This window comes from Talpa occidentalis, unplaced genomic scaffold (genome assembly GCF_014898055.3).
Source record: "Talpa occidentalis isolate TD23 unplaced genomic scaffold, MPIMG_talOcc4v2.1 talOcc4.4, whole genome shotgun sequence".
Classification (NCBI taxonomy): domain Eukaryota; kingdom Metazoa; phylum Chordata; class Mammalia; order Eulipotyphla; family Talpidae; genus Talpa; species Talpa occidentalis.
The window spans coordinates 123,942,154-124,014,242 of record NW_023604295.1 but is presented as its reverse complement, the minus strand read 5'-3'; the positions used below and the strand labels follow the sequence as shown (position 1 = coordinate 124,014,242).

At 37.1% G+C, this 72,089-nt stretch overlaps 1 long non-coding RNA gene across 2 annotated transcripts; it reads right to left on the bottom strand.

Moving 5' to 3' along the window:
* Positions 1-22,097: 22,097 nt before the first annotated feature.
* On the bottom strand, positions 22,098-53,845 carry LOC129146787 (uncharacterized). 2 transcript variants are annotated; one of them, XR_008553998.1, is made up of 4 exons: positions 53,746-53,845; positions 45,745-45,907; positions 43,760-43,859; positions 22,098-22,182 (listed from the first exon to the last, which is right to left on the bottom strand). It is a non-coding gene; the product is annotated as an uncharacterized LOC129146787 (long non-coding RNA). The 2 variants fall into 2 exon arrangements; XR_008553999.1 differs by lacking the exon at positions 45,745-45,907.
* Between the last annotated feature and the right edge of the window lie 18,244 nt (positions 53,846-72,089).

The window sequence follows — 72,089 nt, the reverse complement described above, 5'->3', positions numbered from 1 at the left end:
ACAGCCAGAATTCTTGACATTCCTGCATGAACTCTACAACCTTGGTGGATCTTTATATATTGATGTGGGCCAAGTACACCACCAGCTCAATTGCTCCTTGAAATGAAAGAAAGTGCACACTTGTCCACTAGTCAAATCATATTAAGGGAAGTTCTGTGAAGAGACTTGTGAGGAAAAAGAAAAATTGACATTTAGGAAAATGCTGAATTTTTAAGTTCCCTTCTTCCATTTTTCACTCACAATGGCCCTAAACCAATTAGAGTTTCCATGTGAGCAAAGCTAAACACGTTTTAACTTTTGTAAAGTTTTACTTTTGAGATGTTACATGATCTTATAATGTTTTTGCATATAAATCTCCCCAAATTTAGCCCAGTGTCTATCTTTATCTATCTCTCTTCTGACTCCATGGAGGCCCTGAGAAGTCCCTAGTTCTGCTTAAACGTCATGTTTAAGGGCCTTAATGAGAAAGTCCCTAGTTCTGCTTAAATGTCATGTTTTAATCAATTTGAGAGTTCCGTAAGGGAAATTAGATAAATTTGATGCATAGTGAAAAATATAATTTTCTCCTTTTCCTCTAAAATAAGTCTATTGAGAAGCAACAATATGAAAAAGGCCTTAGCTAATGGTGTTGAGTTTCTCTCCCCAAGGCTACATTTTGTGATTTTTTTGCCCATTTGCACAAGTGTGTGGGAAGGTCCTTGTATTCCTCCACACTTCCCTGACTCATTGTCTACATCCTCAGAAAAATGTGAATCAATCGTTGCTCCATGTACTTCTCTTCAAATACAATTTCAGATAATACTGACACTTTATACATGTTTTCAATGCTAATATGTCATAAGTGCTGTAATGTATTAGGAGTAAGGAGATCTGAGTTCTAATATTATGTTCTCATTCACTTCTTTTTAAATAAGATTCTCATATATCACTTTTGTGTATAGAAGCATGGGGGTATTACATTATTACATTATTTTAATGTAATTGTGTGAATTGGCTTCATATTCTTAGTGCCAAAATATTCAAACATTATACACCTAATGGTGCAATTTCAAGGGGATGGATGCCACATATAAAAATCAGAACAGGGTCTCCCTGGTGGCACAAGGGGTTAAGACGCAACCTACGAAGCTATCCGCAGCCACTGTAGCACAAGTTCAATTCCCGGCCAGGAAGCAACCCACATGGCACAGCAGGCCTCTTCTGATTCACCCGCTGCTCCCCTCAGCAGTGTATTTCAGTCGCTCTGCCTGTTCTGCTCCCCGCTCTGTCTCTGGTGAATCCTCTCACCTCCCACACCTCTGGCCTGTACCTCAGATCTTGTATGCATAAATTAATAAATCTTTAAAAAATAATAAAAAAATAAAAGTAAAAATCAGAATAGACTTATTTGGATATTCATCTTATTTTATTTCTTTTAATACTTTAATTTTCCCATATATAAAAAACTCTAATAAATCTGAATAAGAATTTGAATTAAATCTATATTGCATTTATATGATTCATATGATATTTCAAGCCAGAAAAGAGTCCAAAAACTTTTATTCAGCACTCAATAGTTGGGGTGAGACAAATAAAAACATTGTTTCTATGTCTAAAATTAAATGTCTTCCATTGTAGAAAATTTGGAAAGTATAAGGAAAAAACTGGCCTTTTTAACACTTTTCAAATATGATTTGCCATTGGTTTTCCTTCTTAAAAAAGAGCCTGATGTTTATGGATACATAAGTTTTCCCTAAGATTCAGATGTCTGGTCAGTGGAGCCCAGTAAATTGAATACTTCTAGCATACTCCATGCAAAGGCAGTTCGAAGTGTAAAATGTGGGATCAGGAGCAGGTTTTCTAGGTTTTAATCCTGGCTCTGACTTCTACAAGAGACAGAAACTTGGGAGAACCTGGAAAAGGAAATGTTTCCTCCTCTCTAACACATAGATGATGATAATGTTGATTTCATAAATTTATTTGGAGATCACATGTAACAATAGTGCTTGGCATTTCTTAAGCGTTTCTTAATATAAAGTGTAGATATCACATTTTACGGTCCAATTTTGTTCAGAACATCCTTTCTTTTGGCAAGAAGTTTCAACACTTTCATTTCTGAATACATATCAATCTTTTTGAAACAGTGACCATTTTTCCTCTATAGCACAGATGACAGCAACAAGGGTATGGTTTTCACTATGGGTAATTATTTATTAGGCCTTCCAAAATCAAAAATCTCCCCTTGATCTTACTATTCTAGAATATAGTGAAGCAGCTAGTCCACCAACTGCTAAGTGTCCATCCAATTAGCCTGAATTCCGCCCATTTCCTTACATGACCTCAGATGGAAAGTTCCTTACTGCTTGCTTGTGAGTTTGCCCTTTCTCATGCCTTGTCTTGTGTCATGCCTTCAAATGTGAGTGCACCATCAGCAAGTAGCATGTAATTCCATGTGTGAATGCATTGAGAATTCAGAAAATTGATTTTAAGTTTTGCTAAAAGGCAGACAAGATCTCCAATAATTTGAAAAATGTAACATTTTGGACTCAATTCTAATCTCAAGGGACTAGAATTTAGTATTATTGTTTTTTCTTACAGTATTTGCAGTCATCTTTCAGGGCAACACAATATATGCCCGGAAAAGACAGCAACTGAAAAACATAATAACTGAGCTTCTTTTCTCTCTTTCTTTTAATGTACGGTTAAAGAGTTTTTTCAGTTGATTAAATTTTTTAGTAGATGCTGGATTTAGTGCCATCCTGAGAGAACAGTCTTAAAAATCTTCTGGAAATAACTGAGACTTGAGATCAACTTTATTTCTAGGGTTTTCTCAAATGCACAAATTAAAGTTTGAGGATTTTTAAAAATATAGACCATTAAAAAGGTGGTTTTGTTCCTCACTATACAAAAAAACACTTGTGTCACATACACCAGCAACAAACCACAGGATATAGTATCAGTACCCAGGTGAGGGCTGAGGAGACCAGTCATTATGGACATTCTGCAGTGTCCCACACCACTACTGAGTTTTTCAATATCTGTATCACATCTGGCCAAAACATCTGTCAGTGATTATTTTGTAATATGATTATGTAGCTTTGTATCTATATTTCATGTTTTATATAGAATGGGAAATATTTTCTACGAAGTTCCGTCTTTTATCAATGGTCATTGCAGAAAATATATTAAACTGCACTCAGTGTTTAATTTTTAAGCATTTTAAGTTTTAATCAAATGAGTAGGTAAGTAGTAGTGTGCAGAAATTTGAGCAAATTGAGTCTTTCATGTTTAAAATAAACTATAAAATGATATAAATGAAGATTCCCAAGTAGAACTGGCCCTTAAAAGACATAAACTATTGTAGAGTCTATAAAACACATAGGATGTACGATGCAAAACAGGAGCTGTAAGTGTCGGAGGAGAGGGCTAGGAAAATTTAAAGTGTGGAGAGCTTATGGGAAGCTTTTTTAATAAAGAAATATTGACAAGTTCTATGAGGGAGGAAGAAACTGTAATGTGGGTTTGTAGAGGCATGTTGACAGCACTGAACAAAACCTAGTAAAATAAGCACAGGGGGAGAACTAGTATTTTTATTTGAGAAGAGTGGTGGGTGATAATTGCCAACAAACTGTTTAGGACCCTGAATACAGAGGAAAGAACTTGAACATGATCCTGTAGTTAGTGGGAAACCACCGGAGACCTATGGTGAGAAACTAGTGGGAGAAAATAGATGACTTATCTAGACGTGATATTTAAAATGGATTAGGTAAGAAGGGACAGGAAGTAAAGAACATATGGGTTGAATGAGTAAAGAGAAAGTAGTTTTTATTATTTTTTCTGGCTACTTGTTCATCATCTTTTTACTCTCTAGCACAGCATTTCCATGGCACAGGAAATTAAGGGATCAGCACAATTCTGTAAGTGAGAAAATTAAGGCTCAAACTGGAGAAATAGACTCACAAAGTGTGAAGCTTTGTGAGATATTAGAACAGTAGATTTTGAAGTCAAGTTAAGTGAAATCAGAGCTTAATTTGCATGCTAACCAGCTTGGTGAAATTGTAGAATTTGTCAGCACATCAGTGACACTCTTCACTCCCTAACCTGGAAAGACAAAACTGCCTTGTAGGATTGCTGTGAGGGTTAAATGAGAAAACATGAAATGAAGTCACTGATACATTTCAGAGGCTCAACTTGCTTGTCCTTTACTGTTAAGTCAAGGATGCACTTTGTTTTACCACTGCCTGGCCAAGGTCTAATGAAGCAAAAGTAAGAAAGTGGAGCAGGGAGGAGGAAATGCAAGGAAAATAGGTCAGACTCAAAGATATTTAAAAAAAAAAGATATTAAAAGGCAATTGTGAGGAATTGGCAACAGACCCAATAATATGCATTTTATCTTTTGTAAGGAACAAGTTCTAGAACTCGTGAAGGACACATTATTAATGCCGCGTCACACTCATTCACTGTGTATCCACATCAAAATGTTCAAGGCTGTAGGGATTGCTTGGTTTTGTTTCTCCATCAGCCCTCTGTGTTGCTTCATGTAACTATGGAACTTTATATCTCATTTGTGACAAAATACAATATTGAAGGACATAATTTTAGATGATTGGGTGACCTCTTTCCTGCAGATTCTTTCCTGCTAGGTATCTGCAGTGTCTTTTGTACACCATATGAAAGTCAGTGAAGAAAAGAGATTTTTTCAAAAAATACATGGCATCTGGCTCTATTAAAATGATAGTAAAGAATAGACATTTAGTGGGAATAAGACTAGAGAAAATTTGATGATACATTGACTTATGATGTCATTGCAACCACATTCTTCCCATGCCACCCCCTCTTTCTTAACCATAAAGTTGTGCTTATATTATTAAAGGAAATGATCTTTGTACATAAAATTAATGCATTGGTCCATTGCTTTCCTTTGCTTTTAGAGTCAAGGTGTAGAATGCATGTGGTAATCTGGTGTACTTGGAAATGTCCCCACTTAGTCTTCGCTCCTTTGCACCAGCAGTGCTGCTCTTACAGCAGCAAAGGAGAGGGTGCACATTTCCACCACTGAGGTGGTGAGGACAAGCCCCCCTTGTGAAGGCTGATGGGGCCAGCTGGTCTAGGAGAAGGGCTGGGTGGGCTGAGAGCTGCTCCTTCCTCACGTGGATACCTCCAAAAACAACGCCGGTCCAATATTTAAGAGTTTGTTTACCCACCGAGTCTTGTTGCGCTATAAGCACAATATTCTTGTTGAATTTCCTTATTGGAAGAAGGGAGGGAGGGAGGGAAGGAGGAGAGAAGGAGAAGTGAAGGTAGGGAGGCAGGGAAAGAGGGAAGGAAGGAAATTCAGAAGGAAAGAGAGAGGAGAGAGGAAAGAAAGGAAAGTCACCAAATTGCAAACTGGCAAACTTGATGAAAGAAGTTGAAATTCCTCCCCCCTGAGATGAGTTTCTCCAACTGTGAAATGTGTGATTTTATTTAACACTGTTTGAAGGCAGGCTTGATCATATCAACAATGACTGGCATTTAAATAGTGTCTTTGAGGAAAATAAAAGGCTGATGACATATTTTGCATGGACTATAAATTATTCCAGAAATGTAGATATTATAGAAAGTGTTTTCATCAGCAGCCAAATTTGCCTTCCACAGAGAACCTCTAATTTGATGGCATTTACAAATTAAATTTCGAAGATGAAATACAAATTCCATGTGCTTCTAAGGACAGGAACACATTTTAATAACTTTTCAAATATGATACTAGTAGCATTATTCCCAATTTCCAAGATATTATAGGTAAATATATAAAAAGATTGTGATTTTTTTCAGGGAAAAACACGGGGTTTATTTAACAGGGGCAAAAAGAGAGTTTCTAACGTCACAGGTGGCCAGCTATCTCACCCCAGATAGTGTCCACAGTGTCTAAAAGTCCAAAACCAAAGGCCACATATTCAAAATGGTGCTATCCTATCAAGGAGGGCCAGGAGTTCCAGGCATGCTGGCAAGCAGTGGGCAGGAATCCAACTCACTGGTTTGACTGGACCGCTAAGGATGCAGTACCAGGAAGCACCAGTAAGTGGCGCCAGAGACACCATGTTAACAGCTCTCTGAAGTGAATCTGCCGCTGGGGCATTTGCGGTCTCCCTTGCTTAGGGGAGCAGCCCTTCCCCACCACCCTCTGCTCCACAGGCCCAGGGCAGGATTCAGGGAGTCAACCTGCCACCTTCACGGAGAACTCAATTGTGAGCTTGATTAGTATTCCCTTTATTATAATTCTTACACATGGTGTTCGAGCAATCCTTTATTAACAAAGCATTTTTGGTTATTAGCACTTTTTTTAAAATAAATTTTATTTTTATATTCTCCATACAATTGCAACCCCCTTATTTTGACCCCAATCCCTCCCCTCCCCGCCCCCCACCCCCCATAGAGTGTCTCTTGTTCATAGTTGTTTGTTGATTTTGATATTTTCTTTCTTATAGTTATTCTTTTTTCCTGGTCCCTTATTTAAGTTTTCTAGATTCCTGCTATGAGTGAGACCATCTGGTATTTTTCTTTTTCTTTCTGGCTTATTTCGCTGAGCATGATCCCTTCCAGCTCCATCCATGTTGCTGCAAATTGCATGTGTTTATCTTTTTTGAATGCTGAGTAATATTCCATGGTGTATATGTACCACATCTTCTTGATCCAGTCATCTATTTTTGAGCATTTGGGTTGATTCCAAAGCTTAGCTATTGTAAACAGTGCTGCTATAAACATAGGGGTGCAGGTGCTCTTTGGAGTTGATGTTTCTGTGTCATTTAGGTAAATATCTAGGAGTGGAATTGCTGGATCATATGGAAGCTCTATGTTTAGTAGGTCCAGAAATCTCCACACAGCTCTCCATAGTGTTTGGACCAGTTTGCACTCCCACCAACAGTGCAGGAGAGTTCCTTTTTCTCCACAACCTCACCAACATTTGTTGTTGCTAGTTTTTTTAATATGTGCCATTCTCACTGGTGTAAGATGGTCTCTCATGGTAGTTTTGATTTGCATTTCCCTGATTACAAGATTAGCACTTATTTTGTTGTCATAAAAATGCTGTTGTGAATGGTCATCCTTTATGACAACCTCTCTGGGTTGCCTCTTTACACTAGAGGAGACTAATGATAAAGAGTATGCCACACTTTGCTGGAGTTGCCAGTTTAACAGTAGGAAAAAACCTGGAAATGAAGGCTTACAATAATCCAAGAGCTTGGATAGGAAGTGTGTTCACTAGGGATGGGGGCCAGCAGGTGAGGCAGGTGAGAATCAGGAGCTACTCACTGGAGTGGTTGACATTTGAGGTAAATTTGAAGTCTCTGAGAGGAAGACACTTCCAACTTGTTATTTATTTCATGACTGTCTTCCCGGTGCTTAGAATAGCACCCAGCATAGCCATGGCCTTCAGTCAGTTCACTGCTGAATGGATGAGTTGTCTGCTGGCTCTCCAGGAGGAGCAACTCCTGACAGTGTTCCAAACCTGCTAAAGGGCCCTAGGTTTGGATACCTGCAATATCCTGATTAGGGTCCAGATATTTTGTCTGACCCTACCCAGACCTCTCCTTCCTGACTCACAGGACAGGAAACTCCGGCTGCCCAGCAGTGCCTCTGAGCAATGGTCTCTTCCTCCTCCTGTCCTGTCATGAGGTGATGAAGCTTAGCTGCAGTGTGGGTGAATGAGAGGTTTTTGCTGGGTCTGAAAGCTAGCTGGTTCCACAGTGAGTGATGAGACAGATCCTATATCTTAGAATCTCATATTTGCAGCTGTGTCTCTCATGAGAAAGGAGGATGTGAGGAAAAGTGAGGTGAAGTGGGAAAAAGTAAGGAAGAAAGAGAAACGCCAACTAGCATGCCTATGTAGGTGACTGTGCCAGGGGGCTCACAGCCATGGCACAGTCTGTCCACACGGGAACCCTGTGGGTGGCCACCATCAGCCCAATTCCAAAAGGGAGAAACTGACTCTCACAAGGCTTTTGAACCTCATGAAGAACAACTTGTGCTTTTCCTGCTAACTGCCTCTTCTGGGACTGGAACGTACTCTAGTGGAGACATAGGAAACTCCCCTTCTTACTGGATTCATGGGATTTGGGTGGGACTGATCCCCACTGCAAGCTTCAGGAGGGGACCAATGATTCAACTGACCATCAAAGCTCCACCTTCCCCTCCACCTCTGGACTAGGGGAGCGGTCATGTCCTCCAAACACTACAGCGAAGAAAGAGCCAACCCTCATGCTTCTGCTGAGACTCCTGGGAAAACGTTCTTTCCTGTAGGCATTTCTGTAGTTTATTCCTGATGAAATGGGATATGTAATTAGCTGTCTACACAGGATTTATGACCGGATGTCCATGCACTGCAGTGAGGTAGTGCTCTTATTTTACATGGTCAGCTGGTCTTCCTAGGGAGAAGGGCCTGGAACCAGTAGCACAGACTTACAGGATAGGGATCCTCTGTCAGTCAGGGCTCCAGCAACAGGTGGATGGCACACTCAGGTTAATATAATGTGAGGACCGCTTGAGGAAGAGATGCTTTACAAAGGTGTGAGCATGAACTTCAAGAATACAGCAGAAATCCTGGTCCAGTAGTTCAGGGTTCCAGTACCTTTCCTAGTCCTGAAGATGCAAGCAGGGGTGAGGGGACCAGGTGCAAGAGGTGGAAACAGAAAAGCTAATGGGGAAAATAGGGCCTTGGCCTGAAGGGAGGGTTATAGGAAATGAACACCCTTGACCCCAATCTCTGTTGTGGGAAAGAACTGGGATATAGCCTGGAGGTGTGGGGGTAAAATAATTCACCAAACGCAGAGAACAGAAAAGGTAGATTTATTAAAATACACAGCTAAGAGAAGTAGCAGGCAAGAAAGGTCAGCTGCGCTATGATTGTAATTTTTTTAATATATATGTGTATGTATATGTAATTCATTTTTTTTTTTCGTTCTTCTTAAAGTCTTATTCTGGCTGATGTATTTGACTTTGAGAGGTCATATAAATATCTATGAAGAGAATCTCCATCCTCTCTTAAAATTAAGGTGTATTTGTTATGTTTCTTTAAGATAGTACTATTAAATTGGATAAATTGACTAAAACTATTGAAAATCAAAGAGAGGTATTTTTTTTAACAAATTAGGTGCTAAAGCTTGTAAGTGATTGTAGCTAACAGATTAGCCACTGTAAATGAGAAATCTCTGCTTTCAATTTTTGCTATTTTATAAGAAATAATTTCCATATTATAAAATCCCCTTTAAAAGAGACTTTCAAAGGGAGAAAATCTAATAATTTAGGCACTCAGCATCACAGAGAAGAGCTTCTTGAAATTCAAGGACAGAATCAGTAACATTTTCTTAGATGTTGTACACAGTTCTGGTTACCATGGACATAGAAATTCAAGGTTATGTAAAGGCAAACAACAAGAAAATTCGACATGATGCATGAAGAGTATAAATGATTTCAAAAATACTGTGTAAGTTTGAAACCCTTTGGTGAAGGCCTAGTATAATTTGTTTGACTTTGTTTTGACCTTCTACAGAATAAGTATACTTGTGCATGTTTTTATATATTTAAGTATATAGGTATATATGTATAAAGCAGCTTCTAGATGTTGAGATTGTTGTCTCTATGGAAGATCATAAAAACTCCAAAATTATATGTTTGTAAAAATCCTTCCCAGTGCTTATAAATATGAATAAGAAAAAGGAAACGGACCAGTGTTATCACAAGCATGGCATGAAGTTTTCTGTGAATTGATTAAATTTTCATTCATTTAACTAATACATATTGAGTACTTAATCAGTGGTAAGTACCTCCTAAATACTAAATCCTCAATTATTAATAAGACACGTCACATAATCTTCAAAAGCTCATCAGTGGAGGAAAAGGTGTATGAAATATAACTGCTGTGAAACCACAACTCCTGTAAAGGAGAGCAGTGCATGGAGGCAGAGTAACATGAAGAGTGAGTGGATCTGGGTGATGCAGGGAGAAGAGAAGGAATAGAACATGGTAGGCTTCCCAGAGGAGGTGCAATTTAATCCAGACCTTGAGGGTTTATAGTATGAAAAAAAAAGAAAAAATTTTCTTAGGGAAATAAGGTAATCTAAGCAAAATCATGGTATACCAAGTTTGAGCTACACTCAGTATTTTTAAATGATCAGAATAGACTTGTCAAAGAATCTTCAGGAAAAATAAGTTGGTTATGGCCACACTGTAAAGTGCTTTATGTGCCACACTGAAGTGTGTTTTTAGTCCTGTGGACTATCAAGAGACCAGTGAATGTTTAAAAGAAGATTTAAACATCAATGCACATATATGCACAGGTCAAAAGTGTAAGTGTAATGGATATAGGGGAAGTAATCAGGAGTGAAAGTGCAAGCACCTGATGCTAAGAACTGGCGTTAAGCTCTGTCAGTGCTCATGAACAGAGAGAAATTGTAGCATTTTCTGATCACCAACTGAATTTGGGTGGAAAGAAGAGAGAAAGATGACTGTGCCTTAGAGATACAAAATTTTGCTAGCACAGTCTGTCATTTTTGTCCTAGAAATTTATCTAGAGAATTGGAAAAGTTTTTTGACTAATGCAATTTTGTTGGGTGTAGAAACAATTCAAGCAAAGTACCTGTTAACTTAGACTCTCACTTTAACCTAGATTTTATTAGGCCAAAATCCCTTTTAAGACAATGGCAACACTTTAACAGGAGTGGATAATGTTCCTAAAACATAGTGTTGTAAAACAATGTCATTACAATAAAAAATAAAACAATTTTTACAAAAATACTTGAGTAAAACAATTGCAGCACAAGAACCTTTGAAGAGTTCCAACTTTCAGAGTAACATAGAAGGTGAGTCTAGAATGGTGATGATGTTGACAATCAGACAAACATTTAGATAATTCTGTAGGAGGCTCAAATAAAAGACAAAGCATACCTCCAAGCATCAGAATTTCAAAAAGAGCTCCATAAGATAGTGAATGTGAAACCTTGCAGCAAATACACTATGAATCAAAAACTATAAACTAGAAAGAATGGAAAAGGCAAACCCCCCTATTACACATTATAATTTACTAAGCAATTTGTACTGGAGAAAATCTTTAAGAATGCCAAATATTAAGAATTAAAATATTTTTCTATTTTAAAGAAAATTCACGCTCAGGAGACATCTTCTAAGTGTAGTGTCATTCCTCAAACTAAAGTCATTGCTCCTGTTTTTATTTCCTCAAATTTTTAATTGGTGTCAACTATCTACAAGCTCTACCCGACACCACTTCCATGTTGAGCCCACTGAGAGGCATTCTTAACCACATTCATCTTTCCATCTCCAGTCTGGGAAGGGTCATCACTTAGCCCAGGACCATGACAGTTCCGGAACTGACTGCTCAAAGACACTTCTGCAGTTGAGTCAAGTGCCACAAGGAGGACTACTTGTGTTTCTCCCTGTCCTGCAACTCTTCTTGCACCTGAATTTTTGTCTTAGTTATGAGCTTCTTATCTGGTTCCTGTGTCGTGTATATGTCATGTCATTCTTCCTTAGACTGCAGCAACCCCCCACAGCCTGGAGTTATGTCCCTGAATCCAATTCTGATACCTGGAATTCTAATTCCCAGTACCTAGAGATCTAGACAATTACTAGCAGCTTCTGTCCCATGATATCCCCACCTTGGGTTATGCCCATCTGTGAAAACTTTTAACCCCCTAATAAGTGCCAACAATTTTCTTAAATTTGCTACCTGTATTTGTGTTTTCTCTTCACCTGCCTGCCTCTCCAGGTGCTCCCCCTTTGTTAAACTTGGCACCCACTGCAGTCTTCACCACTTGCCCAACCTGATACAGTTGATCAAGGATCAGATCCAGTCCTGGTTTGTGTTTTCTCATCCTCTTTACCATCTTTATTTGTGTAATGGAGACTTCAGACTTATTTTACAGAAGATGAAAGAGGCAAAGAATGATGAGAGAGATAAAGAAAAGCAGACAAGCTACTCTTAATAAAATATAAGCACAGATCACCCCTTTTACTCCTACTCTGTATCCCCAGGCCTTTTGTGACAAATGTATAACTACTCCCACCTAACCCCTCAAGCAATGTTTGCTATTGTTCAGGACCCAGAAGGGACTGTCGGAGCTAAAAAGGGAGCTTTTATGAGCCTGGCCACCTTTCTTATCAGATGTGATGGGAAACCTGGTCTCTCACATCTGAGGAGCAGGAGCTCATTCCATGTAGACATACTAGGAAGTCACCTTAAGCACAGTCATGGTTCCGCTTCATGAGGAACAAGTCCTTTCTACCCTAGTCTGTTTATACATCTTCAGGCACAGCAAAGAGAAAGTCAAAATGGAAGTTGGCAGCTAGAATAGATGAAGCCCACCTATCTTTCTAATGAGAAGATGGAGAAGATGTGGGCTTGATAGCTAAATAATAGTACAATTGTCAAAAGATAATTCACATCATTTTGATATTCTCTTAAATAAGTACAGATGGATTGGGGCCCTTGGAGAACATTTTATATTTGTCTCCCTTCTTCAATTAACAGATAACTATGTGCTAATAGAAATTTCTCTTGGATAATTCTTTCTCCTAATGCACAAAAATGTAATCATCAACAAAGCTGTAGGTTCTATTTACTCTTTTATAATTACTTTTTAATTATACAATAAAACATTATCTACTTGAAATAAAGAAAACATAGATAAGTCTAAAACACCATTTAATCATCCCTGTCCTATTCTCTTGAAACTGTAAAATTTATTTCTTTGAATTATTTCTGTTTCCTCTTTACAATGCTTTTATTATCCACTTGGTACATTAGTCAGAGAGCTCCTCGAGGACCTCTGGAGAATTAAATGTTTGTCCCTTCAAGATTATTTTAGATTTACCTTAGGTAACCTGATTTTATTTGTTGTGTCATCCTTCCTGGTGACTTGCTTGCATTGCAGCCCTGTGGGGGAACATGTCAGAAGGCAAGGGGAGATGAGATGACAGCTCACAGCTGGATATTGTACGTGGGCTCCTCTCCAGAAGTAAAATAATTCATGGAGATGGTGTCTTTGCAAAAAGCAGTATTCATAGTTGACCAAAATCTTCATTTCAATTGAATATGATTTAGTTTTCCAGGACTGTTTAAACAATGGAAATGCATTGTTTCACATTTCTGGAGCATTGAAGTCTAAAATCAAAGTATTGGTAGGGATATTTTCTCCCTGACACCTACAGAGGAATCCTTTCTTGGCTCTTCCTGGCTTCTGGTTCTTTACTAGCAATTTGATATTCCCTGAATTGTAGATTCATTACTTCAATTTCCCATCTTTACCTGGTTTTCTCCTGGTGACTCTTTACATCATCATCCCTCTGTGCATGTCTGTGTTCATGTCCAAATTTCCCCTTTATAGAAGGACACTAATCGTATTGGATTAGTATCCACCCTAATGACCACTTCTTGACTTTATCTGCAAAGATCCTATTTCCATATAAGGTCACATCTGGAGTGCTCAGGATTAGGACTTCAACACATGATTTTTGGCAAGATACATATCAGCCCATACAATTGTTATAGGACAGGGAAAAGGGTCAGCCCAAACCCCGCAAACCTGCCTATTCTAAATGGGTTCTGCCATCCGCCGCATCAACACAAAACATATGAGACTTTAATGGGAAGGAACTTTAATTAAACTAGGAAACAATACAGGTAAGGCAAAGAGTCTAGTTTCTAAATGAAGCACCCAAAGTTACCCGTCCCCTCGTGGGTAAAAGTCCATCCATATGGGATCGGCCCAGAACAAGGCCCCAAAGTCTACCACAAGTCTAAAACATCTTCCAGTGGGGACCCACAGAAAAGGGTCACAAACAACCGGACAAGCCCGGAAGGAAAAGAGCAAAATCAACATCAAGATAAAAGCTGCCATTGTCACCTCCCCACGGGTCTCACCCACATCTGTGTCACCCAGTCCACGACCAAAAGACAAGCACAGTTTCTTCACGTGTCTCTAGGCTCCATGCGCCTCCTCCAGGTCTCCTTCTGGCTCCATCCTGCTCCTTCCTCCTTCTCTTCTGCAGCTTCTCCTCTTCCTGCTCAGCTCCACCCTCCCTTGGGTGGGGCAGGGAACCTCCCCCTTTCCTGGGGACCACCCTGTTGCAATCCCCCCTTTTAATTTTTATTCCACCATATCTATTGTGGCACAATCTCAGGGTGTAATCTTAGGAGACAGTCTTTTTTTCAGGGTTACAATGTGTGTAAGAGAAGCAACAATTAGTCAGCAGCATTGTCCATGAATGTCCAGTATGACAGTTTCATTACTTAAAAATAGTCCATTATCCAAGCCAAAAGAAAAAAAAATTTGGAGAATTGGCTAAAACAAGATAGCAAATATATCAAAATCACAGGGAAAAAAATGTTAAAATGGTTCAACTGATGTAAAACACAAATTTTCTCAACCTTGATCCCAAACTTTTAACAGCATAGCAAAAGTTTGCAAACTAAATCCTCTTTTAAACCATTTTTCCTATTTTTGCATAAAATCACAGGGCAAAAATAACTAACAGCAATTTTTAGCTGGCTTTGTTGAAATACCCCATATAGGATCAGAGCGAACCGGCGGCATCCAGTCGATGTAGGCTTCAGGTATAAAGTTGGTCTAATCAGACTCCACCTGGGCTTTCCTCTTCTCGAGGGTACCAGGGCATTTTCGTTGGCCGGGTTGTCCAGTCCTGCCAATGGAGGCAAACTTCCTCACCTTCTTTGGAGGTCTCTGGAACCCTACAAACAAGGCAAACAGGTTCTCCTCTTCTTGGTTCAGCTCTTTTTCAACTTTCTGGAAGAACTCCACACAAAGCCACACAATCAAACTCGCGTCCAATTTTTTTGTTAAAACAGACAAAATCCCTATGGAAGTTATGCAAAAACAGACTCTGAAATAAGTAGCAAAAATTACTACCACTATTTGTATGCTGTGTTGGTATCAAGGGGAGAGAAAATGTGACAAGTTAGCTTTGCTGGAAAAAAAATTACAACCTTTCTGCAGATCCTGGTTACTCAAAACAAAACAAAACAAAACAAAACAAAACAAAACAAAAACTTCGTGGATTCAGGACAGAATGCATAAAAAAATTTCCAGTATTATGTCAAAGAAACCTTAGTAAATGTTAGGTGTATTTCCAGGTCTATTCAGTCCTTTGTAGCAAAGTTTTTTTCCTCTCAACAGTTCCATCAATAGGAATCTGTTGAGACCTTTTCTCCCTATATTTCCGGAAACAATTTCTGTAGGTGTGAAACAATTGAATTATACAATATTACAAGGTGACAATCACCATTGACAATTTACATACATACCAGATACTACTGTTAACATTTTGTACATACCAAAGTTTTACCATTTTCCCAAGTGACAATGCTTCCCTTCCAGTTTTACTTCATTAGGTAAAAGCCAAATAGAACAAATTCATCTAATGCCTTCCCAGGAGGAAAAGGAGAAACTTTGTGGAGTGTCTCAGGAGCTCTACTGAGGTTCCACAAAATTTCCTTGCATCAGTCAAATGACAGGCTACCAAATTTGTACTTGAATTTAGATTTCTGGGAAGCTTTGCCATAAATATCAGAAAATTAACAGAAACAACAATATTCAATCTCTATGAAGGCACCGGCTTAGTTCAGTAGCACAACGTTGACAATCAAACCATAACTTTTTGTTTTTCTCATAACTGGAGACTCTTTTTTTTTTTTTTTTCAATGTCTATGGCACCATGTATACCAATTTGTCAATTACTGGAGGTCAAGACAGTTAGACACAAGGACATACAGACATACAACATATAGACAAAGACAGTTTTTTTTTTTAGTTATGCCACGTAGAATATGTTATGTAACTGCAGTTTTACTCCATAGGCTCAGAAAAAAAAATGTCAAAGTCCAAAAAAAAATGTGGAGTGTTGCTGGCAGAAAAATTTCCAGTTGTCATCCTACAAACCTAAGACTTTGGAAATAGGAAGGAAAAGTTTTATTAATCACAAGAGTTACATGACCTTGTTTATCACCTTAGGGTTTTCAGTGTTGAAGACTTTTTATTAGAAGTCAATCCTGGGGTATTCTGTACAGCAACTGAAAGAATAAAAGTTAACTTTTAAGCAAAAGGAGTCATCTCTTGTTAGCCACCAAGCAGGCACTCCTTGGGTTTCCTGGAATAGAACCTGAAAAAGCAAAATCAAATTATCAGTAATTAACTTTCAATTAAAAGGAGTCATCTTCTTACTTCTGTTAGCCACTCTGGGACAGAAGCTGAAAGAGCAGATTAAACATCTAAACACAGATTACACCTCCCCCACACTAGGGAGGGACAACAACAACACAGGTATGAAAACCTGGTACAGTTACATGATGCACCCTAAAGAGTGCTTTCCATAACAGACCTTCCTCAGTAGGAAGCAGAAACTTAGAATCTTGTCTTACACCAGCAATTGAACAAATCCAGTATTCAAAATGGCAAACATGCCCAAAACAAATTGTGTAGACAAAATTCACAGCAGCAAATCCTTTCAGACTCAGACAAAATCTTGTTAATTTTTCTGATCCAGACTTTGCAAAAATTCAAGTTATCTCCAAGAATCCATCAAGGATACCAGCAATTACCAGTTACTGCTTAAGGCTACTCTTTCCTTAACACCCAGGCATACATTTGCTAATTTAAACACCACTGCTCCACAATTGGCTTGCAAAATCCATCAGGCAGAGAGCAGGAAGTTGCCAAAGACAAAGCAACATACCACTGAAGAACCATTATTGCCTTTAGAAATGCTAATGAGACAGTAGAGATTACAAAAAGAAAGAAAAAAAAAAAAAAGTTCCAAAGTCCTAGCAACAAGAAACTCTGAATTTTACAAAGCCAGCCAAGTGGCCTCAGACGCCATCTTTGATCTGGCCACATGGTCCTACGTACTACCTAATCTTTTGAGTAAAACTGGCACAGAACAATTTCCACAAAATCAAATGTCTTAGCAAGTCACTACAAACAAATTACATACAGACACACAGATCTTAACAAAGCCCAAGCCAGTTTTTCAACAGCAAATCGACATATGAAACAAACACACTGGAGAAACCAAAATCACATTTGCGCTTATGGTAGCCAGTGCCATAGGGAAGCCCAATTTCCCCATGGGGCTGACTAACCACGGATGGCTCTGTCCTAAATCACAATTAGTAAAGCTATAATAGACAATTCATTAAATTACAAAGAAATAAATTATTCTTGTATAATAAGAGAAACCGAGGACAAGCAGGTTTTCAATGAATAACAAAGGGTTGTATTCCAAAGGAAGGAAATAATTACAAGTGCATATAAAGTTATTTAATAATATAATGGAATTCTGATCTTATGGAAACTATATTTAACATTAAAATTTAATACCTCAAAAGCTTCAGCATATTATAGGAAATGGGAAACCCTAAACTAATTCTTTTAGAATTCATTGCACTATATAATTATTATGCTATTATTTCAGATAGGAGCAATTTTTGAAGAGTTCAAATATATCTTTGATATAATGTGTGTCCACTCATTTTTTTTCTGAATAACTAAAACTGTTATAGGACAGGGAGAGGGGCAGCCCAAAACCCCGCAAACCTGCCTATTCTAAATGGGTTCTGCCATCCGCCGCATCAACACAAAACATAGGAGACTTTAATGGGAAGGAACTTTAATAAAACTAGGAAACAATACAGGTAAGGCAAAGAGTCCAGTTTCCAAGTGAAGCACCCAAAGTTACCCATCCCTCGTGGGTAAAAGCCCATCCAAATGGGATTGGCCCAGAGCAAGGCCCCAAAGCCTGCCATGAGTCTAAAGCATCTTCCAGTGGGGACCCACAGAAAAGAGTCAGAAACAACCAGACAAGCCCGGAAGGAAAAGAGCAAAATCAACATCAAGACAAAAGCTGCCACCGTCACCTCCCCATGGGTCTCACCCACATCTGCGCCACCCAGTCCACGACCAAAAGACAAGCGCAGCTTCTTCACGTGTCTCTAGGCTCCATGTGCCTCCTCCAGGTCTCCTTCTGGCTCCATCCTGCTTCCTTCCTCAGTCTCTTCTTCTGCTTCTCCTCTTCCTGCTCAGCTCCACCCTCCCTTGGGTGGGGCAGGGAAACTCCCCCTTTCCTGGGGACCACGCTGTTACAAAACAACTTAAATGGTGCTATTTATATTTCAGAAATTTGTAGTAAGTTATGAAACATGTAATTTAGTTTGTAATTGGTTTCTGGCAAATCTGTGTTTTACCATAATTAGACAACAACATGGATGCCATTATATCAGCCTTTGCAAGAGCCACAGATGTGGATAATTAATTCTGTGCATTATCAATAAGTCCACATTATCAGTTAGGTGTCAGGTACAAGAACCAGGAGCAGTGGCTAACTTTCCCATTATATTTGAGTGTTGAATTTGTTATGAAGCAATTTAAACTGATGCAAAAGCATTTGCTATAGAACCCACCAATTTCATACTTGTTCCTACAAAGTTTTGGTCATACTCCTTCCTGAAACTTACTCACTATTAATCTATAAATTGATACTATTCTGGCCTCTAGTTACCAGAACTAAATTATAAATATGTTTTTTGTTCACAAGCACAGGGTTTTTTAGACCTTGTCATTTCTATGCTTATGTCCAGAATTCTAAGTTCTTACCAAAACTATCCAAACTACTCACTAGCAACTTTGCTCACTATAAGCCAAGCTCACTGTCACTTGTCCTACCAAACAAACTCTGAGCTCTTATTATTTGAGGTGATAGCTACTGGTCAAATCTGGACTTGTGTTCCATGTTCCTTAATGATATTCCCTTTATTATTTTGTATTTCCTTCTAGACACCAATTGTCTTATCTATTCTTTAAATCTTGACTACTTGTTTAGTATTGAATCAGAACAATTAGAGGTCCCAACCTACTTAAAAACAGTTCCTAGGGAACTATGTTTCCTGAGTTCCAAATAGCTAACTTATTTAGTGAACTTAGAGTGAACTTAATAGTGAACTTAGAATCACAATCTGTGATTATGTTAAATTTCTGAGATTTTGATTGAAAAGTCATTCAACACAAATTGAGACATAATTATGCAAAGAAAGTTTAATATTGCCACCAAATAAACTCAAGGTTCTACTATATTTATTTTAATTATATTTTGTTACAGAGTAATTGGAAATAAATGGCAAACTGTTCATTTAAATAACTGAAAGACTTGTAATTTGCCAAAATAATTTGCTTACAAAATCTTGTAGAAAAGAAAAAAAATGAAACAAAAATGAAGCTACTCTGAAGTACCTCTGATGACACCTTGTTGCCCTTTCCTTTCCCAAAGTCTGTTTCTTTAAGTTGTACCACCCAGAATATTCCACTAAGTAAAACTTACCTGGAAAAGAAAAAGGACCAAAACCCATTACTTTCAGATAATGTTTTCTACTAAGTGGAGAAGGAGAATGAGGAGATTTTGTAGATCAGAAAGCTACTCTGATGTCCAAAGGCAAAGTCTTGGGAATTTAGCCCATGGCTACCCATTCATACGCCTCTCCTTGCCCTCCACAGAAAATCCCTCCACCCTGAAATAACAGAAACAAAACCTCTTTTGTATCCCACGTATGTTAAGAAATATTCCCATACAATAGGCTTCCTTCTATTATTTCTTCTTTCTTTCTTAACCTAGTTAAGATGAATTGCAGAAACTGGTTTGGATACAGAGTTGGAAAACAATGAAGAATGGTGGAAAAAACCTGGTTTTAGTTCATTGGCCATTTCAGGGAGTGGATGGTAACTTCAGGAACATCCCAGGTATAACCTGAATCTGGTCCCCATTTGCAGAATGCTGGGAGAGACCAAAGAAAAACAGGCAACTCCAGATTGGTGGTTTCATTTTTAATAACCAAGGAAACTTACAAACATGACCTTGTCTTAGGTAACCACCCTGTGAACAAATCTCAAAAAGTTTATATAGAGGTTTCAAGTGTGTTTAATTATACATATGCATTCCACATAGTCCCAACAATATATTACAATACATTTTATTGAGAGGGTATCTTTGGAGCAGCTTTGGGGAACAGCAGTCCAAGGACAAGTCTATCTCACATGTTCCAGAGGGAGGACATAAGAAACCTCCACTTGTCCTGGTCCACCTTGCAAGTCAACCAGTGGTCATGTTCTTTTGATTGCCTTCCCCAACAAGTAGGTCTTCAATAGCAAGAGCTGGAGGCATGCAAGTATTCTCATTAGCTGAAAGATTCAAGAAGTTGATTTAAGCATTTGCAGTTTTCTCAGGTATGACCCTCTTGTGTGAGAATTCTGTGCACTTGTCCTTGGAGAAGAAACAGATGAAGTTCTGTCCAGTATAATAAGGATTGTTTCCTGGCCTTTATTTCACAGAGGACTGTAGCCTGGAACTAGAAGGGCCATACTCTTGTCTTCATTCTTCAGATCTATTCTCGATTTTAACATGTCTTCCTAGAGTTGTCTGTCATTCTCATATTATCCCCATATGAAATAGAAGCAGGAGAGTATCTTGTAGAAAGGATGTGTGGATGCAAAGAGGGCAAATAGAGGACTGTTTGTCTTTGATAGCCCAACAAATTGTTTGTATCTTGTGCAAATGATGGCCTAGGGTGCTCAATTTAGCCAATCATGAAAGCACACACAATAAGAATAGGCTTCCTTGTTCTTTCTTTCTTAACCTAGTTAAGATGAACTGCAAAAACTTGTAAACTGCTTTCACAGAAATTCAAGAAAGCAACCTATAACAAAACATTTTTTGCATTTTCTTTAAGTCTATAAATTTAATTCAGAGTACCAATCTTTTTGAGTTGGTAAAAAGCAGAAGTTTAGACTCAAATTGTTGGGTCTTATGTAGAACTAACACTGTGGGCATGCCTTACCTGTCTTGATGTTCTGTCCACACAGATTCTCACAGATTCTGTATCAGCCTGCATGTGCCCCTCACATCTCATATTTTTAATGCTTCTAAGCTATGCTTAAAGGATAAAAATTGATAGCTCCAATAACTAATTCTGCCACATTGTTTAAGGGATTTTTAAGTTTGGGGTCTTCATACTCATTAAGGAAAATGTAGTGCTTAAAATATTACAAAATCTTACAAAATCTTGTAGAAAAGAAAAAAATGAAACAAAATGAAACTACTCTGAAGTACCTTATTGCCCTTTCCTTTTCTAAAGTCTGTTTCTTTAAGCTGTACCACCCAGAATATTCCACTAAGTAAAAACCTTCCTGGAAAAGGAAAAAGGACCAAAACCCATTACTTTCAGATAATGTTTTCTACTAAGTGGACTCTTTTTATAGACACCAGTACAATGATTGGGGAAAAGTTCATTTAATAACATTTTTCATTTCTAACTTATTTTACTGGTAATCTTTCTGGATGGATATGGTCACAAATTTAGTAGCTCTTAGATACCACTATAAGTCTCTTAAATACTAGAAAACGCTTAATAATTCTTTCTCCTCCAATCTGTAAAATCTACAAGTGTAGTATTAAGTTAGGATAAGCTCACATAAGCATTAGAGGATGGAAGGACATTTCCAGAACTCTGGAAATGTCACTAGCCCACCCCAATCCTGTGTCATAGGGACAGTGCCTTGTAGCTAAAGATCTTGCTCAGGAGCCTGTAACCTACTCCCCAGAAATTGAATGCAGAGCACTGTATCTGTCGGCATTTTTCTGGGGGATGTGTCTGTAGCTTCCCTTAAATGTCCATAAACACACAGCTTAATTGCAGCGCGCTTCCAAGGGTTCCTTGTGCTTAGTGAATTACCGCCCTTGATTATGTTATTCGTTCTCAAGTGTGAACTCAGTATCATAAAGTGGTCTTTATAAAACTGATTACTAAGTTGGGTGAAGGGGCATAATTTTCATTAGCAGAATCTAGATGTCTGGAAATTTGGCTTGTGGTTCTTGTAGTTATTGATATTAATGCTTTTGGATTCTGAGGTGATTTAGTGTTTTTGTCTAGAAAAATAAGAATCAATTTTCTTCATCTCTTTAAGTCAGAAAAATGAATTGTGATGCATAAAGTTATTGAAATTCTGTGAAAGAAATGTTTAGCTGCAATATATCCCCATTACCAAGGACACAGAATCACATCTCTGTTATTTAGCTTTTATTTCAAAAGGAACAGGGTTGTTAAATGTGATCTTGTCCATATATTGCATTCCCGCTGGCTCAAGAGAATGCTGCCTGAAAAGAATGTAAAACAATTTAGAAGAAATGTTAAGAAATGGCTGAAAGGGAATTTTAAAAAGCAGTGAATAATTTGACAGAATTGAAATCTTTTATAATAGTACTGCAAAGATTAAAATAATTATAGCACAAGTTAGTTCTCTCACACTTTATCATTCTGTTCTTAACATCTGGGGATATTATGAAGTAGATTTGATATTCTACTATAATTTCTACCAGTATGTGCTATTATTTCTTTCAATCAACCATGATTGAACTCACTCAAGCATTGAAGTCATTCTCCCATGCCTGATGCCTCAGTCATCTTAGAGCAGGTAATTTAATGGTGCTCTAGCACTCTCCTGTGACCAGTTGAGCATAACACCTCCAGGCATTTCATGTTTTACTTTTATAAGTGGATTTAATGACATTAATTTGAAAAGGAATCTAATAGTCTGTATAATCTGTCTCTCTGCTCTTTACGCATACTTGCATATGCATCCACACCCACATCTGACTCAGTGATAAAGTGCTTTCTAGTTAAAAGTAAAATATTTCCCTTTCATATATCACTGAGGTAATGCTTAATTGCTGTATGGTTGGTCATTAGACCAGTGATTCTGTAGGGAAATACTAGGGTAACTGAAAGAAATCTTTCTAAGACTTACTCAAAATATATGAAATGAATATTAGCACCTACAGTAAAATTGTTAACAAATTTCAGGTTTAGTAAAGATATTCACTATATAGTAAGTCCCCACGTAATGCTGTTGGTAAGTTTTGGAGACTGCAACTTTAGGTGAAATGACATCACAAAACCAATATAAGCATAGACTAACTGGTATAGATAAGAGTTAAGTTGCAATGCCATGTTTCTGGTCACAGGAATACCACCAAACTTTTAAATAAAATTGCAAAACACTGCTAATACAAAGTAATTATTTGTATTTATTCATTCATTTTCCAACCCCCTTATTTCACTTCAGGGTCACAGTTGCTGGAACCTATCCTGGCAGCTCAGGAGGACTTAACTGTAGGACTCAACCATAGACTGGATGCCCTTCCATCTCAAAGCACAGACAAACACACGCACAAACATTCGCACCCACACACTCGCACACACTCACATGCACTCTGCTTGAGACATACCAGTGAACCTCACATGCACATGTTCTGAATGTGAAGGAAACCATAGCACCCAAAGAAAACCCACCCATGTGTGGAGAACATGCAGACACTGGCCCCTGCCAGGAATCCATTGCTTTTTTCTCATCAACATTACAAGTTGACCTTGAGAGAAACCACACCTTTAGAGGAACTGCTGTACCTGTAGTTGGCCTCTTTTAGAATGAATGCCTTAGCAGAACTGAATACAGAATAATCATAATTTCTTATTTAACCAAAATTCCTAGTGTGTTTGAAATATGAAGCTTTAGATTAAAAAAATATTGACCATTCTCAGGCATCCCACAAACATTCAATAAACTGAAACTTTTTATCATTGCAAATGACATTCATTATAAATAATTTCATACTGAAAAATGGTGGCTTATTAATGTCTGCTTCAAAATTTCATTAAAAAACAAAATTTCATCAACTTCTAAATAAAAAAATGTTGAAAATCTAAAATATACATACATTTAATCATCAAATAATTCTATGTTCTTTGTTTCTTTCTTAGGTAGGTATGGGAATGCCCCCCCTCCAACCAAACATCAGTTCAAGTTCATTCTTTTTTATTTGGGTCCTTATAAGAATGAATGCTTTAAATAACTTTTGGAGATACTATTTTAGCAAACAAGCTTATGTGGTTCAAATAATTTCAGTATGTGCAGAAAGAGTAAAATGACGGAAGTGATTTCTTTACCATTTCCACTCAGATCTCCCTATTGTCTTTTGTTATTTACAGTTCAAATCCACTCCTCTTGATCTTAGATTTTAGGCTGTCCCTCATCTGTGTTTCTCCTTCAATTTTTTAACACATTATCTCCATCGTGTTTCTTAGTAACAGAACGCCTGCAATGCCTGCCTGTTACCTAAAGGATAGAAATGTAAAATGTCTTGGTCTTCTAGATTTGCAGCTAGCTTTTTTAGCTTTTTAGAATTCTCTCTCATGACCATCTTTCTCAGATTCTCTAGTCCATTAGAATTAACTGCCTCCCACCTCCACATTGGTGCTTTATTCATGTGATACTTCTCCTAAACTCATTTCGGTTCTAAGGCCACAAAGTTTTCCTTAAACAGTTCAACACAGAGTGATTTTCAGCAGTGAGTTCATAGCATTATTCGTTTACTTTCCTGTTTACATAATCATATTCAGCATTAAGATATGTAACAGAATGGAGGATTTTATTCACCCAAGTTTCAGAAGAGCTTTTTATGTTGACCAATTAGAGCAGAGAACTGAAAGCATGTGCCTGGAGACTATGCTTGTTGGGAAGGTCAAGTGGTAAGGAGCAGAGGGCAGAGAAAGTGAAGTAGGAGGTGGTGAGGAGGGGTTGAGGAGGGGGTGTGATGATCAAGAGACTTGGAAGATGGCAATAAAATCTCTGCCATGAAAGTGGAATCCTGGAGAGATGATAGAATCCAAAATATCAGATGACACTTAGGAAATTATGTAATATACCCTGTTATCTAATTTTCAGAGCTATTTCTACAGGAAAACCTGCTGAAATAATGGTGTTATTCTGTAAGGCTATCAAAATGAGATGTGCTTTTTTTGAATGCACTGAGACAGGTACAAGGAAATACAGGTTTATAAGGATTGCTAATAATCCTTGCTTTTTTTACTTGCCTTCTTTTTATGGGTTTGTGATATCTTCCTTATTTATACTCATGTGAAGAGGAAATAGATTTTGCTTTCTTATAATTTGTGGTCTGAAGAACAGGATATGATAAATGTTTTGTACTTACTACTGTAGATAGTCCAGAATATTTTTTTCAAGAAAAATTTTCTCAAAGTTACTTTAAAAATATAGTTAGAGTATATAAAGTTTTTAAGCATATTTAATGACTCAAGGAGATGTCAAGCTACTACTTGAAAAATAAATTATTTTTCTTCCCCTTGGACTTGAAAGCTCAAGGGAAATCTTAGCTAAAAAATATCCAGACAAATTTTTAATTCATGGTGAGAAAGAATAAGGAGTGCTTAATCTACTGCTTCAGAAGAAAAGTAAGAAGAAAAAGAGGCAGCAGTTGACAGATAACATCAGTTCTCTTTTGAGTTACTTATGAATGTTTTAGTTTAGTTTCTTTATTCAAATACAAATGCTACTGGAATCTATTCTGGGCACAATGTGCCTAGGATGAAAGAATGTTTCCAAAATGCTACTGGAGCATTAAGACTTATTTTTACTCCTAAAAGTCAGACAGCAGAGTACTGTTGATAGTTTCTTATAGTGGTTAATTTATGGAAGGGAAATTAAAATATTTCCTTCTTTTAGTAATGAAACAGTGAATCATGGTCTGGGCATCTAGGAGTAGAAAGAAGTGGGAGGCAGCAGAATCTATTCCTAGACCCACCCCTGATTCATGCAATGAATTTGGACCAACCTCTAAATACTTCTTTGTCTAAACATCATTAGAACATTGATTCATTGATTCATTTATTCATGCATGTAACATTAGTGAATAACCATAAGACAGCCAAACGTATAGAAATCCATGGATATCTATATACACACAAACGTGACATATATATGTCATTGCAATTCACTGTGACAAGGAATGCAACACATGTGTTTTAAGGCACAGTGTGGAAAAAAGGAGCATGTAAGGTAGGAAGGGCCAGGAAGTGTTCTTAGGTGGGTCTTGAACAGTCAGGTGTTCAATTGGAGGGATTAGGAGGATAATATTCTAAGTACAGAGAACAGTATGTGCAAATATACAGAAATATGAAATAATGTTTTTGAGAGGGAGTGTTATTAAGAGTTTAATACTATAACTCGAGGGGGAAGGAAGAGCAATGGAGGATGAAATTAGACAAAATAAGTCCAAGTATTTCATATGCTATACAAACAGTGTAACTGAATGTTTCCCTCAAGATAATAATATGATCATATTTCCATTTTTCAGAAAGATTACCTTGCTGATCATGTGATAAATTTCAAGTTACAGAGACTAAATTTAGCCATTTAGAAGGAAATTGCCATAATCGTAGCAGATAATGGATGAGAACCTGTACCAAAGCAATGGGAGTGAAGAGGCTGGGCAGATAATAATGATATTAAGGAAGTAAATCGGGACAGAGATTTATGGAATCATTAGAAATGGGATGACTGAGAGCAAGGTATTAATCCCGAATATGGATCAGATTTCTTGTTCAGTTGAAGGTTACTTGCTCATTTCAGTAGCTTATAATTGGAAGAACGATGATGGAATATATTGTATTTGTATGTTGAATTTTAGATAATAATATTAACAAAAAAATCTTGGGATATTTCTTTTCTTTCCGAATGGAATTTCCCAAAGTTTAATCCATGTTTTCTAGAGTCTGGATATGATTCCAGTGAGTACTTTTTTTTTTTTTAATTGATGTAATGTTGATTTCTAGCACTGTATATAATTTAGGAAACAGGTTTACACCAAAAATACCCATGGTTCTTTATCCTAGACTACTGGAGGACCTCCCCCATTTGTTCCAATGAATCTTCATATTTCTAGACCTTTCTGACACAGAAAGTTTACTCCCTTTTCTAAAGATTTCCTTCTGTTCACTTTCTCCTTTTATTTTAATATTTAATTTCACAGTAAGTGACTATGTGGCCCAGAATTACTTTTCGGAAATTTGGAGGATGATATCTACAAATAAACTCATAGTAAATGACTCTGGTCCTTCACATTACCACTAACTGCTTTAATATTTTTAACCATTTTGTTGATATAGTAAAATAGATATTCAGCACTACCCCATTCTCACATTTATAAACTCTCTTCTGCAACATGGTTTCACCATTTTTTAAAAGGAATATTATATGATTGCACTTTAAGTTTTTCATGTTTTATCAAAATAAAACATAACTGCAACGGCTTTGTGAAAAAAATAAGGGACCGAAGGTTGGAGGAAAGAACAGAAATAAAGAAAACCTCTCTAAACCAGCTATGAGAATTAAATGGCAGGCTTATATTTTATTTTTATTTATTTATTTATTTTTCTTAAATTGATCACTTTTAATTTGTTTTCTTTAAGATTTATTTATTTATTTACACAAGCACTAGGTACAGTCAGAAGCGCGGGAGGGTGAGAGAATTCACCAGAGCCAGAGCGGGGAACAGAACAGGCAGAAGGACCGAAGTACACTGCTGAGGGGAGCAGCGGGCAGCAGGAGAGGCCTGCACGCCATGTGGGACCCTTACCCGGTGACCGGGGATCGAACCAGCGCTGCAAAGGCTGCGGGCAGCTTCGCAGCCCAGAGCTCAACTGCTGCGCCACCAGGGGAGGCCCGGCAGGCTTATATTTTAATAGAAAGCTATTTTATGAGTATTTTCCTCTTTCTTATTTATTTCTGTAACATTTCCCCTATGAATGCCTATTTTCAGTAATCAAGCTGACTTGAGTTGATTGCCTGGGATAAAAATTGCCAATTGTAATTTAATTGTGAAAAGACATGAGATACTATGAAACAGTTCCCTTTGTTATTATGTCTAGAAAAAAAGAAAGCAAATCATGGAAATTTTAATCTGTAATAAGTTGATCATGTGCCCCACAGGGCAATATATTTATATATTCCAGTGTGTATTGTATAAATTAAACTTTAAAAATATCACCAGAAACAGTTGTAGTTTTAGAAAAAAGCTAAAAATAAATACCTATTTAAGAACTGCCAGACAAAAACATCTATTTTTGTACTTTCTAATTTGTCTTCCTTAAAAAACCAACTTTCCTATTTCTGCATCATTACATTAGTTTTCAAATGCAATCAAGCTTCTATTATTTAAGTACTGATTAGAAAATTCCATCATTCCTGTTATTCTCTGTTCACTTTCACCATCTCACCCCTCATGATCATTGTTTGCTGAAAAAAGGACAAAATATGAAATCAAACACTGATCTGCAATTTTTAAAGTCCTGGAAAAATATTTGAAAATATTTAGTATGGAAGACATGAAACTACTGACTATGGTTAAAAACAAAACAAAACGCCTATGTTAAATAAGAACTTTAGTAATTTTTGTTCAGCAAAAATTTTATGTCATTGACATATGTAATTGAGAGTTGGCTTTCAATTAAGTATGAAGTAGAAAAACATGGTTTTAATATGGAACTTTATATTCAATAGAAATTGTTGTCCTTTAAATTATTTATATGCACTGATCAAATATGTAACTATTAACAGTCTAGTAAATTATTTAATATTTCTTTATCCTTTAATATTTTTTCTTCAATGTTTTTTTCTTCTTCCTGTCTACCTGCTTTAATTCCTTAAAAAAATGTAAAGAGAATATTTTTCAAAATTTCTGTGATCTCCCTTGGAGAAGGTTTAGATAATTTTAAGAGCATAGTAAAATGCTATTTGAGATTGTAAGCAACATAAAGTATCCTGGTGGACAATCTAGTGTCCACACACTGTTAACCTTGACATTTCTCTTTTACTTCCTCTCTCTTCTCTCCATTATTCTCTTTTTCCCTCCTTATTTCTGCCTCTTCTCTCTCTTTAGAGTTCATTGGTATACCTGTTGTGATAGTCAAGGACTAAGGAGCATGAAGTGAGGAAGGAGCAATCCAGTACAGTGCCTGTGTGATTAGTCAAGGAACTGTTACAAATGATATAGTCTAAGACTATGGAGAATCACCATATCTACCAGGAAGTCAATTATCCTCCTACCAAAATAAATAAATAAATCATAAATAAATAAAAATGGATGTTTTTGTCTCTAAATTTAAAATAATCAATTCAAATTATGTGAAACTGAATGACATAAAGATAAAGAGCATAGTTAATTCAACATTATCAAGTGAAGAACGGGGTGATAAAAGATAATAGCTTTCTCAGAAAAGATTAATGAGAAAATGAGTTTACCCTGACAAAAGGATTTGGATTTTCTCACACCTTTTCAAAAGCCATGCATTTAATTATTATTATCTGAGCTTATATAATTTATTTAAAGTCTCTAATTAGATTAGATATGAAGAATAATATAATTAATGCTTCAAGATCTTTTCATATGATTGAGGTTGTATGAACATGTTTACACTATACCCATCTATTTCCAAATATTTAAACACTGTAATGATAAAATTATGTTTAGACTTGAAATCTGACAAACTAATTAAAGTTGAGAAAAGTTTAATTTCTAAGAAAACATAAAAAAGTGCTCAATTCTCATGCAGAGTGAAAGAAATTTAACAGTCAACTCTTTGGAGGTAGGAGAAGAACAATATTCAGTTCCAGCAGGAAATGCAGCAAGCAGCACTCGGGGACTGTGGTCAAAGGTGGCCCAAGATGTACATGCATCTTTAGTCCAAGTGCTTTCCTGGCCGTGGCCTTGATTTCTTCATTATCAAATAAGAAATTGCATGCAATTACCTTAAATTATTTCCCACTCCATCATTTTGGACTTTTTATCATGATACTTGTTGATGATAGGAGCAGCAAAACCATGAATAAAATTTCTGGGGATAAAAGTGCATCCTTTCTCACCAAGACTTAACTGAAATGACAGGAACACACAAATAATCTATTGTCATCAACAGAAACTTGGATCAGTGGTGTACTATCCACATGCCACAAAGTTTCAGGAATACTGGACAAATAGAACACCGGAGGGTCCAGACAACTGAGGTTAAGGAAGTGTGGCTTTCCTGGGGAGCCAGTGAGGGATTCTTTATTGAAAACATGTAAGCTTTCCGGATTTCTGTGATAAGGGAAAAGGAGAAGCACAGACCGAGATAAGAGGAGATATACTGACCCCGAGGGAGAGGACTGCACAAAACCAATGAAAACCCTGTGGGTGGGAAGTTTCTCTCTCAAATGTCTTCTCACTGAGTTACCTGAGGGAACTTCTCTCTGATCCAGCAACACCATGACCTAGGAGATGATGAGACAGGATGCTCCCTGCACACAATGGCCTAAGGAACCAAACAGGAAGGGGCCTTCATGCTTTGAGACTTCACCTCACTCAAGGGAATAAAAAAATAGCACAACTTAAAACCCTGCCTTCCTCCCTACCTCCCACAGGTTTTTAGATTACTGCACTCTGTACTTGCAAGAAGGAGTATAACATCACAGAGAATAATCAAATCTTACACAAAAGCACCACACTTTGGGGGGAAATTCATGATCCAGCTTGCTTGCATCTCAAGCATGGTGAGGATGACTCGTGTGCCAGAGCGGCTTATACTGCCTCCAAAAAGCTGGTTGTTAAATTTTTAGGAATTGTGCAAGCCTGTTTTTATCATGTTGGTAACTTGAAATCAATCATTATGGAACCGAAAAGTACACTGAACAAAATAAGAAATTTTCTAAAGAGGCTCAAGAATACATTTGGGGGCCTCCCTGGTGGCACAAGGGGTTAAGCACTGCAATATGAAGCAATCCAAAGCCTCTGCAGCATGAGTTCAATCCCTGGCTGGCCAGAGAACAACCCACATGGCGCAGCAGACCTCTCCTGGCTCACCTGTTGCTCCTCTCAGCAGTATATTTCACTCAGTCTGCCCATTCCCCACTCTGTCTGTGGTGAATCCTCTCACCCCCCACATCTCTGGCCTGTACTCCAGCTCTTGTATGCATAAATAAATAAATATTAAAAAAAAAATGTTCAATTTAAAAAAAAATACATTTGACCATACAGAAGAAAAGGTAATAAATCTTGAAGACAGGTCAATGTTAGGAAATAGACAGAAATAGAATAAGTAAAAATAGAGACTCAGGGATATGTTAGATACCAACATACATGTAATGTACAAACATACATGTTAATAGAAGAGAGAAAAGGATAAAAAAAATTAGAATAAATGATGTCATTTCCATTAACATCAAAAGAATAAAATCTTTAGGGAAAAATAAAAACAGAAAAGAAGTTCAAAAAATGTATACTGAGAATTCCAAATCACTGGTGAATGTAACTAAATACCAAAATAAGCGCCAAACCCTCCAAATCCATGGATCAGAAGATACACTATTATTAAAATGGCAATACCATCAAAATAGACCTACAGATTCAATATAATCCCTATCAAAATTCTAGCTGCTTATTTTCAGAAAATGAGAAGCTTGTCCTAAAATTTATATTTAAAAGCAAGGGACTCAAAATTACCAAAGTGATTAAAAAAAAAAAGTTGTTGGTGGAATCACACCTTCAATTTTCAAAACTTACTACAAAGCTAGGATGATCAAGACTATGTGACAATAGCATAAGTATAGAAATATAGATAAAAGGAATTGAGACTTCTGGAGTAAATGCCTAAATTTATGGCAAATTGATTTTTAACAAAGGTGCTAAAACAATTAAATGAGGAAAATAGGCTCTTCAATAAGCGGTTTTTGGATAACGGAATAACCACATGTCAAAAAACATCATTTTTTGACTCCTTTCCCCCATTTCATAACATATGAGAAAAGTCTGTATCACTCCCAAGTCTAGGCTCACTCCAAATGGCCATGTTACTCCCCCAAATGAAAAAACTGAATAAGGATTATATACTTAAATGTAAGAGCTAAAACTCTAAAGCTATTAGAAGAAAACATAGGCATAAATCTTTGTGATCTTTGGGTAAGTAATGGTTTATTGATAACCAGAATACAAGTAATTAAAATAGATAATTAGACTTTATCAAATGCTTTTTTAAACTGTGCTTCAAAGGACACTATCAATAATGTGAAAAAAAATCCCATCTAGCTAATGAGAGACATATCCATATATATATATATAGAGAGAGAGAGAGTTCTTTATTTATATAAAGAACTTTAATAACTCAGCAACAAAAAGAAAACCCAGTTAAAAATGGTCAAAAGATTTAAACAGATGTTTCTCCAAAGAAGATATGCAGTTGACCAATAGGCACAAGAGAAAGTGTTGAAAATCTTCAGTCACTAGGAAAACACAATGTGATGCTATTTCATCCCCAGTAGGATAGTTAAAAAAAAGAAAAAGAAAGAAAAGAAAAACAATAACAACTATTGATAAAATGTGGAGAAATTTTAACCTCATGCATTACTGGTTGGATTGTGAAGTAGTACAACTGATGAATTAATAAAAGATAGTGATATATATATGTATATATATGTATATATATATAGAGAGAGAGAGATGTAATTTATAAAATGGAATGTTATTCAGCAATGAAAAAGGAATGAAGGACTGATACATGTTATTGCATGAATTTCCCTTGAAAACATCTGGCTAAATTAAATAAACCAACCATGAAAGACCACATGTTGCATGATTTCATTTATATGAAATCTAAAGAGACAAAATAGTAGATTAATGACTATTTAAGTTTTGGGGGATGGGCATACAGAATGACTCCTAATGGGTATAGAATTTTTTGGGGGTGTGATTAAAATGTTTAAAAGTTAGCTTGTGATGATTATAGTACAACTCTGCGAATACACTAAAAATCGTGGAATTATACACTTGAAATGATGAATTTTATGGATGGTCAACTACATCTCAATATGGATGTTTGAGGAAAGAGGAAGCAAAGGAAGAAAATGCTTCTGAGAAGGATTTTAGTGTTGATACTGAAAATACAATAACTAATGTTGCAGGAACCTTGATTATCAGAGTAGAAGCAGACCTCAGATTTTTTGGAGGTTCCTAGAGGCTCCCTCCTGGCATATGCACTATGGGTGTTTTGGGTGCTATGGAGGATGTTACACGATGCTGTGGGGAACAGGTAGTTTTTCTGGAGGGTTGTATAGATAGAATTTGTCAATGTGCACAAAATAGGTCCATGATCCTTAGTCTTACATCCTTGGAGTTCTTTGGAGCTAGATGTGTTTCAGAATTTTTCAGATTTTTTTAAAGTTACTTTGGCTTCTATATTCAACTATCAATTTATAGAAAATGCAGTGATCCAAGGAACATCTTAATCTTTACTCTGCAGTAACAATCAGTAAGTGTTCCTGTGGGGTACTCTATAAAACAAATGGCTGAATTTCTTCAATGAATAGTGGCAAAGTTAAAAAATAAATAAAAAGAAAGCTATTGTTTAAAGAAGATTTTGGTCAAACCAAACAGTGACAATTATGTGAATTTTGTTTGGATATTGACTCTAATAAATCAAATGTAAAAAATTAAACTATCAAATTCTTGAAACAATTGCCCAGGTGGTAATATTGGAAATTATTGTGAACATAACTTCAAAACGATATACTGGTAGAGATGAAAAATACTAGTCATGAGTTGAGAATTGTTAAAGCTTAGGTGGGGGGTACATGGGAACTCTTATAATATTATATTTCTTTTTAACTGAATTAGAAAATTTCCAAAACAAAAATTTAAAAAAAAAAAATAAAAGATAATATGAGATAGGTCTACCCCCCAAGAACATCTGGAAACAGCATACAATGATCAAATTTATTACCATTCCTGCTACAAAGTAAACAATAGTCACCCCAAGTAGGAAAAATAAAAGTTATGAATAATCTCCTGTCAGGCAAATCTTTATGCCAAATAAATTACATAAGGATTCTGGTTTTCAGAAAATTTTGATTGAGAGATGTTGGATAAGGGATACTCACTCTTATTTCAACTACTTATTCTACTGTTAAAGAGAATTTTGCCTATTTTTTGCTACTATCTTGTAAACCTAGAGATGTTAGGGATTCTAAGTCACCACTGTATACAAGTGTCTAGTCCCATACAATTGGACTGATAAGAAACTTACACACTTGGTAAACCATATAAACACAAAGACATTGCACATGCATAGGAATAAGTGGTGACATCTTTTAGTATTTTGTTCAGAAGGTAAAGATTAGGACCTGTTGGTATTAGTAATGAGACTAGATTAGAACATTTTTTATTGTTGATACTACTATACTGAGATCATCTCAATTTACAACTGAGAACATCCCACCTGATTCAAGAAGCTTAAAAAAAAAGTCTTTATTAATAAATGTTTTTAAATCTATGGAAAATGCACATTATAAAAAAGGCCATATAACTTCACTCAGATTCAAATATTAAACATACCACACTTGCTTTCTCATTTTGTCCCCTTTCTCTCTATGTATATATTTATGAGGTATACATTTTTATATACATATAAAGACATTTTTCTGTTCAAGAGTCAATTATTCACACAATGCTCTTTTCCTATAAATAAAATATCTTTTCCATACATGTCTCCAAAATCAAAAAATATAATTAATATGGGACTATTATCTAATCTATAGACCTTATTTAATTATTTTCATGATTTTTTTCATAAATGTACTTATTAGCAAAATAAAAAAAATGTATTTGTAGTCCAAGATCTAATTCAGGATCACAATTTGCCATGTGTCATTAGTCTCCTTCAGTTTGGCATAGTTTCTCAGTCATTCACGACACTGACATCTTTGAAGAATGAAAGGCCAGTACTTTGTAGAATATTATTCAATTTGAGCCTGTCTAATGTTTCCTTCTGGTTGGGTTCAGGCCAATCCAGGTCCATTTTTGGAAAAAGTACCAGGGAAATGATATTATGTCCTTCTCAAGCCATCCCATCAGGAAACTCACAGTATCTTTTGTCTCATTTCTGATGATGCTAAGCTTGATATTTGCTGAAGGCAGTGCCTCCCAAGTTTCTCTGCTGTTGCTACTATTTTTCTATTTATAATTAGCATTTTTTGAAAGGATATTTTGTGACTACATGAATATCCTGTTTTCCATCAAATTACCCCTCACTAGTTTGGCATGCAATGGTTCTTGCTTGAATTAATCATTATAATGATTGGCAAACTTTTATCTAATTGATATCGATAGTCTCCAGTATAGGAGAACTTTTCTTTCTTCCCAAATAAGATAATCTGTTTGCTTATATTTGTATGAATTCATAGATTCATGGTTATTTTTTGTAATCATTATATTTTATCCAACTTAGACAGTGTGAGCCCCTTTAAACTGACTCCTCTGTCCTTTTGACATGTTATCAGGTTCATCTTGCATTTTAACAGTCCTGCCCAAAACTGAGCCACATCTCCAAGGGTAGCTTTTTTAATGGAGAATGGTATTTAGAAATGCAGATGTAGGTATTAAGTCATCTCATTGCTACTGTAATATCGTTGCACTTGGTCCTTTCTTTTCAGCAGAGATTGAGATACACACACACACACTATCTGTCTATCTATCTATCCATCCATCCATCCATCCACCCGTCTATCTACCTACCTATCTGATTATCTTTCTATGTATATCTGTATCTATGTTATCTGTAATATATAAAATTACTTATATATGTTGATTGTAACAAACCACTGATTCTAATAAATTCCAATTCAACACAAGCAGGTTTATAGCAGCCTTATCCCTTTCCTCTGACAATGAGAAATCTCAAGCCCATTATTCTCTCTCCCTTTTCTCCCCATCTCTCTACTTCTCTGTGTTATGTGCAAGTATATGGTCATAGTTGGAGATTTTTAAGATATATTTTTATTGCTTTCTAATTTAAATTTATTGACATTAGAGAATATACTCTGTGTGATTTCAATTCTTAAAAAGAAAATTGCCTCTTGTGTTATGGATCAGTGAATGTGTATGAAGCTTCTTTTAGGTGAACTGTTTTATGTGTTTTGATGATGTTAAGTTTTTTGAGACAATTGTTCAACTTTGCTATATCCTCACTGATTTTTTATCAACTATCAACTGATTTTCTTTTTTTTAAAGATTTATTTATTTATTTATTTATTTATTTATATAAGCACTGGGTACAGTCAGAAGTGCAGGAGGGTGAGAGAATTCACCAGAGCCAGAGTGGGGAACAAAACAGGCAGATTGATGAAATACACTGCTGAGGGGAGCAGTGGGTTTGGCAGGAGATGTCTGTTGTGCCATGCGGGTCCCTTGCCAGAGGCCGGGGATCGAACCAGCACTGCAGAGGCTGCGGGCAGCTTCGCAGCCCAGTGCTCAACCGCTGCACCTCCCGGGGAGGCCCAACTATCAACTGATTTTCTTTTTTCTTTTTTAAACTGATAAAAAGATGCTTGCTTTATTTTTTTTAATTTAAATTTTATTTTTATATTCCCCATACAATTACAACCCCCTTATTTTGACCCCAATCCCTCCTTTCCCTACTCCCCACCCCCCAACAGTGTCTCTTGTTCATAGTTATTTGTTGATTTTGATATTTTCTTTCTTATAGTTATTCTTTTTCCTGGTCCCTTATTTAAGTTTTCTAGATTCCTGCTATGAGTGAGACCATCCGGTATTTTTCTTTTTCTTTCTGGTTTATTTCGCTGAGCATGATCCCTCCCAGCGCCATCCATGTTGCTGCAAATTGCATGTGTTTATCTTTTTTGATTGCTGAGTAATATTCCATGGTGTATATGTACCACATCTTCTTGATCCAGTCATCTACTTTTGGGCATTTGGGCTGTTTCCAAAGCTTAGCTATTGTAAACAGTGCTGCTATAAACATAGGGGTGCAGGTGCTCTTTGGAATTGATGTTTCTGTGTCCTTTGGGTAAATACCTAGGAGTGGAATTGCTGGATCATATGGAAGCTCTATGTTTAGTAGGTCCAGAAATCTCCACACAGCTCTCCATAGTGGTTGGACCAGTTTGCACTCCCACCAACAGTGCAGGAGAGTTCCTTTTTCTCCACATCCTCGCCAACATTTGTTGTTGCTAGTTTTTTTAATATGTGCCATTATCAACTGATTTTCTATCAAAAGTAGGATCACATGATCCTACTTTTCTATTGTCTCCTTATATGCTTTCCTCATTTCTGTACTATTTTTTTAAAGATTTATTTATTTATGCATATAAGAGCTGGAGTGTAGGCCAGAGGTGTGGAGGTGGTGGAGGAGAGGATTCACCAGAGACAGAGTAGAGAGCAGAACAGGAAGATCTACTGAAATACACTGCAGAGGGGAGCAGCAGGAGAGACAGGAGAGGTTTGCTGTGTCATGTTGCTTAGCTCCCTGACCGGGTATTGAACTCATGCTTCAGTGGCTGTGGATAACTTCATCGTGCTGCGACTTATCCCCTTGCACCAACGGGGAGACCCTGTGCTAATTTTTAAAAATCAGTTCTTTTTCTTTTTTTTTCCTTTCTTTGTTTTTATTATATCTTGGTTGAAGAAAATACATTTTTCAGGATGGAAAATAAATAACATTTTCTAAACCCTTCCAAATCTGAGAATGTCTTTCTGATTTCTTTAGGCATGAGTTAGAACTTGTCCATCACAAACATGTCTCCTAAAATTCTATTGACACGTGAAAAAATCAGTTCTTTTCCATATTTTGCTTTATACACATACAAATGCACTCTACATACCTACAGACAAAATGCTTTGAAAAGTAGCAACAAATACCAGCAACCTACCTTTCAGAGAGATGACTTATGCAAAACTATGTGAGGTCTGCTTTTAATAGTCACTTGTTTTATTGACATATTCTTTTCCTGTTTGACAAAATGCAGTCTCTACATAAAAGGTCCAGTAGCACAACCTAACATCCACAACAGAAACCTAGCACAGTTTTTATATAGGCTGTAAACTAAGAGCAATTTTTCCTTTTTTAGTAATGAAAAAGTTCAAAAGAACTACAATATTTTGTGATGTAGAACTCAAATTTAGTGTCTCAAAATTTATTAAAAATCATAGAAAATATTGTGTTCAGTTGAAAACTATACCCCAGCTCTTGTATAAATAAATAAATCTTAAAAAAAAGGAAAACTGCATTGTACATATACTGCACATCTTTTTGGGTTACCAGATTATAGACTTTCACCCTCTGTGAGCTACTTTTTTTTTTTTTAATTAATAAATTTTATTTTTATATTCCCCATACAATTGCAATCCCTCCATTCTGACCCCAATCCCTCCCCTCCCGCCCCCCACCCCCCAAAAAGTGTCTCTGGTTCATAGTTTTTGTTGATTTTGATTTTCACTTTCTTATAGTTATTCATTTTCCTGGTCCCTTATTTAAGTTTTCTAGATTCCTGCTATGAGTACTTTTAGCTGTTTGTAATTGTAGGTAGCTGATAAACATGCAAGCTCTCCCTGTCCAGCAGAGTTTTGACTCTTCATTCTTTCTTTTTTTTGAAGATATATTTATTTATGCATACAAGAACTGGGGTACAGGCCAGAGGTGTGGGGGTGAGAGGATTCACCAGAGACAGAGTGGGGAACAGAACAGGCAGACTGACTGAAATACACTGCTGAGGGGAGCAGCGGGCGAGACAGGAAGATCTGCTGCGTCAGCCAGGAATCAAACTTGTATTGCAGTGGTTGCAGATAGCTTCATAGGTTGCGTCTTAACCCCTGGAGCCACCAGGGAGGCCCTGACTCCATTCTTTTATTGGAAAAAAAAATTTTTTGCTTTCACTTGCAATTCATTTACTCTATAAAAAGTGGTGTTTCAGGCCTCCCCTGGTGGCTCAAGCAGTTGAGCACCGCACTGTTAAGCTCTCTGCAGCCTCTGCAGCACTGTTTCGATCCCGGCGAGCCGGTGAGGGTCCCACAAGGCGCAGCAGACCTCTCCTTTCACACCCACTGCTCTCCTCAGCAGTGTATTTAGTTAGTCTGCCTGTTCTCTTCCCCGCTGTCTCTGGCGAATCCTCTTACCCTCTTGCGCATCTGGCCTGTACCCCAGTTCTTGTATAAACAAATAAATCTTTAAAAAAAATAAGTGGTGTTTCTTCTTATTTTCTTTGAACCATTTGTATCATCTGTTTGTTCCATCACATAAGTAATATAAAATTACATGTATTTATTTTTTGATCTGTATGAGTTATAAGAATGCTTTTCCTGGAAAAACACAATCACACTTTTGCACTAAAACAGCAGAGTTTAATAGTTGTAATGGGTCCTCCTTGGTGGTGTAGGGGTTAAAGTCAGTGCTATCAAGCTATTACCAGACACTGCTGCATGAGTTCAATCCCTGGCCTGGGAGCTAACCCACATGGCACAGCATACCTCTCCTATCTCAGCCACAGCAGTGTGTTTCAGTGAATCCGCCTGTTCTGCTCCCCATTCTAGTGAATCCTACCCCCTTCCCCTCACCTCTGGCCTGCACCTTAGTTCTTGTATGCATAAATAAATCTTAAAAAAAAAAATAGTTGTAACAGAAATTTATGGCTTGGAACTGAAAATATTTACTGTTTGTCCTATTTTTGCAGGAAGAGTTACCTATAACTGATTTAAATCATACCGACCATTGCAGAAATTTAAGAGTTCTAATGAGGAGTAACCATTTTCAACAGACATTTCAGTTCTCATCTTCATTTATAGAAAAAAAAAGATTTAAAAATACAGATTAAAATGGCCATATCTGTGTAGGAGTTAGGATTTAAAAATTTACATTTTTTCATTAAATCATAAGCTTCTTAATTGAATCTTTTAAAATAATTTAAGTTCATTCCTACCATACATAAAAAAGGTCAAATTGCCTGTATCTGCCCCTATATTAATTACCAGACACATTGAATTGGAGGACACCAAAATCATCCACCATATTACCATGTTTTTGGAGTAGAGTTAAACTGAGAAGAGCTGTTCAAGAATGACTTCTGCAAAACAAATTGATCCCCTCAGATATGTATTTCAAGATTCAATTTCAAAGGGCTTATACATAGTCAAGAAAGCCTCTTGCTTTCTTGGTGATAAACACAATTGCTGTCACTAGAGGGAGCTGGTTTTACATAAAATTGTGGTAGAAATATAAAAAGGGGGAAGAACACGTTGTTATTCATGTTTTTTAAAGTATTTTCAAAATAGCTTCATTTTCTGCAATAAATTGTACCTGCCAAGTAATTACTTTATGAACTGAAAGTTTTCCTCAAAGGACTGTTACCGTTCCCAAAGAATATCTGATACTCTATTTTTGATCATGGAATAAACATTTTTATGGGATATTGCTTAATTTTCACATAGTAGTGTTGATGTTCATAATATTTTAATTATTCTTTATCTTTAATTTTGTTTAGAAGAGAATTCTGTCATTTTTTCAATTTGGTCAATGTGTTAAGCAGAATTTCAGAATGCAGAACATGATTTTCGTGAAATTGCCTCTTTATTTGATGGAGAGAATATTAACATTTCTGTGTTACTTTAAAATGCCTAATTTTTAGTGAGTGGGAAAATGAAAAAAGAAGGAGTCATTATTTTATAGAGTTGGAAGAAACTGAACTAACACCTCTATTTTCTTTTTCTTCCAAGATAGTTGTGAATTTGTTAATCACAAGTTATATCTCTGAAACAGCTTTGCACTATAAGCAGAATTTTTACTTATTTACAACAAGGTTGCAAATTATGACTTTCAGGCAACAGGCTGGCAATAAAGTAACAGGCAATAAAATAAAGTTTTATTGAAACACAGCCACACCCAATCATTTAAGTGTTGCCTGTACTACAACTACAACAGCAGAATTAAGTGTGTGTCTCAGAGATCTTATACTCAAAAAGTTTAAAATACTATCATTGCATATAAATAAAGTTTGTGGAGTCCTACTTTAAATTATATTAATTAAAAAAATCTGTATTGAACAAATGAGTGGAAGAATGGAGGAATGAATGAATTGAATTATTTCCATGAGTGTGTGGCATAGAGATAAACTAAGACTTTTTTTTTTTAAACTGAGACATTCTTTGAGCCAAGTAAATTCACTCTTTTATAATGCTTGTATGTATGATTATGATTCTTTTTAGAACAATTTAGTATTACACAGTGGCTTTTCCTTCAGAGGACAAAAGTGCATCCAAATAGTGATTCTTTGATATCATTGGCCTATAGTTTGAGCTACCTGAGAGATATGACATGGAACTCAAAATTCCCAGGTTTTCTTATTTTTTTTTCCTGTTTCCTTAAGAACTTTTACTTGCATTAAAAATAAAAACAGACCCAAAATGGAGATACTCATACCAAATCCCACCAAGAAATACTTAACCTTATTGCAAGTCCATCTCCCAACTGCGGACACTTAAACTTATCTTTCTGGACAGCACTAGTGAGATCATCTATACAGGACCCATTTACCTTCCCGAAGTGAGGGTGGCTTTCTTTAAAATTGGCTTTCTTTTCTTTCACTGATAACCTTGTCCCACCTTCTTTTTGACTAGAAATACCTATTTTATAAAACTCCTCACTCCACACATTTCTATTTGCTAGATGAAATGCTGCCCTATTCATGAATCCCTTAATAAAATTAATTAGATCTTTAAAATTAACTTAGAATTTTTCTATTTAGCATTTGGAGCAGAATTCACTAAATTCAACTAAGAAATAGTTGGTCTAATTTATCTTGCTGCCATTTCCCTGATGCATTGATATCAATGCTTATAAATTCTTAATGAATCTGTTTTTAAGTTGAGGAAAAGACCTAATTTAGATATGGAATTGAAATTGGTAAAACATATTTGACCAGTTTGTGGACGTTTAATAGGTAAAATTGTCTCAGGCAATAAAGAACTTAGTTAATTTATTGACCAGCTTAAATACACACACACACACACACACACACACACACTTTACCTTGCTGACTTTAGTAGCTCACATTGTTTTTTAAAGATTCAGATTATACCATCCCTTGATATTATTTTGGGGAGTACTAAGAAATTTGGTATTTCTTGTATCTATCACAACTTTCATCTTAAGACTTTTTTAAAGTTATAAAATAACCTTGCATCTGTGCATCTGCTCTTGAATCAAATAGTGAAATTTTAAAATATTGCTAAAATACATAATTTTTCATTAGTTGCTCTTTGATTGTAAGTGAACCTATCAATATGAAATAGAAAAAATGGTAAGGATTTGACTTAAAAAGCAATAGCATCTCTTTCAAAGAAACAACTGACTGGAAAACAAAACAAAGCTGACTGCCTTTCCTTTCTTGTACTTCTGGTCTGAGTACTACCATGATAATCAGAGAGGTTTTGTTGTGGTGTCTGCTGGGAAGCACATTAACAGCTATTACAGCTGCCACCATCAGTCTGTTAATAAAAATTGTTCCTCTAAGTTGTATATTTTACTGTTGCTTTTCACCACTTAAAAGTCCAACAAAAGTTTATCAAGTTCTTGAAACCCTATTGTGATTCAAATCAATATGTTCAACAAAGAAAACTTAGTGATTAACTGTTGCTTGTAATTTTAACTTTGAATATATAGTTCTAAAGGAAATTTGAATCAGAACTTCTTAAATATTCATAAAATATGCGAAACAAAATATGGTATGGGGTTCATCCCTAAGTTATAAGAACACCTCTCAGGCTTGAGAATTGGGAACGGGATCGCTGTATTCCCAGTCTTATTTCTGACTGGAAGAGACTGAATTGTAGGTGACACAACTAAGTTTAAATCAGATTTTTAAAACCTGATGGTTGTGAATCTGGAAATCTGAAGGTCTATGAAATCACGGAAGTGCCATGCAGATTTTAATGTTATGACTATATGACATTTTTCTGGTATAATATCTATGATTTCTCCAGATTCTTTTTTTTTTTAAGATTTATTTATTTATGCATACAAGAGCTGGGATCCAGGCCAGAGATGCAGGGGGGTGAAAGGATTCACCAGAGACAGAGTGGGGAACAGAACAGGCAGACTGACTGAAACACACTGCTGAGGGGAGCAGCTGGCGAGACAGGAGAGGTCTGCTGCGCCATGTGGGTTGCTCCCTGGCTGGCTAGGGATTGAACTAGTGCTGCAGAGGCTGTGGATTGCTTCATAGTGTGGTGCTTAACCCCTTGCACAACCAGGGGGGCTCTCTCCAGATTCTTAAAGGAATTAATAAAATCAAGAATGTTGAAAGTGAAAGTTAAGTCTATTGAGATAAATTATCTTACAGAAAAGGTAAATTGTTCCACTTCATCTTCATGTTCACTTTTGTAGATCATCTAATTATCCTAAATCAAGGTTAATACAGATCCTGGAAACAGATTGAAAAGGTCCTAATGCCACTTACTAGCTATATGTCCTAACTTTTTGAACTTTAGTTTCCTCATCTACAAAACAGAATATAAAAGTACCTACCTCATAGGGTTGCTATGAAAAATAAATGAGTTAATAATTATAAAGTACCAATTATAAAGTACCATAAGTATTTATTTACAATGCTACATGATAATATATATAATACATACTATATTATTTATATATATATGTATATTATTTATGTAACAGTATTATCCCCATAGAAAGGGGAGGTTCCAGTTTCCCTACCCCATTTAAGGAAGGGTAGAGCTAAGCATTGAGGAGAAGCTAAAAAGGATTGATAGAAGAGATTGAAATAAGAGAAGACTGGGAAGAAGATTTGAGGAGACATGTGGAGCAGAGCTGTGAAGAAGTTACACTTCCTTCTCATTCTTTGACTTGTATCAAGGACTGGGGTGACATGGAAGGAGACACTTGAAAGAGACAGATATGTGGGTTAAAAACTTATGGAGAGGTCTCTATTTCATGATTGCCAGCAACATTTTGTAGTAGCAGATAATCCATTAGTGAAGTTATTACCAAATCTATGTTGCTTCCAACCTTGGTTCCACCACTTGCTTGCTGTGTGATCTAGATTATTTAAGGTCTCTGAGTTTCCTTGTCTTTTTCACCTATAAAACTGGAAAATAGTATTGACTTCAAGGGTTAAAATGAAGTTGAAATGAAATAACATACAAGAAAGATCATGTCACTTAACACACATAATTGTCAGTTTTCTCATCTATTAAATTGAAAGGCAGAACTCTTAGCCCCTTTCTAAGGTTTTAAATTGTTTGGTCATAAGGTTCTAATACCATACAAACTAAAACTCTCTGAACTTTGACAGCATCTGAAATATTAAGGCTGACATGCTATTCTTAATTAGCATTGGGAATTATTCATAGGTAAATAGTTTCTTAGTTATAGATTACTACTTAAATAGTCTTTTCATAAGAATAACTGGATGAACTTCATAATAATACTTTAAGAATGTATACTATTGAGAATTGATGGTATTAATGCAATTCGTGAAATTTTCCCAAGAGTTTACTTTCTACTTCCATGAAATTCTTTGGTCTCAATTTAAAATAGACTGGAAAATTGCAGCTACCTGAGAATGTCATATTGTAAATTATTGTATGTGCTAAGTGACTGTCATAAAATGTTTACACTTATATATTCTCTTCCAAATGATAATTGCATCATATTGTTTTCAAGAATTAGTGTGAATGAAACTTAAATTACCACCTTTTTCATCTGCATGGCCTTGGCTTCTCTGTTACATATAGCCTTTTAATATACGTGGAAGAGAATCACAGTACAAAACAAAGACGAGATCATAGGTGTTCTCTTTCCTATCTTGACTAATTGATTATCTAAAGATTAGAAAACTTGCATCATTCTAAATTTTCCCATGATCTAAATATCACCCAAATCAATCAGCCACTAAAATGTCCCTTATATCTGATCATTTCTCTGCATTCCTCTGGTGTCTTCTGGGAATATCAAAATTGATTTCTATCATGTCTTCTTGGTAAAGGGCTCTCTCTCATGTCCTCCTTTCTCCAAGTGATCGTCCCAAAACAAAGGTTAAACATTTCCTTCTACTCTTTAACATCCTTTATTGTTTTCATCTGAACTATTGTCTAGATTATAACCAATCCTCTTAATGTATTTTCTGCATGATTTGGTTTTAAGGCTCTTTGCTTTAGTCTTACATCTGGATTCTCCCACCCCTTACTTTATAGCTTATACAAGCAACACTCATACAAAGTTATTTTCAACGATCTCTGTCTTTGTGTGTGTATATGTGTTCCCTGTTTCTCAAAAGCTCTCCTCGACTGTTTCCATATGAAGAATACATCCTTATTTTTCCCCTACAACTCAAGCATTAGTTACTCTGAGATTTCCCATGTCTTTCCTTCCACTGAAGCAGAATCTATATCTTATATCTATAATACCATAGATTTTATGTATGTGCATTTTGTAGAATTTCTGCTCCTTCTTAATTATTTACTTGTCTACATTTCCCATTTGAATGTGAGATCTGGAGCCTATGTCTAAGTCATTTGATATCCCCAAGTCAATAACATCAGTAGTATATTTTAGGTTATTTAAAGACATATATTGAATACAAATATTTTGCATTTATTCCAAATTGCATGGAGTATTTATTCTCCTCACTAGTCCCTAAATCAAATAGTGAACAATGTTGGTGACTTAAAATAGTTGGCATGATACTTGCAAATAATGGTGAGAAATTTAAATAATCATACGAGCCACAAAGTGATTAGGTTTATGCACAAGTCCAATAGCCAATGCTTTAGACAGTGCTATAAATTCTGAGTCAAAGACTGATGAATTAGAGTCATTTGATGAAAAATTCAGAAGGAGTAATTTAAGCTAAGACTTAAAAAGTCTCTAGGATTTGAGAGCTAAGAAGGAAGTGAAAAGGTACTGGGAAAAGGTAAATGAAACAGTCAATTCATAAAAAACAATGAATTTCATTGCTAAATGTAAGTCACCTGTAAAATTTCTAAACAAGAATGTTCATCCAGTGTTGGAAAGGTGGGACAGGCTTCCAGTAAACAGATGATCAAGAGAAAATACAACCTTTAATGTAGAGGAATGTGTTGAAGGGTTGAACCAATGGACACTCCAAGAGGTGAGAAACAGAAGTATGGGAGACTGAAAAAAAGAAAAAACGTGGATATGTGAAAAAGATAAATCATTAAGCCAGTGATAGAAAAGGCTCTGGAGAGTAAAGTGAAGAGAAACTCCAAGAATTGTTTTCAGTCGTGGGTAGTCAAGAATGCCAATTGTTACAAAAAGGTCAAGGAGGATTGGAATTAAGAAAGGACAAATTAACTTGTCAATCAAAAATAATAGGTGACCTTTGAAAATGTAGCTGAGCAGAGTGCCTACACTTTACCTTCCTCTTAATCATCCACTATTTAATTCATTGGGTTAAATACAAATTTATTTTCAAACAATCTGGGAACTGAAAAAGTATTAGCACAAGTCAAACTCTTCCTGCCAACATAAACCACCATTGTTCCAAAAAAAACCTCCAAAATAAATACTGCTTACATTTAGTCTTAGTGTGTCAAACCCTTTCAAACTAGTGCCTTTCTCTCTGTGATTTCCTATGTGGAACGCTGTGCCCATTCATATGACTATATATCTGCTTCCTCCTTCCCATTCCTTTATTCATCTACCCATTCATTTATTCATTGATTGAGTAAATAAATATCTATGCCTTATCATTTCTACCTATTTCTTTCAATAATTCAATGATAATATTTATGTTATTGAAGTTCTCTCATCTCTGCCAAAAACAGGAGCAAAAAAGCTGAGGATACTTTGATGAGCCATAACAAAAGAATGTTTTATTTCCCATAATGTAGATTAAAAATAGAGTGGAGGAAACCCTAAGAAAATCCAAGGGGAAAAATCTTTTCCAACAAAATGTTTATTTCAGAAAACATATGACTTTATCTTCAAGTTTAATCAGAGGTTGTGTTGGCAAAAATTATTATGTTGACATTTGTATTTTCAGTCAACAACCTCCCTACTCATAATATTTAATCTAATTGGTTGCACCAAGTGCTTCCCTGTTCTTTGTCTCCTTTCAAAATCAATTCAGTAAATGACACATCAATCATTAACAACTGTATTTTAACTGGAAGTCAATAAGATTATTTTCATTTTGAGCCTTCATTCTAATCATTGTGTAAATAGACTTCATTTATTTTAAGCACTTTAAGGAAATAGGAAAAGAACTATTTTCAAAAGAGTACTCCCAGAGCCCCTAATTATTATGCACAAGAAAGCCAGGTCTGCCAATTGCCTATTACTCTCTTCCATTATCATGCCATGGTGATTATATAGTTGCCTTTTGCCTACAGAAATGCACAATATAGGAGAAGCAATTTCTGGGAAACCTTTAAAAATACTGTAATCCTTTGGTAGATTCTTTGAAGTCTTCCCCTTTTTTTATCCAGTCATTTTGAATTGTGTTTAATGATGTTAGTACACTGACATTTTGTCCGTTTTGATATCTGAGAGTTATTCTTTCCAAGATGATGCTATAACCAAAGAATTTTCAAGATCACCTCATCATTTTTCATTTAATGGTAGTAAATACAGTCATTTTGATTGTTATACTAGAAAGGTCTTTGTAGGAAAGTCATCAGAACCTATTGTGGGTAATGTCAATGTGAACCATGTGCTGCTACAACTACAGTTAACAATACTGTATTGTGTATTTCAAAGTTACTAAGAGAACTTAAAAGTTAAAATATAGGGGCCTCCCTGGTGGTGCAAGGGGTTAAGCACCACACTATGAAGCAATCCACAGCCTCTGCAGCACTAGTTCGATCCCTGGTCAGCCAGGGAGCAACCCACATAGCACAGCAGACCTCTCCTGTCTCACCTGCTGCTCCCCTCAGCAGTGTATTTCAGTTAGTCTGCCTGTTCTGTTCCCCACTCTGTCTCTGGTGAATCCTCTCACCCCCCGCATCTCTGGCCTGTACCCCAGCTCTTGTATGCATGAATAAATAAATCTTTAAAAAAAAGTTATAAATATAAATATTTTGTACTTGATCCTGTGGATAGCATGCTTTGATATTAAACATGTATTCCACCAACTTTCATTCTTCCCCAAACAAATGATTTATTTAGCTATCACATGCACAAATAATGTTGGTTTATAGTGTCCTTTGTATTTTGGGAGTATGTGATCCCCGCCCCTCAGGTGTTATTACCATAATGCACTCACCTCCAAAGCCCCTGTAGCTCACCACCAGAGTTCACTGTGCTCCTTGCCACCTTCTGCTCACCCCTCCCCATCTCCCTCTCACTCTGGATTTATCACACAAAATTTAAAAAATCTTATATGAGCTCTTTGAAATAGTCTGCGTAGTCTACAGTGTTTAACATTTTATTCATTTTGCTTTCTATTAATCTAAGAAATAGTTGTGGTAAATGTCAAGTGTTCCAGTGTCAACCTCCACTACCAGCTTCCACACTAATTTCATTTTCTGAAGTTGCTTCAAAAGTGGAATAGATGTAAATCTGGGTGAAATCTTACAGATTATTTGCTTATTCAATTATTCACAAATGTTTACAAGAAGGGTCTCTGATAATGACACTATGGTGGATGTCAGGCACTGATATGCTTGCTCTCATAAAATTTGAAGATGTCAGAGTAAAACAAAATCAAGTAGTTAACATCTATAAGGCACTTACTGTGTGGAAGGCATCCCTAGAAGAGTTCGATATGTTTAACCCTTTCAACTCTAAGGTCGGGACTTTGTCACCCTGTTACAGATGAGAAAATAGCTGTACAGAGTCAAGTTACATGGTCACCTGGCTGGTAAGAGGTGGAGTCAGAATTTTAACCTGTGTAATTTGGCTCTAAAACCTGTGTTCTTAAAAAAAGGAATCACACAGGGGCCTCCCCTGGTGGCGCAACAGTTGAGCGCTGGGCTGCTGCTCCCCTCAGCAGTGTATTTCGTCGGTCTGCCTGTTCTGTTCCCTGCTCTGGCTCTGGTGAATTCTCTCACCCTCCCTCACTTCTGACTATACCCAGTGCTTGTATGAATATATAAATCTTAAAAAAAAAAAAAAAAGGAATCACAAACAACTATAAAACCATCACTGTTTTAAATGTTATGAAGTAGAAAGATGGCTAACAGAATATATAATTGTTTATATGGAAAGATAAGGAACCTGGTAGCTTAAGGATTTGCTAGAGTTAATGAAGCTCTTATTTTAACAATGGAATACTCATATAATAAAGCTGTTTATTATTTCCCCTCTTTCAGACAGAGCCAGAGAGAAGTGGTATTTTAATTACCTAAAAATGCCCAAAATATACTTCTCACAGCATAAACCACCTCTCTGGAGCTATAGTGGTCTATCTTCCTGAAACCCCAATCCTACTTTTCGATTTCCAGAGATGTGTTTGCAATGTTAAAACTGTAGAAAATAGACCCAAGAAAGTGTGAGAGTTTCAGTTCCATTCCAAGACACACCCAGCACTTGGTGGATGGCGTGTGTTCCCAGCAATGCAAGATGTGTGTGGTTTAGTGGAAGGCATCTACACTGAACTGTGAAGTTTTGCAAATAGCATGAATGTTTACATACAGGGTACTGAAGCCAACTATCCAGTGATGTAGAACTATGTAATGTCTTTTTTTTAGCAATGTTAACAATGATCTGGGATTGTTTCTTTAAAATCCTCTGTGGTCAAGCCTTCTCCAGTGATCCGGGAGAGAGGTGAGAGAACAGAAAACTGAGTACTGAGGGGACTGACATATTTGCTCCAGCAAGACTTTAGTTTCTTAAGCCTCCCTCTCTGTGAGTTTCTTCTTCTTACTTCTAGCATTGGGTCATCTAGATCAAGGCTAATATTGAAACTCCACCCAATCCACTCAATCTCCGTAACATGAACGGTAAGCTAAGCAAAACTGTTGGAAAACGCTTCTGCTGAGTGGGAGGTGCGCCACTCCATCTTGCTGATTTCACATTCTATTCTATGTGGGAGTGAGAACACATGCCTCTCTACAGTAGCTTCTGGACAGTATTCACTGAACTCTATCCCATACTTTGGACCAAATAGAGGAGCTGATATTTGATGTCCAGGGTCCTTTGGAACTTTTATTATGAATTCTTCCTTTAAACTAAATTATCACATAAAGATTGTAATAATACTTTTAGTAGTTGAATATGGTTATTTTGGCAGAGATTCCCCTGTTCCTTTGGAAGCTTTCTTAAGGAGTTTACAGTTTAGGAAAGAGTATAAGCAGGTGAACAAAATTCTTCAATACACTCTACATCATCCTTCTACAGGTAATTCAGAAAAAAACTAATGGTGACAATTATTTAACCCAGGAACAGACCATCTTGGCCACAAAAAGAGCCTGCAGAGCCTGCAGTACTTTCAAGAACAACTTTCTAAGACTTTCCTTATACTGACAGAAAAGGTGTGAAAGATTTTCATAATCTCTATAATTGATATTTCTGGATGTGATGAAGTAGAATTACAATCAATCAAACAACAAAAATCCTGAATATAATCCTTTTCTAAAAGAAATTCTATTTCTTAACACTAGAAAAAAATATATGTGATACAAAACAAGGACCCCATATTTAAAACAACTGATGAAACATCATATGTAACTTTATGTTGTTATGAAGCAAGGAAGGAAAATGTACTAAAAAGACTAAAAGTATAGATTAAGAATGCAAAGGATTCAGTGAATTTATGGAAGTTCTACTTTGTGCTTTCCTCCCTGTAGTGGACAGCCTCTGAAATGTCCTCAGTCTCCTGGTGTTCACACCTCTTTTCTTCACTGTGAGCCTGACCCAGTGATTCCCTTTTAAAGAACAGAAGAAGCAGAAGTGAACGGAAGTCACCGTTCACTTGGCTTCATCTTGTCTTTCTTCTCTTCTGTAACTGAGTGAAGCCAGCTGTTCTGTTATGAGCTGTGCTGTGAGGTGACTTATGAGACAAGTTACTGGGTGTTTTAAACTGTTAAGTTATGGAGCAATAGATAGTTAATGTCCCCACCCTCTCAGAAATGAGGAACCTTTATGCTGAATCTTGAAAGAAAGAAAATGCTGCTTCTTCAGGTCTAAAAGCAAGGGGAGATGACTGATTTTGTCAGAATCTTCCTTGTTCGTTGTTTTTTTAATCTATATACAGTGGCCTGGCCTTTATCCATGCTTGGACTTTCCATGGTCTCAGTGACCCATAGTTAACTATGGTCTAGAAATATTATGTACATCAGAAATTTTGAGAGTGATGGAGAGAGAACATTCACATAACTTTTATTATAGCACATTATTATAATTGTTCTGTTTTATTCATAGTTGTTAATCTCTGTGTCCAATTTACATATTAAAGTTTATCATAGATAGGTATAGGAAAAAATAGGATATATAGAGAGTTCAGAATTATCCATGGTGTCAGGCATCTGGTGGGTGTCTTGGAGACTATCCCCCCCCCTGAAGGTAGGAGTGGCCACTGTATTTCACCAGTCCCTCCCCTGCTCCTTCCCACCTCCAGTAATGGGTTGGGGGTGGGGTGAAGGTGGCGATGATTGGAGCAGTGTCAGGTATGCGTGGAAACTGTGGGAGCCACAGTGGTTCCTCAGAGGAAAGACCTGGAGGTGACACATGTTCATTTTTCAGTTTCCATTTTAATTATACATTTCATTTGAAGAAAGCATAGCAACCAAAAAGTAAGTCTGGAAAACTAGAAAACCACTCATCTAGTACTTGTTCTTTCTAGAAAAAAAAAAGGACGAGGAGGTGCTCCAAGACATGAGATTTATTCTTGAGTTGGATACACAGTTCTCTGAGTTCCAGTTTCCTCTTGTCACATTTGAAGGTTAAATCACCCTTCCTATCCCCACCACAGAGTTGTTGGGAGGCTTACCTGTGAGCACTGAGCTTGCCACCTGTTTTGGAACATGCTAGCCCATGTTCTCTCCTTTTCTTCAGGATTCTACTCAAATACAGGCAAAACCTGAACTCCCCACCTCTACCTTGCCACCCCATCCCCCTTCCTTCTCTTTAACTCTAGTGATAGTTTTTCATCTCTTACTACCATGTGACACATTTTGTGTTCATTTGCTTGAGATGGTTCAGTTAATTTGCTTACATACTTTTGTCTAACTTACTCTGGGATGCAGACTCCAAGAGGGCTTGTCTTAGGCTATTTGGTTGTATTCTACATCCTCAGGAGTTAGAACACTGTCTGGCAGCCAGGGGTGCTCAATATATATTTCTTGAATGGAATGAATGAGACCATGATGTACACTCCTAATTTTTTGAACATGATCTTTCTAAAAGAAATTATTCTCCTTGTGAAACTCCTCTGGTAACTGTACCTGTTGGACACCAGGACAGCACTGACAGATTACCCTCACTTCTGAGAGAAATACTACCCCTTCATATTTTCAAATTAACTGAGGGTTTCCAAACCAGCTAATCTGGACACATGTTCTCTTTTTAATTTGATTTCTAAAGAAAATACTACATGAGATAAAAGACCAACTGCAACTCTGCCCCACATTCCAGCACACTCACTTTATTACTTTGACATACCCTTGAAACTGTGGTGAAATTCACAAGACAAGCTCACCTCACAGCTCCCCCTTCACGTTATGGTCTGGAGAGCTCCAGACACATCACTGAAGAAAACAGAACTTGGTAGAAAAGGAAAAAATAAGGCATCCAGTTCCCTTGCTTTATGAGGCTTTGCTTTGTGATACAGTTTGAATTCCTGGGCTGGGTTTGAGAAGAGATTTGTACATAATGTCATGTGAACTGAAGCTAGAGAATAGCTAATAGTGTTTGATACTCCTCTGTGATCATACTATAGAACAAAAATTGATTTAGGATGGCTAAACTTTTAAAAGAGACTTGAAATAATTTAAGATCAATCAATGCCCACAGTTTCTGTGTATGTGAGTGGATATATTACTAACCCAAATTTTGAAAGTAGAAATCTTAGAAGCATTTTTTGAGTCAGAGATAGTATTTTTTCTCTCTCCAATGATTTCTTTCCTTTATAGAGAACAAGAAATGTCATAGCTGCCCTATCTTCTGTATTTGTTCATATCTTATTTTCAAGGTGAATTTTATTTGCAGGCAGTATAAGCTGAATCCTGATTTTCTAGCTATAAAGGATGATCTGAAGAACAATGAGGATTAGCTCATAATTGAGTAGGTATGCACAATGGGTTCCTGAAAGCCACTCCCTCTACAAACCATTTTCACCCTAACTCTTCTATCAGGTCAGGTCAGGGACACAGACTGTTTCCAACCAGCATCTACACTGATTAGGCTGGTATGTGTTTAGATTAGTTGCTGCCCAGGACATCTTGATTGTTAAATATTTAAAATACTGCCCTTCATTATGATCTTGAATTTTTCTAGGAGGCACAGTGGTTCAAGAAATGCTTAAGACTAAAGATGTAACCTCAACTGCAGAGGTTGGCTCAGGGATGGAGAAGTGAGTGAACTTCAGTCCAAGAAGAGGGAATCTTAGTCTTGGTTGGGAATTCTAGGACAGAAATCTGGTATAGTTTCGAGATGGTGTGAGGTGCAGTCACTTTGTCACTGAATAAAACCATCCTGAAGGAGAAAGTGGTGTAAAGGGAAGGACAGAGCTGAGAGTATAGTAGGAAATTGTCGCTAGAGTCCTACACATATTGCACCGTAGTATAATCTACCTCTGAACTTTTTGAACTACAGAAGCTAATATATTTCCTCAAATGATTTAGATAATTTAATGTGGACTTATATAACTTGTAACAGAAATAACTCCAATGATAGAGGGATTTATCATTAGCCACGGTACACATACCGTTTTTATAAAGACTAAGATTATCTTTGGATATCTAAACTAAATGAAGAAGCTACAATTTGTTGAGCGTCTATTATTTTCCTGTTACTTTATTATTACTTTTTAATATCTAAGACAATCTTAAGAGAAATGTTATTCTACTCACCAGGTAGGCCAAATAAGTTTCAGAGAGAATATATTTCCACAACTAGATAATCAAGCCAGAATTGAAACCCAAAACTAACCTCAATGCTATTTTACCACATCCTCAGCATCCAATGCTCCTTCGCTTCATTGCATCACAGTGCTATAGTTGCCTGGGTTACTGAGGACCTTGCATGCCACCCCAGTGAGCTTTAGAAGTTTTTATTTGGAGAGGAGGTAGGTAAGCTCACATCACAGTGTAGAATCTTTTGAGATTATGTTGAAATCTATTGGCACTCTTCTTATGAAAAGCATATTTAAGGTTCATAAGACAACATTTTTGAGTATAATTTTCGTACATTCGCTGATTTCCATGAAGCTGTGATGCATCTTTTTATTTCCTTTTCTCAGTTTAAGAACTTTAGTATATTCTTTGTAGAACTACAGACTATTTTAAGTCAAAGAAATGATATAATCTCATATTGAAAATGTAAATTGGCAGTCATTATGGAAAACAATATGTACATTTATCAAAAAATTAAGAATAGAAACACCATATGCCCCAATTATACTACTGTGTGGTGTTTATCTAAGAAGGAATATGAAAACATTAATTCAAAGAGGTATAGCACCCCCATGTTCATGGCAGCATTACTCATGATAGCCACGAGTTGGAGACAAACTAAATGTCCATTGACAGATGACTGGATAAAAAAGATGTGGCCTATGTGCCCAGTGGAATACTACTTAGCTAATGGAATCCTGCCATTTGCAGCAATATGGATGAACCTAGAGGGTATTATCCTAAGTGAAATAAGTGAGACGGTAACAAGCAAACATATGATTTCACCCATATGCTGTCATAAAAAAAAGAATGAACAAAACAAAAAACTACAAAAATGAAATAGATGTTACCAAAAGGAAAGAGGAATGGGGGTGGATAAATTGGGTAGAAGGATGTATCATGATGGATGGAAATTAGACTTTTAGTGACCGTATAATATAGTATAAACAGGTGTTTATACATAAGTCTGTACATCTGAAAACTATATAATGTTATTGAAAGGTACGGCACGGTAAAGAAAAGGAGAGCCAGGCTAAATCTCTCAAAGGGAGGGAAAGTTTATTGCGCCCCGGGCGGACCTCACACACCCAAGTTGGGGGTCAGTGAAGCCATGCACGTTGTTAGGGGGACTCAGGGTTTTATAGGGTAAGGAGAGGTCAGGTGGGAAGTTGGGTTCGTATGGCGGGAAAAGTTTGTAGGGCATGGTTCCTGGGGCAGGTAGAGGTTCTTTGAGAAGACACTCTTAGAGGGAGGGGGAGGCTCATTGTCTGAATCCTCCAGGCAGGTATCCGCATTCCTGCCCCCCAGGTGGGCTTCCTGGTTGGCTTTTGCATTCTGGCCTCCTGCATGGACCTTTCAGTTATAAACCAATGTTGCCTTAATAAAAAAAAAAATGACATAATCTTATTTGCAATCTCCAAACATAATTTTGGTTGCTTCCATAAGACAGACTGGAGGGGGTAGTGAGTCCAGGTAGGAAACTGAATTCGCAGAATCAGGAAGAGCTGCATCTGGCTGTGACTGTGAGGACCCCCGTAAGGGATAAAAGGGAAAGTACCAGATGCAGAGAATGAAGCAGAAAGAGGTGAGGTGCCAGAGGGTTACAACGAATCCCTAGAGGAACTGTTAGGGGGAAAGGATGTCCTAAAGCTAATTCCATACAGGCTTTGTGGACTCCACCCCCACCCCAGGCCAAAGCCAAAGACACTGGGAACTCCAAATCCCATCATCACCAAAGGGAAGGTGGCTGGGACCTGAGGGTGGGGTTTAGCAGCCAGGTTGATAAAAGGCAGACATGTGGGCTTTGGAGGGGATCCCCCATTTTGGCTCTCCGCCAGCTCGCAGCATCCGGCCAGCTCTGAGAGTGCCTTTGGGTTTCCAGGTCGGCGGATCAGGTAGGACGCATTAAAGACTTTATTTCCCTATTTTCTCCCTGAGTTGTACATTTCCTTAATTCCCTTTCCTTGTAAATAAACCTTTTATTAACCTTTTGTGTGTGTCTGTAGTGGAGTATTAATAAGTCCCTTGTAAGCGCGCAGGTGAGGACCCACAGCCAGGAACCCGTTCAATATCGGGGCTGCCCTATAACAGAACTACTACAAATAGATGAAGGAATAAATTCAAACTCTCTATATTGCGATAGAGAATGTGACTTAGGATTAAGTTTTATATAATGACGGGGCCTTGCGGGGTTGCTCTACAACAGTATGAATAAATGGGGGATGGGGACAGAGAAGCAGGGAGATGTTTCACAACTAAGAAAATTATCTGAAAAGATGGAAAATTATGAAGAGGTATTGGTCAAGGGAACATTGAAGGGAGGGGTGTGTTTGCTCTTTCTCAAGAGTGTTTCAATTCTTATGCAATCTGCATCTCCCAGGTCATATTGGCCTAGGGAGTAAAAATAGGAACAGAAGAAGAGAAACAAACAGTCATTTTCTGGGTCAACTTTCTTTGCCACACACAAGACACAAGCGTGTGGGAGCAAATCTCTTGCTTTTTTTCTGCCCAACTGCTGTGGTGAGAGCTGGGAGCCGCAATGCTCTTGGCAAGAGACAGCTCGCCTTGTGTCCTGCTCATAGCCCTAAGGCTGTTCCACCTTCTGCTTTGTTCCATCCTGGCACTACCTCTCTGGAACCTTGAATGGGTAAAGGGCCCTCCTTGGTATCTCCCAAATCAATGTCCAGGTAACTGGTCTTGTTATAGGACAGGGAGAGGGTCAGCCCAAACCCCGCAAACCTGCCTATTCTAAATGGGTTCTGCCATCCGCCGCATCAACACAAAACATATGAGACTTTAATGGGAAGGAACTTTAATAAAACTAGGAAACAATACAGGAAAGGCAAAGAGTCTAGTTTCTAAATGAAGCACCCAAAGTTACCCGTCCCCTCGTGGGTAAAAGTCCATCCATATGGGATCGGCCCAGAACAAGGCCCCAAAGCCCGCCACAAGTCTAAAGCATCTTCCAGTGGGGACCCACAGAAAAGGGTCACAAACAACTGGACAAGCCCGGAAGGAAAAGAGCAAAATCAACATCAAGATAAAAGCTGCCATTGTCACCTCCCCACGGGTCTCACCCACATCTGTGTCACCCAGTCCACGACCAAAAAAGACAAGCGCAGTTTCTTCACGTGTCTCTAGGCTCCACGCGCCTCCTCCAGGTCTCCTGCCTCCATCCTGCTTCCTTCCTTCCTCAGTCTCTTCTTCTGCAGCTTCTCCTCTTCCTGCTCAGCTCCACCCTTCCTTGGGTGGGGCAGGGAACCTGGAACCTCCCCCTTTCCTGGGGACCACCCTGTTACAATCCCCTCTTTTAATTTTTATTCCACCATATCTATGGTGGCACAGATGTCATGGTGTAATGTTAGGAGACAGTCTTTTTTTCAGGGTCACAATGTGTGTAAGAGAAGCAACAATTAGTCAGCAGCATTGTCCATGAATGTCCAGTATGACAGTTTCATTACTTAAAAATAATCCATTATCCAAGCCAAAAGAAAAAAAGTTGGAGCATTGGCTAAAACAAGATAGCAAATATATCAAAATCACAGGGAAAAAATGTTAAAATGGTTCAACTGATGTAAAACACAAATTTTCTCAACCTTGATCCCAAACTTTTAACAGCATAGCAAAAGTTTGCAAACTAAATCTACTTTTAAATCATTTTTCTTATTTTTGCATAAAATCACAGGGCAGAAAATAACTAACAGCAATTTTTAGCTGGCTTTGTTGAAATACTCCACACAGGATCAGAGCGAACCGGTGGCATCCAGTCGATGTATGCTTCAGGTATAAAGTTGGTCTCATCAGACTCCACCTGGGCTTTCCTCTTCTCGAGGGTACCAGGGCATTTTGTTGGCCGGGTTGTCCAGTCCTGCCAATGGAGGCAAGCTTCCTCACCTTCTTTGGAGGTCTCTGGAACCCTACAAACAAGGCAAACAGGTTCTCCTCTTCTTGGTTCAGCTCTTTTTCAACTTTCTGGAAGAACTCCACACAAAGCCACACAATCAAACTCACGTCCAATTTTCGTTAAAACAGACAAAATCCCTATGGAAGTTATGCAAAAACAGACTCTGAAATAAGTAGCAAAAATTACTACCACTATTTGTATGCTGTGTTGGTATCAAGGGGAGAGAAATGTGACAAGTTAGCTTTGCTGGAAAAAAATTACAACCTTTCTGCAGATCCTGGTTACTCAAAACAAAACAAAACAAAACACAACAAAAACTTCGTGGATTCAGGACAGAATGCATAAAAAAAAATTTCCAGTATTATGTCAAAGAAACCTTAGTAAATGTCAGGTGTATTTCCAGGTCTATTGAGTCCTTTGTAAGAAAGTTTTACTCTCAACAGTTCCATCAATAGGAATCTGTTGAGACCTTTTGTCCCTATATTTCCAGAAACAATTTCTGTAGATGTGAAACAATTGAATTATACAATATTACAAGGTGACAATCACCACTGACAATTTACATACATACCCGATACTACTGTTAACATATTGTACATACCAAGTTTTACCATTTTCCCAAGTGACAATGCTTCCCTTCCAGTTTTACTTCATTAGGTAAAAGCCAAATAGAACAAATTCATGTAATGCTTTCCCAGGAGGAAAAGGAGAAACTTCGTGGAGTGTCTCAGGAGCTCTACTGAGGTTCCACAAAATTTCCTTGCATCAGTCAAATGACAGGCCACCAAATTTGTACTTGAATTTAGATTTTTGGGAAGCTTTGCCATAAATATCAGAAAATTAACAGAAACAACAATATTTAATCTCTATGAAGGCACCGGCTTAGTTTAGTAGCACAATGTTGACAATGAAACCATAACCTTTAGTTTTTCTCATAACTGGAGACTCTTTTTTTTTTTTCCAACATTTATGGGCATCATGTATACCAATTTTAACCTCTAGAGGCCAAGACAGTTAGACACAAGGACATACAGACATACAACATGTAGACAAGGACAGTTTTTTTTTTTTAGTTATGCCACGTGGAATATGTTAGGTAACTGCAGTTTTACTCCATAGGCTCAGAAAAAAAATGTCAAAGTCAAAAAAATGTGGAGTGTTGCTGGCAGAAAAATTTCCAGTTGTCATCCTGCAAACTAAGACTTTAGAAATAGGAAGGAAAAGTTTTATTAATCACAAGAGTTACATGACCTTGTTTATAACTTAGGGTTTTCAGTGTTGAAGACTTTTTGTTAGAAGTCAATCCTGGGGTATTCTGTACAGCAACTGAAAGAATAAAAGTTAACTTTCAAGCAAAACGAGTCATCTCTTGTTAGCCACCAAGCAGGCACTCCTTGGGTTTCCTGGAATAGAACCTGAAAAAGCAAAATCAAAATATCAGTAATTAACTTTCAATTAAAAGGAGTCATCTCCTTACTTCTGTTAGCCACTCTGGGACAGAAGCTGAAAGAGCAGATTAAACATCTAAACACAGATTACACCTCCCCCACTAGGGAGGGACAACAACAACACAGGTATGAAAACCTGGTACAGTTACATGATGCACCCTAAAGAGTGCTTTCCATAACAGACCTTCCTCAGTAGGAAGCAGAAACTTAGAATCTTGTCTTACACCAGCAATTGAACAAATCCAGTATTCAAAATGGCAAACATGCCCAAAACAAATTGTGTAGACAAAATTTACAGCAGAAAATCCTTTCAGACTCAGACAAAATCTTGTTAATTTTTCTGATCCAGACTTGCAAAAATTCAAGTTATCTCCAAGAACCCATCAAGGATACCAGGGATTACCAGTTACTGCTTAAGGCTACTCTTTTCTTAACACCCAGGCATACATTTGCTAATTAAAACACCACAGCTCCACAGTTGGCTTGCAAAAACCGGTCAGACACAGGGCAGGAAGTAGTCAAAGACAAAGCAACATATTAATGAAGAACCATTATTGCCTTTAGAAATGCTAATGAGACAGCAGAGATTACAAAAAGAAAGAGAAAAAAAAAAGTTCCAAAGTCCTAGCAACAAGAGCACACCAAGTGGCCTCAGACGCCATATTTGATCTGGCCACATGGTCCTACGTACTGCCTAATCTTGAGTAAAACTGGCACAGAACAATTTCCACAAAATCAAATGTCTTAGCAAGTCACTACAAACAAATTACATACAGACACACAGATCTTCACAAAGCCCAAGCCAGTTTTTCAACAGCAAATCGACATATGAAACAAACACACTGGAGAAACCAAAAATCACATTTGCGCTTATGGTAGCCAGTGCCATAGGGAAGCCCAATTTCCCCATGGGGCTGACTAACCACGGATGGCTCTGTCCTAAATCTTCGTGGTCGCCAAATCTGTTATAGGACAGGGAGAGGGGCAGCCCAAACCCCGCAAACCTGCCTATTCTACATGGGTTCGGCCATCCGCCGCATCAACACAAAACACATGAGACTAATGGGAAGGATCTTTAATAAAACTAGGAAACAATACAGGAAAGGCAAAGAGTCTAGTTTCTAAATGAAGCACCCAAAATTACCCATCCCCTCGTGGGTAAAAGTCCATCCATATGGGATCGGCCCAGAACAAGGCCCCAAAGCCTGCTACAAGTCTAAAGCATCTTCCAGTGGGACCCACAGAAAAGGGTCACAAACAACCGGACAAGCCCCGAAGGAAAAGAGCAAAATCAACATCAAGATAAAAGCTGCCATTGTCACCTCCCCACAGGTCTCACCCACATCTGTGTCACCCAGTCCACGACCAAAAGACAAGCGCAGTTTCTTTACTTGTCTCTAGGCTCCATGCGCCTCCTCCAGGTTTCCTGGCTCCATCCTGCTTCCTTCCTTAGTCTCTTCTGCAGCTTCTCCTCTTCCTGCTCAGCTCCACCCTCCCTTGGGTGGGGCAGGGAACCTGGAACCTCCCCCTTTCCTGGGGACCACCCTGTTACAGTCTTAGTGTGGAAATGGAAGTAAACTTTCAAAGTTACTTTTTATTTTATGGTTGGCAGTATATTCATTTTATAGTATTACTCCTCTGCACCTTCCTCTCCTTTCCTCCTTAAGACACTGTTCCTCCTTAAGACACTTAAGACAGATATTCTGATGTTTTCTATTTGCCACACTCCCTTTATCTCTGATCTAGAATTTGCTTGTATGGGCCTCCACCCCACCACCACCACCCCCATTCCCCTCCCGGTGGCGCAGCGGTTGACTGCTGGGTTGCAAATCTGTCCCCAGCCTCTGCAACGCTGGTTCTATCCCCAGCTGCTTCCCGTCCACCGGAGGAGGGTCCCACATGGCGCGCAGACCTCTCCTGCCGCCCGCTGCTCCCCTCAGCAGTGTACTTCGGTCCTTCTGCCTGTTCTGTTCCCCACTCTGGCTCTGGTGAATTCTCTCACCCTCCCGTGCTTCTGACTGTACCCAGTGCTTGTATGAATAAATAAATAAATGAACTTTAAAAAAAAAAATAGAATTTGCTTGTATACTCCTAATTTCTTTCCTTTAGATGTCCTCTGGTCTCTCCTGAAAAATGGCTAATGAAACAACATCCTAAGGGAGGTGTCCCCTAAAAATCACCATCAGGTATAAACCCCAAGAGAGGGCCTCCCCTGGTGGCACAGCGGTTGAGCGCTGGGGCTGCGAGGCTGCCCACAGTCTCTGCAGCGCCAGTTCGTTCCCCAGCCTCCGGCGAGGGTCCCAAAAAAATAAAAAATAAAAAATAAACAAAAATAAACCCCAGGAGAAAAGCATCTTGTGTTCACATTACGCTACATCCTGAATTATCACAATGATAAAGATATGAGGTTTGGGGATATTATCTGATGTTATTACTTGGTTGTTGGTAGACAATGACATTTTTTAGAATTCTAATGTACAACTCTTTATTTTTGAATATTAATGACACCACAACAACCACAATAACAGAAAAATTGTATTGATCTAAGTCTAGATGTTTATTATATAAATATTTCAATATCCTTTCAAGGAACTAAATTATACACTGAAAATAGAAACACAAATCATCTTGGCTCTTGGTTTATGCTGATGCATAAAACAGTAAGTGAGTCTAGAAGACTTGGTTGACTTTATAAAGTCAGACCTCCCAACCAGGTTGTTAACAGTATCTCTAGCTTCTGGGGTTTCACAAGCCATGTTTGATGTTGCTGAAGTATGTACTCTGTGGTGAGTTTCCTTTCTGAGAAGATATCACCACATCATTCATGAGTTTGAATAACAAAAAGTAAAATAAAAATACCATATCCAAAGAAAGTGAGTTTCAAAAAAGACAAAAAATGTCAAATTTTATAATTATCATTGAACTCAAAATTCACTTTTGGAACTGTCCTTTAATCCCTGCCATTCCTCAAAATTTACAGATACCAAACATTTAAAGTTCATAAGAGATTCTAAGTACTATATACACCAAAAGCAAACATGGAGTGTCAGAAACATTTTACAGCAACTTAGAAAAAAATTAACAAAACAACTTAACAAAACAAAAAATTAAGAATAGCATCACAGTCAAGTGTGCTATGGAATCCATTGGCAATAAAGAATTTTCTGGAGAAAAGGCTAAAAGCCAACTGTGAATATGACAACTGGGGACTAGTGTATTTTACTTGCAGTCCTTTGGAACTCATGAACCTGGATGTTCATTTCCCTTCCCTCATTTGTGAAATTTTCATCCATTATTTCTTAAGTAGTTTTTCTGTCATTTCTCCTGTTTCTGGAGTTCCCATAATGTATATTTTTTTTTTACGGTATTACATAAATAACATAGGTTTTCTTCACTCTTTTTCATTCTTTTTCCCTTTCTGACTGGATAATTTCAAATGGCCTAATTTCAAATTCCCAGACTCTACAGCTTGGTCAAGTCTGCTGTTAAATCTCTCTCAAATTCTTAAGTTCAGTCATTATATTCTTTACCTCTAGAATTCTGGGTTGTCTTTTTTCTTTTTTGATGGTTTGTATTTCTTTGTTGAACTCATTTTGTTTATTGTTTTCTTAATTTGATAAGTTGTCTGGCTGTGTGATCTTGTGGCTCACTCCTTTCAGGGGATTTTTTTGACTTCATTGTCAAACATTCCAAACATCTCTCTTTCTTTGGGCTCAGTTACTGAAGTTTTATTATTTATTAAATTTACTAATAAATTTAATGTTTTTTTTGTGGTATCATTTTAACTGATTTTTTTTTGGTTATCTTGGTATCTGTTTTTGAGTAAGTGGGCTCATATTCCAGACTTTACAGGTTCACTTCAACTGAGAAAGAACTTCACCAGTCAACTCAGCTTGGAAATACTAGTCAGTTGATAGCATCCCTGAGCATGTGAGGCTTGTTATTTCGGTCTTTAACAGAGTGAAGTTACAGTCTGTGCTCGAGGCCAGGAAGGGGTGCTTCTTTGTTCTTCCTGGGCATCACGGTTGGTTGGTTTTTTTGGTTGGACTCTGCTCAAGTGGAGTCACTGGGCAGGTTCCTTGATCTGCACATCTTGTGATCTGTTTCAGGTGGGGTCACAAACCATGCTCCCTGACAGAACTGGGTTGGATTGCATGATTAGGCAAGGCTGTGGACTGGGCTTCTTAATAACTCCTGGTCAAGTGGATCCTCAGGTTGTGCTCTTTGACTAGATGGTGCTACTGCATGGCTTCCATGTTTAGGCAAGACTGCAGACAGGGCTTCATGATCAGACAAGACCTAAGACTGTCAGACAGAGTTACAGATCATGCCCCGAAATTGACTGGAAACAGCAGAATGGGCTTCATAATCAGGTAGGTCATTGATGGCGCTCTATTGTTGGGTAAAGTTATTGTCCAAGCCCTTTGGGGCCTCCAACTGTATTCTGCAATTGGGCAGGAGTGGGGATTATTCTTGGTGGGGTGGCAGGGATAGGCAGGATCACTGCAGTTTCCTTGATTACATGTGGTTTCAGGATGTGTTCAATTGACTGGGTTTCCCTGATGGAGAAGGTGCTCACAACCACTATAGATTGGGACCTGAGGCTGCCTAGGGTTACTGTTTAGTCTGTCTTGTTATGGAGGGACCAAAGTTATGGTCAACACTTGGGGAGGACTCCTGATTTAGCTCCCTACCAGAATAACACTGTAGGATGGACTCTATGGCTGAATGGATTTTTTCAACCAGGTTTCTAGGTTGGGCAAGAGGGAGGTTAGTCTCAACAGTTGGAAGGGTTTGAAAATTTGCTTCCCTGCCCAGACAGAGCTATAGAGCAGGCCCCATGGCCAATACAACCTGTTGGTTTGGGAGCCCAAACTAGGAATAACTGAAATGAGCTCCCTGGTCAGATAAAAACTACTAGCTTTATTCTGCAGATAGAGTTTCTGAGTTACTGTTCAGGCAATGCTGCAACAGGAATGCAATCCACCAAGATCTCAGCACTGGTTTCTGTAAGCCCCTCTCTATCTCTCTCTGATCCCTAGTGGTCAATCCTGGCAGTTTCCTCAGTGATCCCCCAGTAGATACCTGGCAGTGTCCCAAAACACTGGAGGAACTAGATGAGCACTTTGAGTTCTCTTTTTTCAGTGAAGACAATATAGTCCCAAATAGGCCTTCCCTGTCTTGTCCTGTGCTGACCCGAGGAACAAGCTATGTGGTAAAGTAAAACAGTACCTCTCCTCTTTCATGAAGTCCTCCTTGGTCTCTGTGTACAGAGAGGTGTTCTTGGGTTCAGAGATTTAATGATCTATGGATAATTGCTAGCCTGTTTTCTTTTGAGGGACACTGAAGTTAGGAATGACCAGTGTCACCATCTTGATCATGTTACCTCTGAAGGGAAGATTATAAAACTATTTATAAAGAGAATTTGGGAAATAGAAGTTACGCACAAAATTTGTGTTCTATGCTGCATCTTTGTTCTTTTACAAAAATGATTTCTTTTTGCCTTTTTGTATTTCTATGTAAATTTTAGAATCAGTTTCCAATTTTTACATGTATAAACATACATACACACAGCATAGAGAAAAGGATTGGGAAGTGCATCAAGTATTATAAATTGCTATGGGGGAAACTGATACATTTCTATAGTATTGAATCTTTCAGTCCCTCATTTATTTATTAGACTTTTGTTAATGAATTTCAGTGATGATTATAGATTTCTGGGAAAAGGTCTTGAATATCATTTGTACGACTTATCCCTAAATATTCATGTTTCTAATTTTTTTTTAAAGTATTATTTTTCAGGGCCTCCCCGGTGGCGCAGCGGTTGAGCGCTGGGTTGCAAAGCTACCCGCAGCCTCTGCAGCGCCGGTTCTATCCCCCGCCACCAGGCGAGGGTCCCACATGGCGCGCAGACCTCTCCTGCCGCCCGCTGCTCCCCTCAGCACTGTACCTCGGTCCTTCTGCCTGTTCTGCTCCCTGCTCTGGCTCTGGTGAATTCTGTCACCCTCCTGTGCTTCTGACTGTACCCAGTGCTTATATAAATAAATAAATCTTTTTATAAATAAATAAATAAATAAAGTATTATTTTTCAAATTTAACTTTCTAAACATTTTCTGCTGGTATTAGAAATACAGTTTTGCTGATATTGACTTTGTATCCACCAATCCTATAAACTCACTTGTCGATTCTAATAATTTAGTTATAGATTAGTTTGGCCCTTATAGCCAAAATCATTCCATCTGAAATTTCAAAATATTTTCTTATTTCTTGTGATTTTATCACACTGATAAGAAACTTCCAATATAACAGTAACTAATTCTGACTTAATTTAATGTCTTTTTCTATAAATTCATACACTGCAATTCAAATTTAGCTCATGCTATTTCTAAATTCTTTCTCCAAAAGAGTATGATTCTATTACTCAAGAAATCCATCAAAACATAAGTATCTGGGAATTCCTTAGAGCAATAAATTTATGCAGGCATAAATTACTAGACAATAGAAGCATTATATAAATTACCTTTATATCTAAAAATATATAAAAAGGCATATTTTCATTATGATAATGCTGGATTTACAATGCGTAGTTTTCCTATGAAATACTCCTAGAATTTTAATATTGGGTTTATAGTTATCATATCCTTTAAGTAATCAAATGTAAATTGATATTATTGTCCCCTACTTGGTGAGAAACATGAAGGCCCAAAACACTGGCATTTTCTAACTAACAGCACAGGTAGCATAGAACACAGAATTCATTAATCTCAGAAAGTTAGGTATACTCTTCCTAAATTCTCTATGTGGCTCTAAGATTTTTCCCTTAAAGAATTGAAATAGTTACCTCTGTGCCAGAACCTGTGCTCAGCCTTCACTGAAGGAAGTGATTAAATCAGAAATTATTCAGAGAATCATATCATTCATCATATCCATTAGTTTCTGGAAGATGTCCTTACCCAAAATGATTGTCAAGATGGTGCTCAGTGATTGGAAAGTTCTGAAAAGCTGCTAAAGGCCTTTGTACAGTGTGTCAAAGCCATTCTGAGGACTGGGGTTGTATTTTTATATTGTTTAAGCCTAAGGTCATGATGATATTCTTATGTTACCTTCAAAATCTTTATTGTTTTAATTTTCACATCTAGATAAATAATCTACGTGGAATTGGTATTTTGGTTTGAGGTAGAAATAGTGTCAATTTTTCCAAAATTCATATTTTAATTTAACCAGCAGTTTTATTGCAAGGATTGTCCTTTCCCCATTGTTCTGTAGTGCCAATATTATAAATTATTTTCTGTCTGCATTGGTGTTTTCTGTGCTTCTTGTTCTATATCATGGATGTATAATAGTCAATTCTTGAGTTAATATTTCACAATTTTAAATAATGTTACTTTTTTAGTATGTCTTGACACATACTATGTGTGTCTGGAGAGAGTCTGGGAAAAGTTTCTCTCTGCTCTAGGATTCCAGACCCTGCCTTAGGACTTGGTCCTGGTTTGGGAATGAAGGGGTGGGGGAGAGAGGGGAGGCCACAGAGACCTTTCTCAAGGACCCATCAATATCTCAGTTACCCTTGCTTACTCTGACTCATTTTCCTTCCCAAACAAGAGACACTTAATCCAGTCTCTAGAACAGAAAACCGGTGCCTTTTGACTAATGGCATATCTGTCCAAATCCATTTTTTTATGTTCTGTTTTCTTCCTTACACTCTCTTGAGAGATATGCTGTTGAAATCGAAAAGCCCCAAGATTTACTTATGCTTTCCTTTGCAACATCCCACCCCAAAGTAATAAATTATTATGCCTGAATTGGTAGCAGAACAAAAATTACAAGAAAATGTTGAGGAGAAAACTTTAAATCATATCTCAAAATAACACCCTACCTAATTTGTCTGTGTTTCAAAAGATAAATTTGGATGAAACATAAACATTAGAAACATGAGCAAACTGGTGATGAATTTAAGTTAGGAAAAGGCTTATTGAAATTGACAAATTAAAATTAATTAGGTTACTTTATCTCAGACTTCATTGATTATAATATACTCATAACAGACCCAGGAAACTTTTGAATTAGAGCAAGTTTAAGTATATCATAGCAATCTTCAATGAACCAAATAACTGCTTGTATTTCATTATTGTGGAACTTTCCTTCCTCAATTAGTGGTGACTACAAGTGGGTTTGTATGAATACTTGGTGATTTTCTGTTTGGAATTCCTGCTATAATTAAATCATCTAAGATTGACATCATGAATTGTTTTAAATAAATTAAAATGGAAAAAATAATAAGAAAAATATGCCTTTTATATTAATTATATTCCCATTTAGCATATGAACACAATCAGGTTAATAGTTTTCATAATTTTAGAATCATTTTAAAATAAATTCATAAAATGAATGCATTCTTCTGCAAGGATTTTCTTGCAGAATAACAAAAGTGAATAGGCAGTTTTATAAAGACTTGGAAATTCCTATCGATTTGCCATCTTCTTTCAATGAGGAAACATTAAAAGAACTTATGCTTCTTAGTGGGTTATTAATCCCCATTATGGACATAACTACATAGCACCATCTCTCTCTGCTAATGATGCCACTCTCTGTATTTTTGCTTTTTGATTGGCTACCTACTCTGGTGCCTAAGATCTGAATGTCATTCTTGAGTCCTCTCATTCCCACATCTCTCACATCTAATATATTATCAAAGATTCTTGATTTATGCATAAATATTCTTGAATTTCTTCTCTCCTTAAAGAAGAGATTACTATCACTACCCTATGCTACGTAATCATCAACGGCATGAAAAACTATAAAAGATAGCTCTATTTCCACTCTTATCATCTTTTATTATCCATATTGTAACTAACAAAGTCTTCCTGAATTACAAATCTAACCACTCCATTCCCTTGCTTATGAAGTTTTAATTGTATCTTATTACAACCCACTGTCAAAACACCAACCTGCTTTTCTGGCCATCCAAAGAATTTTCCTTCTTAGCAATAATTGTGAATTTATTTTCTCTCTTTCTTTGTAGTGGAGGAAACTATATTTTTCTTATTTATTATGTATCCTCAATGCCTAGGACATAAACTCAAACAAATTTTTAAGTTAACAACAGGCTGACCTTTGCATAAGCAATTCCTGTGGAGTCAGAAGGTGATTTTTCTCCCCTTTATATGTTAACTACAGTTTAAGTATGCTGTCATCAAGGAGATAATAATCCACTGAGTGAGCATGATCTTTGAAAGTTATGAAAATAGAAAACTTAAATAAGGGACCAGGAAAATGAATAACTATAAGAAAGTGAAAATCAAAATCAACAAAAAACTATGAACCAGAGACACTCTCTGGGGAAGGGGGGGGAGGGGAGGGATTGGGGTCAAAATAAAGGGGTTGCAATTGTATGGGGAATATAAAAATAAAATTTATTTTAAAAAAAGTTAAAAGACAAAAAAAAAGAAAGTTATGAAAATGAATCATAGCTTAAACTCAGTGATTTGTATAGAAAAATATAGATAATAGAACTTGCTTAAAAATAGTTATAAAGGGCCTCCCCAGTGGTGCAGCGCTGTGAAGCTGTCCGCAGCCTCTGCAGCACAGGTTTGATTCCCGACCAGCCGGCCTGGGAGATACCCACATGGCACAGTAGACCTCTCCTGTCTCTCTTGCTGCTCCCCTCAGCAGTGTACTTCGGTCAATCTGCCTGTTCTGTTCCCCATTCTGTCTCTGGTGAATCCTCTCACCCCCACAACTCTGGCCTGTACCCCAGCTCTTTCATAAAATAAATAAATCTTTTTTAAAAATGGTTATAAAAATCATAAATTCTTCACTACTATTAAAGAAATAGCAGGATGTCTACAGCCACACCACCCTGAATGTGCCGGATCTTATCAGATACAACACAGAGTGATGCTAAACTTGAGTAGAAATAAGTCACCATGGGTCTTCCGGACCCTTGTCATTGATTCCAGAATGTCTAGATTTTTCCTAACTCCACTGTAAAGAGAAGACATATTCTTTATTCATGAGGCTGAAAGGGTCATCTCTATATTGTGCCTTCACTCACCATCAGCTTGAATATTTGGAACTTTTAATAAAAGTACAGTTTATGTCTATCAGGATATTTCTCTGTTTTTACTTTCTGAAGAAAACTGCTTTCTGAAGAAAACCGTCAAATAACTAGCTTAGCTGAGAGTCATAAAATAACTATATGTTGTCTGTTTCCTCAGTAACCATAATGGGTAAGATCATATGATTTGATACAAATCTTTTTTTGAGAACTGGAAAATACACATCCAAGCTACATCTGGACATAATTTTGAAAACATCAAAAGAACAAAAACTTTCTCAAAAATCATATATATGAAACACTTTCTTCATAATAGTTATTTCAGAATTTCAGTTCTCAAAATATAAATTTCCACTTTCAAAAATGCAATATCAGCTCCACTTTAGATACAAATAAACTGAGCTGAGAAATGACCCCTGAAGAAAAGACCTGATGAATGACTGTGACCTCTATTTCCTTGGAAAATTTACCTTGCCTGCTGTGGCCACTCGGGGTTCCCAGTAATCGATCCTCTTCATAATTTAGTCTTGACTAACATGGTATCCATATAAATAAATGCCACTATCTAAAAATAGAATTCTGGATCTTTAAAATGCATCCCTAATTTAAAAAAATAGAAGTGTCTCATTCTATAGGAAAAAAAGAATGAAAAATCTGCATTAGCAAGGCAGGGAGATGCTTCAGTTAAATAAGAGGAGGTCAGAGGTCAGGGAGAGGATGATTAGGGTAACTCCATTTGGCGGAGACACTGAGAAGGAAAGGTTCTCTGAGGAGAGGCAAGAGGCGGGAATACAGGGTGATTCATGAGAGCAAGTACCACTTGCCAGGCTTACTCCTTTTTTTTTTTTTTTTTTTTTTTTTTGGTTTTTTTTTTTTTTTTTTAGCCTCTTTCCTGCTCTGCATTTTGCCCTTGGGTTTCTATTTAAATTCAGGTACTTCCTTTATTCATAGTTTTCATCCTGTATATAACTATTTCTCCATTATCAGCATCTGTGTTGCTTCAGATGGTGCTTCCTCATGGCCTTGAAACATTTCCTGAGGTAGGAGTCTAACTGGATTCCAGGTGTCATCGGTGTCAGCCATTAACAAACATGTACATCCTTGTCTGCCCCAGAGGGCTGGGCTGTTTGTTGATGGTTCTGTCAGGAATGATTCGCTGTAATGAGGAGGTAGATATTTAATTGCTCCCAAAATGTGTAATCAAACCTTACACATTCCACAGAACAGAAAAGTCATTTCTAAATAAAAGAGAATGATTAAATACTATCAAAAATTCCTTTATGTAAATAACTTATATAAAAGCACTACAGCATTAACAAATATTTAAAGAGATTGAGTGATTTATCTTGGAAAGCTGGCATGTTTTCAAAGCACTTCTATTAACTTTCCATTTTCATAATTGGCTTGAGAGTGATAGCAATCTATTTAAACTTTACAACTTTCTAATTCTGTATATGTCTGTGTGCCTGACTCTTCTTCATATATCAACAACTAGTTGTTAGAAGCTTTCTTATTATCTCATATGTAATAAGAGAGCATTTACACAATAACTGCACAGTCATTATGCAGACCAACATATCTAGTGAAAAACCAGCATCAAACCAGCCTCTTTTCATTTATAATATTTCAAATCACAGATCTGCTTATTTTAAAATAAGCAGATCTTGGTGGTCTGGAGCTGAGCATTTTCAGAACAGGGACCAAACCTAACACATCTTGGCAGCCCATAATATTTCCATTACAATATAGAGCCTTACATCCAATTGATGAGTATTAAAAACTTGTTGAACTAAAATACATTTTCCTAATAGAAAGAAAAAAAAAGAAAATTCAAAAGACTACACCCTACTTACCTTTCCATGTTAAATGATTGCTATAGTATTTGGTCCAGAGAAATTTTTCACAAATAGAGCAATCTTTAAATTGAGAAGAAATTAATATGTTGAAAGTAATTAAGTAAAAAACTGCCTGAGAAAAGCGATTGATTTTTCTTTTTTTAATTACCCCATTATTTTTTAATTATTTTTAAATTTTTTTTTTACATCATTGTTCATTCCCAAACAATATCTGCTTCCCCCATCCCCTCAGGTGTAGTCCCCACAAAACTTCCTTCCCCAATGCACCTGAGCACCATCACCTCAGTCCCCTGTGCTCCTCCCTCCCTTCCTCTGATCCCTCTCCCGCCTCCTCCCCTGCAGCATGTTTCTGATTTATAATTGTTTTTGCTTTGTTGTGTTTTGTGCTGTTACTATTTTTTTACACTGATGTCTTATTCGGTTCCCCTATATTCCTGTGATTTTTCTCCACTTGTTGAAAACACAAATCTGCACCAAAAGCTTTTTGAGTTATCAGTACATTAAACTTCCTTTGGAGCACAAAAAGCTCATAGCAACTTTCTGTTCAAGAGTTTTTGAAAATGATGTGTGGTTTCTGCTCTGGAAGGTGTCTTTGTAGCTCATATTGAATCTTCACTCTGGTTACTTATAAATTGTTTGTTTTTTTAATAGGTGGAAAAAAGAAATAAAACAAAAACGATAAACCACACATTCAAATGACTGATAAAGCTCTCCAAAACCAAATGGTTTGAGAGATTCACTGACAAATTTATCTTAACCTTATACAGACTACACAGCAAAATCATACTTTTGTGCTACCAGGAACACTCTACTAATGACCTTCTTACTTACCCAAAGGACACAGAAACATCAATTCCAAAGAGCACCAGCACCCCTATGTTTATAGCAGCACTATTTACAATAGCTAAGCTTTGGAAACAACCCAAATGCCCAGAAATAGATGACTAGATCAAGAAGATGTGGTACATATACACCATGGAATATTACTCAGCATTCAAAAAAGATAAACACATGCAATTTGCAGCAACATGGATGGC